Source organism: Mycena indigotica (assembly GCF_014461135.1).
Source record: "Mycena indigotica strain 171206Taipei chromosome Unknown Mind.scaff0008, whole genome shotgun sequence".
Classification (NCBI taxonomy): Eukaryota; Fungi; Basidiomycota; class Agaricomycetes; order Agaricales; family Mycenaceae; genus Mycena; species Mycena indigotica.
The window spans coordinates 2,207,986-2,277,924 of NW_023503007.1; the positions used below are offsets into that span (position 1 = coordinate 2,207,986).

The window sequence follows — 69,939 nt, forward strand, 5'->3', positions numbered from 1 at the left end:
TTAAGCTCCAAACGGAAGCTTCTCTGCACACACACCCGCTTCTCCCGCCGCCCAAGGTCTCGACCTCTTCACAGAAGAAGGCGCCATCGCGCGCCTCTGCGCCGTTGAAGCGCGCATTCAGCGGCTCGAGCGCCAGCGCGAGTGCATTGCCTGGCAGCTCGACACCTTTTACGGTGGCGCACGCGCACCCAGCCCAGCACTCACCACCTCCCAAGTATGCTCTTCCTCGGCAAGAAGCCGCGTAAGCTTGCTTCCTCCACCTAATTTGCTTCCGCTGACATCTGTAGGTCGCGTAAGGTTTGCCTTTGTTGCCACAGTGCTGGCCATTCAGTGCAGCCCTGTGCGCATCTGAACTAACCGTGAGCTTGAGTATCAATGTAGACCCTTGTTGTAGCGTTGAATGCCAATATGATCTTTGTGATGCGCCTGGTGCGCCATCCTTTGTTCGAGCCAGCTCACACCTTATTCGGGTGAGCTCGTTCTTCAATTTCCCCATTTGGAATGGGCCCACTTCCCTGGCTCAATAAATTCGCTGTCCCAGCAAATATTCGTCTTCATTCCCCCTTCCTCTGTATCATATTCACGACGTCTCTGCTCTCTCACTTCGTCCCATGGCGGCAACTCCAGCGACACCCCCTCCCCTCATACGCGAAGCAGCTCTCAATCAATTGGCGGCCAACTTGGCCCGCCTTACGGCTGGCTCGTTTCCCAATGCCTCCGCCTTCATCAATCACAAATATGAAACGGCTCAACATGCGGTGCGCTTTTCCATTCATTTGTCGGTCTAGATTTTCTGATTGTTCTCTTGGTGTTTTCCAGCTGGCGTTTGGCGAGTTGTCCGAAGCCGCTCTCATACAGCCCCTCAACTACCTTATCCCCGGCCAGCTCATCATCCAGATCGCCGATTCCTTACGCGAGCCAGTCTTCGGAGTCGGAGGATATTATTACCAGACTGCTTCAGAGCTTCGTTCCCTGGCGGACAAGCTTTCTCTTTCCCTTCACTGCGACAACGACAGCAACGCCATTATCCGCGCGGGCGAGTGCGCTCGCCAGCGTGAACAGGCCAAGGCAGGTCCTCCTTGCTCTCTCTTCCTGCATGCGCTAATGTTTTTCAGCAGTCTATCAAGAAACCCCAGCAATTTGCCACTGCCTTCGACGCTGCCAGTGCTCGTGCCGACTCCCCCATGTCCAGTACGTGGCCGTTATTTGTTTACTCTGATACTAACTTGTCGTTCGCAGCCTCCACCGGTTCTGAGATTGAAAACCCAGCCAGTATCGCGTCGCCTATTGCTGTTGTTCCCATTCCCATTGACACATTGGTTCGTGTATTTCTTTTATCCTTCATGCTTTGGCTAACACGCTTCTTCCAGCATTTTTCGGTTACTCACTCGCCTCGTCCGGCTTCTCGTGGAACTCCTGGTCGTGGTATGTTATGTCTAACGTGTCTGGTTTTTCGCGCTGACTTTGTCCACAGGCCTTTCTCCAGCAGCTGCTGTCTTCGTTCCCAAGATTTCCACCATGCGCTACTCCCCTCCTAACGGGCCACCAGTCGTCCAAGCCCCTTCCACGCCCATACTTTCTGCTGCTTCTCACTCTGCTCCCGCCTCGCTCGGTCGTTCTGACGCTCATCTTCATTATCACTACCCTGTCAACCCTCCTCTTCATCCTGTTTCTGGCGCGAACGTTAATGCACCGGCTCCGTTGGTCTTCCCGGACGGAACTCCAGCACCCAGTGGCATTGCCGGGCCCGTGCTCGTGTACGCGCCATTCCAGCACGGTTACTACAGTCCTCCGCCGGCTCCCATTCTCGTCCCCGCTTGGACTCCAAATGCGGGCCGAGTAGCGCCGGCACGCGCTCCCTCGCGCCGTGCTCCTTCACCTCGTGTTGCCTCTTCGCCCACTCAGCCCGCCGCCGGTCCATCTACCGCGCCCGGCCGGTCATGCTTCTCCCGGCTGGATCTCGGGCTCTGACGACCGTACTGACGCCGAGCGCAACAACTCCGGCAAGCGTTCTATTCGCCAGGTTTCGGGTGCCGCACCCAGCCCTCCTCGCCGTGCTCGTGCCGCGCCTATCCCGGGTGACCAAGGACCAAGCCTCTATGGTCAGGCTCACCTCCCAAGTACGTATATTCCTTCGCTTCTTGTCAACATCTTGCTCACAGTCCTTTAGTTCAGTATTCCTACGCGCCTGTCGTCAATCTTCACGGCTACATCTCTGTGCGCCTCACGCAGGCCCAGATCGTCGAAGGGAACCGTTTGATGGAGAAGTTGGCGGTCTGCGATTTGGCCATCGGGAAGCAGATGCACTACCGCGGGGAGCTTCAGACGGCGCTCGGGGTCCTGCTGAGTCGTCCGCTCGGTATTCCGCTCTACGCGACCGTGCCCCTCGACCAGGTCAACGTTCTTATTGACCGCCCTTTTCTCGTACTAACATCCTTTTCTTAGCGTCCTCCCGGCACTCACGGCTACCTCATGACGCTCAACGGCGGGGTCTGGATGCAGGCCCCAGTCAACGTTCACGAACAGTAAACGCGCAACATCTTCGACTGCTTTGTATTGACGAACCCCCACTCATTTTGCTGTCTGTCCGCATCAGTGTCCGCGGTGCCCCGGATGTGCCCGCTGTAGTTTTAGTCCGCATTTGCATGAATCTGTCGCACGTATTGTCGCTCTCTCGTATAGTTGCTCTCGTATAGTTTTAGTACCCGCATGTATCTGACCCTCGTATATGGCCGGGATGGCCCGAATCAAATGTATTTTGCTGTTTATCGTCTGATTTTGTAAGATTTTCGCCCAAATCTTCTGATTTTGTGAGGACTATGTCCAGTTCTTGATTTTATCACACCGGAAAGTTGTGATGTCTTCTTCTTTGTTTGCTTCAACTGCTGAATCCATTGCCTCTCTCTCGGCTTCGGTGGTCTTCGTGATCGTCGGACGCCGTCAGTCATCGGCTCATCATTTAAGTCCTGATCTTCGTGATCCTGCTCAGAATTCTCATCACCCGAGTCTGATAGTGGTGTTAGTGGTGATCCCAGATCGCCGGCACCTTCGGCATTCTCGGCATTGCTGATGTGAAGCTTTATTCCATCAAATTGAATGTCTGGCCCATGATATTCCAGCTCATCTTCATTTTCAGCTTCCAGCTCATCTAGTACTTGTTTTGACGCATCCACCAGTTCTTCAATTCTTGTTCCCACGGTTAGTTTTCTTCTTTGATGGAACGGAATAACCCTAAAACGGCCTATTTTCTTCTGCCAAACAGCTCCATTCAGATCACAGACAATGTAAGCTCCACCCTGAGTTCTTCTAATGACCACTACAGGGCCTGCCCATCTCCCTCTATTTCTGGCACTTGGGGAGTCCTCATCTTCGGAGTTTCTGACCAAGACTATATCTCCAGGTCCAAATTTGAAGTCCTTGATACTCTTCTTGTACTTTTCAGCATACTCTTTTGCAGATTGGGTCCTTTCTTTAAGCATTCTGTCCTTCATGTCCTCCACATGAGTAACATGTTTTGCTAGAGCCCTGGCTCTGAGTCCAATGAGATCATCAGTAGAAATGATGGCATCAGGGAATTCTGATAACCATGTCATTTCTGACAAGTCCAGAGGTAATGTTGGGTGTGCTCCACAAACAGCAAAATATGGTGAACAACCCATTCCTCTCCTGTTTGTGATCCTGTCTGCCCATAAGACTTGATGAAAGAACCAGTACCATTTGTTCAAATTGCCTCCTGTGGCCTTGTATAGTGACTGTCTTAGGTCCCAGTGACCTCTTTCTATAATTCCATTGGCTTGAGAGTTATATGGTGCAATTTTGATGCCTTTGATGCCATATTTGTGTTCCAACCATTTGATGGCTGCTACAAATGGAGTCCCATTGTCTGAAACAATTTCTTTAGGGCAACCCCATCTGCAGATGACTTCCTCCAGTAAGAACAATGCAATAGTTTTGGCATTTTGCTCTCTAATAGCCCTTCCCTCTACATATCTGGAAAGTGCACATCTGGCATTTACCACAAAATGGCAACCATGTGACTTTTCAGACATGTACATCACATCAGTGTGAATTCTTTGGAATATCCCAGGTATTGCAGCTACCACTGGCGGTGCTCTGATTAAATTGAGTCTTCTCTTCTGGCATAGAGTGCAGGTCTTGATATACCACCTCACATCTCCCTCCAGATCAGGCCACCAAAACCTCAACTCCAATAATGACTTGGTTGCAAATGCTCCTCTATGTCCTAGAGCATCATGGGCAGCTCTCATCATATACATCCTATGTGGTTTCTCCACAACCAACTGATGCATAGATTCCTGGCCTTTCTTGTATAATTTTCCTTCCTTGGACAGGAAGAATTTTGAAGCTAGCTTGATAAATCTCCTATATCTGAGATTATCATTCATGCCAGGTGGTCTTTTCAGAGTGTCCAGCAGCCATTCCTTTACTAGACCCATTTTGTCATCCAAGATCTTGACACTTTTGCTCCTATGTTCTTCATCATATGGCTCCCTCTCAGATTCATCTTCCTTGAGTGCTTCATCTGGTAAGAGCTTGTCTTCTGGCAAATCAGCTTGTAGGTATACTGGCATCTCCAAGCCTTCTGATTTGTAAGCCTGCTGAACCAGGATATTATATGCTATATTTTCTTCCTGAGCTTGCATAATTTCATTTTTGAAGTCTTTGACTGATTTGGCCAAGATTGTCTCTTCCTGGACATATCCTCCTCTAACATCAATGTCCATCTTGAAATCTTCAAAATCCAAAGGTTGTTCTGCAAAATAGTCCCAATCCTCATGTACTTCAGGCGGATCACTTGGTTCAAATCCATCAGCATCAGGAGGCCAGATTTCATCTCCTGGTTGAGGTTCTCTCCTAGACAACCCATCTGGTGGAAATGTTGCTCCCTTGACATGTTTGAGCTTGAATTTGAACATCAAGATTTGCTCAATCCATCTGTTGATAGTGGCATTTGGACCCATTCCTGGATTGTTCAGCATGCCTTGGATATATTTGGCATCTGTTTCAATGACCAGTCTCCTACAACCCAACAGCCAGTACTTCATGGCTTCCAATGCCCTCTTAAGTCCATATAGCTCTCTTTTCGGCTGAGAGAATTCTGCCTCCCTCTTGTTCAAAGGTATTGATGCGAATTTGGCATAATAACACTTCTTTGGGTCTTTTGGGTCACATTGATAGATCTGTATCCCAACAGCCATCCAAGATGTATCCACTGCCATGACAATGTCAGATTCCCACTCATAGTTCAATGGTTTGAGACTTGGTGCATTGATCAAGGCTTCCTTGAGGACTGCCATAGCCTTTTCCTGCTCTTCACCCCAAACAAACTCTATGTCTTGCCTGATCAGCTTCTGAATTGGTCTTGCAAGCAGAGCATAATCCTTGATGAACATCCTCAGGACTCCAACTGTTCCCAGAAACTTCCTGACATCAGAGACGTCCTTCAATGGTCCCCATCTAGCAATGACCCCAACTCTGTCTGCATCTGCAGTTCTCCCTTCAAATGAGCATAGATGCCCTACCACATGGAACTTTTCAGCACATAAGACTGATTTAGCTCCAGAAAATGTTCCTCCACAATATCTCATCCTCTGAACAACTCTGTTCAAGTTTTGAAAGTGCTCCCAGATAAATCGCCTAATACCTGGGTTTTCCGGAATTGTTTCTGGTGTTCCATCTGATAATTCATACCGTGAACCTGGACCTCGTAACGGAACATCATCAATATAGGGCTGTGTGACATGAGGTATCTCATCCTCCAAGATGTACATCACATCATCATGGAATATTGGAACACTGTTGGTCCAGCCTTGAGGAAGTTTGACTAGTCTCATGGCCCCAAAAGGTGTCTGGAAAGTGGTGAAGTCTCTTGAACTTTCAGCAATATCCCTAGCATCATAACCAGAGTAGAGATCAAGACAACCTCCACATGCTCTTCCTGCAAAGTGGTTGGCCAATTCTTCTGTTGCTGGTGGCAATCCTGAGTGAGCAATGGTTACAGCATTCAGAGGTTCCAGAGCATGTACCAGTCTAATGCTCTTTCCATCTTTCTTGATGACTCCAAAGAATTTACTTCTATATGATGCATTTGATGGCTCATACACACCTGCATCAATCTTCTTCTTGATGACCTTGCAGAACTCTTCAAGTTGGCCTCTTGGAATTGGAATGCTCTTTTCAACCCATGTTTCATGTTCAACCAGAGGAAATTCAACTGGAGGAAAGAAATCATGTCTGAAACTACCTCTTTCATCATCTGTCCAGGCAAAGGCATCTTCATGATTGCTGACAAGTTCATGCATCATTTTGATCTCTTCAGGCTGCAAGAAATCTTCATGTCTCTTTTCCATGTCTTCTGCCCTTTCCTTGGTATATCTCTTGCTCTCCTTATAGCCTTCAGGTCTTGGGTTCAAAGGTGGCATATCAGCTAGAGGATTGCCCTTGATCTCCCTCTTGATCCTATACCTGTCTGGTAACTCTGTGTAAACAGGTCTGACTTTGAGTCCAACTGGCTTGTACTTCTTCCCAGCAAATACTGAAGTCACTTCTGATGTCTCTGGTTCAACTGGTCTATCTGATTCATCACTGATGATTGGAGCAATGAAATCAATTGATTGACAACAGACACATCTCTCCACTCCATCTGTCATATGGGTGGTATGAACAGATTCTCCCTCTCTGTCTTGGTTATTCCTGGTATGAGACTTGTTGACTGTCTCCACTTGCACATTTGCAAAGACTTTGTATGGTATGCCCTCCACACTAGTTATTTCCTGTTGTTGATAGCTTTCAAACAACTGTTTTGCACTTGGGTCTTCTCTGAAACAAGGGGCTGTTGCCTTGGAAGCGGCCAGATAAGATTCCACTACCTTCATTGAAGTCATAATGCCGCCTACAGGTTTGTACAACTGATCTATAGTTGCATTCCCTTTTTCATCAAACCCAATTAGCACGGCAACTTCTTCTCCTTGACATAAGCCCGCCAATTCATCGAAGGTAGGTGAAAATCCTTTCCCAAGTTGGTTTCAATAGACTCCGGAGGAACAGGATCCTTGACTTTAGGAGCTCCAGAGCTGCCTTTAGACCTGTCGAAAGTGGGAACAGTCCAATTTCTGCCGTTGTTGGGGTCTGTCACAGTCAAGATCTGGTGTTCTCCCTCATGTGCCATCCTACTCTTGGTCAAGACATCAAAAGGTCTGCCCAGCAGAACCTTGTAGGCTGGTCCTTTGATCACATGTACCTGAAGAAATATCTTGAATTCTCCCCATCTGAACATAACATTTCTGGCCAGTCCCATAGATTTCTCTAGTTGTCCATTTGCTGACTGCATATAAATGTTGATGGAAGGATCCCACATAAGTCCACAATTTTGGGCTGTCTCAAGTGACATAGAGACAATCTGAGATCCAGAATCCAAAACACATTCAATAGGTCCAGATGAGTTGATATGAGGAAAGGTGACCTTGAGTGGCTCAGAATCTCTTGCCACATAAATTTGCCTAGGTGCTTCATCTTCCTCAAGACCTTCAAGGTATTGGAGATAGGGGTCCTGTGCAATCATAGATCCTGCAGGTATACCATCCATTTCAGTCTTGACAATGAACACCCCTGCTACTCCAGGTAATTCACTCATGTCCATGGCATCACTATCCAACTTGAGTTCTGTTTCTGGTATCAATTGTGCAGCATTGGAAGCCAAAGACAATCCTGGAATATCTTGGACTGCATCAACGGGTTGTCTAACCCTAGTGAGGCGGAGTCTCTCGCGGTCGCGTAAGTCCTTACTAAGCCCGAACAAGTCACCAAGTCTGATGGTAACTTCAGTATCATTGATCCTGGATAGTATTTCTTCAGTAAGTCCCTCCCTCTGAATAGGAGCTTTGAGCTTATACGAACGTCCTGCGTTATCGTGTTCCTCTTCCTGTACAGGTTGCCTAGTCTTGGGTGGCTGAGTTCGAGCCCCACTTCCAACTTGAACAAACTTGTATGGAAGGTTATTCAATTCCTTGCTGACTCTTACCTTCTTTCCTTGACGTCTTGCTGGTTCTTGATCTTCATCATCATCATCCTCTAGTTCATCAATCTCTTCCCTCTCAGGTGGCCTGTTCTGATGTTGGCCCTCCTTCATCGAGGTTTCTAAAAACCCGAACCTTGGGAGTTATTTCCTTTGGTCTGTTTGCGTTGTGAAAACTGATCAGAGGCCCCATCTTGAGCATTCATCATGTTGAACACAGCTCTCCCAAATGATTCCATGTCCATGCTGGATGTGGATGATGTCTGAGATCCAATTGGCATAGGTCCATTATGACTCATCATATATGCAGGCTGTGCATTGTACCTTCCATTGCTTGATGTGGGTCCACCACTGTCTGCAAGTTGACTTAACTTGACATGGATGGTTCTCACTTCATCTCTAAGCAGATCAAACTCATCATCGTTGATGGTTGATGGCACATCACCATAATAGTGTTGACCCACAGTTCCTTTTCTTTGCCAATATTCTTCAACTCTGATTGCAGCTGGAGTTGGTCCTGGTGGAATAATGTTGCCATCAGATAATTTCTGTCTGCCATCTTCCACAACAATCCAACCTTTCATCAGGTGTTGATGCTTTCTTGGACAATCTCTTGCAAAGTGGTCTGGATCTCCACAGTAGTAGCAACTGGAACTGCTGTTGCCACCACTACCACTTCTGCTCATACCTCCACCATATCCTCTGTTACCATTGTAACCTCTATCTTGCTGACCATAGGAGTTCTGAGCTCTGTCACGTTGATCCATATCGTCACGGTCACGTGGTGGACTATAGTTCCTTTGACTTTGGAAAGCCTTAACCAACTCATCAATGGAAGACTTGGTTTGTTTCTGTCCAATGTCAACCATGTCTCTTAGACCTGAGACCTGTCCTTCAAGATCATCAAGACGCACATCACGTTCTTCAAGTTTGACCCGCGGGAATTTCTCTGATCTCCTGACTTCAGGTGTGACAGGATCATATGTAGTGTCTCCTCCATTGGTCTTGGCATATCTCTCAGCCAACTTGATAAGATCATCAAGTTTAATAGGATCTTCCTTCCTATCAGTAGTTGCTGCTGCACCTGCTGCTGGAGGTGTATCTTCCTTCAGTATATTTCTGGTATGCATGGCAGTCTTCAATGCTCTAGCAAAACCTCTCTCCAGAGTTTCCAGGTATCTGGTACAAGCCTCCTTGTTCAGAATAATAGCAGGATCAACCTGAAGCTTCTTGATCAAGGCCTTATACTTCAACCCAAAACGGGTAAGTCTTCCTTCTTGAGTGTGACGTATGCCATAATACTCGTCACATAGTTCTTCAAGGTCATGCAAGGTACCCATCCTGTCTTCTTCAACCTCTGGGTATATCTTCTTGACAGCCTTCTTGAATGCTTCATAGGTCTTGGTCACATCAGTATATTCTGGCAATAGTCTCCATTCCTCCCTTCTCTTGTTGGAAAGATAACTGGTCAACAGTGTCTTCTTCTGCTGATTTGTACTGATGCCTGCCAATGATATGATGTCTTCTACCTGATCAAAGAAGTCGATTAAATCATTCTTGTCCTCAGATGTAAATTTTGGAACACCTGACTCCCATGGTCTAGGTACCCTGAATGGTGCAGTTGATGCTCCATTACTAGCCTGATGTGCTGCCATTGGTGCTGGATTATTAGAGGAACTAGATGAAGAAGAGCTTGAAGAAGAACTGGAACTTGAACTGGATGAAGATGGTGTAGATGGTTCAGGTGACTCTGGTAATGGAACACTATATTCAGGCTGGTCCTCCCAGTTATAGTAGTTGTCTGAGTTGTTATAGTCAAGACCTAAGGCCTGCTCAAAGTCCAAATATTCAAGCTCCTGGTCTTGTTCTGGTTCTGGGTCTCCTCCTGGTTCTGAGTCAGGTAAGGTTACTTCTGGATTTGGTCTAGAGGCAGAGACTAGTTGATCAATCCAACCTGCAATATCCTCTAGGTGCCCAACTACCTGAGATGTGTCTGATGAAGAAACTGGAGAAGGAGAAGCTGAAGGTGGATCAGGTGCTGTGTAACCAGTCAATGGTTCCCAGTAGTGGTATTCCTTGGTGCTATAGTCAATGTCTTGTTCAGCAGCCTCCTCTAGAGGTAATTCAAGGATAAGAGGTAGCTCAGACAGTATGCCCTCTTCAAGTTCAAAGGTTGTTTCTTCTTCAGCTACTTCTGATCCAGCAGTAGTATTATTTGTGACAAGTTGTTCAACAGGTGTCACACTAGATGTAGTTGTGTTCAATGATATATGACCTGTAGTTGATTGCAGTTGCGCCCAGCGCTCGGCGCGGTCACGTGTCCTTGTTTGTTCTTGTTGTCTTGCTAAGTCAGCCGCGGATGGTATTGAACCCGTGATTATACGTGCTCAGCACAATATAATATAAATTTGTCGAATATATTCTGGATGAACCCCCTCGCGGTGGGCTCCAGATGAAACGCGAGAGATCGGAAGGGGGAGGGAAAGGAAATGGGACAGATGAGGGATGGGAAGGAGGACCTAGACACTCTCACTCACTCTAACAACTCAACAAACAACCCAAAACCCAAATGTATTAGTCCCAGTCCAATACACGTTGATCCAATGACTGTGCGCGCGTGTTCGGGGGTTCCTACGAAAGTATATCGTAGTGGCAACCCAGGTATAGATGACAGTGAAGGGGTGAAGTGGGTAGAGTCGAGGAATAAACAGTCCCGCGCAGCAGCAAGGGGTGTGGGAACAGATGAAGGAGACAATACAATACCTCGGACCGACGGCGTTATCGGTGACACAGGGGATCAGACGTTTGACAGATTCGTAAGCGGCGCGTTCGTTCGGCAAGTCTCGTATTTCTCACGCAAGCCCCCGGCCCTTTGGACGCAGGCTTCGCAAGAGAGCAATACTAACGGTGAGGTATTCGCTCTCCTACTGGTACAAACGGGCTAAATATATAGGTTTTGGGCGGGCTTGGCGCCAAGCCCGTCGTTATACGACTATTTCTATCCCTAACACCCGTCGCTCTCACTCCCAAGCCGTCTCCTAGCGCCCGCGCCCGGCCTGATGACGTGTCGGCCTGCCGCCTTCTCTTGGCACGCTTGGCGTGCTTGGCACCTCTTGGCACCCCGACCTGCTCTCAACCACCACCTCTCTCGCGCCCCGTTCTTGCTGCTGCCCCCATACGCGACGCACGCGCTTCACCAGCCCGGCCCACGGCCCGACACTGCGGCGCCGATCCTCCGCGGCGGGCCGGACGGCGACGAGCCAGTCGTTTTTCTTTGTGTAGTTGCATAGCTTGTGAAACAAAGATTTGCCGCGGTTAGTGATGGCCAGGTCCGGTTCGGGATTTCGGTTCGAACCCGAACCGGACCGGACTGAACGCGCGTTCGGCGTTCAGGCCCGCGGTGCCGTGCCCGCGCACACTCTTATCTGTCGCCGTCGATCTGTTCTTCGACTGCCAAGTTGGGGTCAGAAGCAATAGGACAGTTTGGAGTGGGGCACAGCCGGCGTTCTGCAGAGATGGATGGCTACGGCTGTGGCTGTATCAGCAGGGTTGGAATCGATATCAATGCACTGGCATTGGCCAACGTTTGGCGAGTATCATCCAATCGTCTGCACCCCGCGTAGATATCATCGATACCGTCCCGGAGCCCAGGCATATTTATTGGGTTGCGGGGGACCTGGGCCGCCAGCTGCGCTCCTCCCCCGGCCTTCTCCAAGCCTTTTTATTCCCTTTCCTTTTTACCCCCCTCTTCTTCCGAGGTAACCACTCATGCCGCACGTCCATATCATTTCTATCCAACTCGTCCTGCTGGCGATTGTGCTGGCCATCTCCGGCCCGGCTGTCCGTGGAGCGCCGCTCCGAGTCCGCCTCCGCCGCCACGGTGAGGCTCAACGATGACCCGGCGTCGCCCTGGCGCTGAACTCTCTATAATAGTATAGATTCCCACGCCGGCCCCTGGCATCGACGCGCCGGTATCGTCAGCATCGCAGCCAGCACCAACCACCACTCGCACTTCAAGTTCAGATGTGTTCCACACCGCGGACTTACAAGCGCTAGTAGGCGGTTTTATAATTACTTGTTGCCGGCGCTGACCGAGATGTTCTCAGCGGGCCACCATAAATTGGCGATTCACCGCATCTGGCGCTTCTCTTGGCGCTGCATCACCGCATAATCTCCGCGTTTGGCGCCGCATTACGAAATTTTGGCGCATCCACTATTGAGCCTGGCGCTGCATACACAGATAGTAAATGAAAGTTGGCGCTGTGGTGGCGCTGCTGCTCGGGGGTTTTGGGGGCGAATGAATACGACATTAAGCGCTGCCAGTGCCTAGTGCAGATGCTCGGCATCATACACGTGTGCAGTCAGGTGGCAGTGCACCGATCGATGTCACTTGCCTTCCGACCTCATCTGCCTACACCTTGTCCCGTTTTCCGTCCTCTTGTTGGCTCAAATGGTTCATTTTCAACTAACTACATATGTCGTCTAACCCGCTTTCTCACTACAGGCTTCCCCTCATCCTCCGACTCCACAATATCAACTTGTGCTGCAAGCTCGCGCTTCCTCTTGGAAACCCGAGCCTTCCGAGTCGACTTCTCCGTGTCAAGTTCTTCTTCTACACCGTTATACAACTTAACCTTCTTGCGAGGAGCTGGCCGCAAGCGAGGAAGCAAAACCGGTGGGTGAGAATCTTCAGATACTGTTTCGAAGCTCCATCGGCGCCGCTTCAAGGTTCGTGCTGGCAAATCCTCTGGTGTCTTGATCTCCTTACCCTTGTACATTATCCAGATTGGATGAGGTGCCGGCCCAGGCTTCTGACTATCTCGGCAGAATGCAATAACCGTGCCCACATCACTGTGGACGACGATTTTCTGTCGGATGTCTTGTCGGATTGCCGTCCAGTTGTCCATCACGGCCGCCTTGTTGTCTCCGAGTTGACCAATCACGTCGACCGATGCTATTAGCGCTGCAATCGCGAGCTCCACAGCTGTGCCTGATTCATCGCGCGTTGGCCTCCCAGCGAGGTATTCTTCAAAGGTGTGTCCACTCAGATCCCATGGCATTCCGAGCTCAAGCTGGATAGCGAGGCATTGGAAAAGCGCTGACGCAATACTTTGTACTCTTTTGCGTCGAGCTCCTGAGCGAATTTTCCTCTGACGTTCGAGTGCTACAACCATTTCTAATGGGTCCCCAATAGCAGCCAGCATTCCCGGTGATAAATCGAAGGCAGCTCGTTTCAACCATAGGGCATCGGACTGCAACGGCGGCGATTTTGAAGGGATCGGCCGGCTTCTTTATGTGAGTTGTTGATTTTGTTGATTTATTGGGTGCTTGACGGCTCGCCTCCCGAAGCGCCATTTTCTCTTGAATCATCCAAAATCGGTCGTAGTTCTCAGGAACAGGATGAGCCGCGCCATCGCCGTTGATGATTGCCTGAATTTGGGGAATTGCTAGCTCACATATCTGGGTGAGTTCCGGTTTCACGCTCTCCATGTTTTCCTGCTTGCCGTCGTCAAACTGAGGCAATCGTACCTGTCCTAACTGCACGGTGTCACCACTTATGTGTCTAATTGTAGCACGACACAAACCTGGTGGGGTTCAAGGTACTCGGGAAACTTCGCAATCTCGGCGCTTGAACGGTAGAACATGGACACGGGAGGGGCAGACGAGCTGCGACTAGACCAAACAACGAAGGAAGGCCATTTGAAGCGATACTCACCGCCAACGCGCGATGGATTGAAGTCATCGAGGATGGCTGGTAGCCATTTCGTATCGCCGTTCCACGGCGATAGCTGAGGTATGATGAAAATACTCCCTTGTTCTCGCCTTCAACATTTGTCAGCTAGCCGTCTCCGCAATGCTCAACAGACTTACGCAATCCGCGCAACGAAGGTATCACTCTCCGCAGGCGCAGGAAGTGCCGCGAGACATTTGGAGCAAATGAAAGTAAAGTCGGGGTTGTTCCAGTTCGTGTCGGGTCCTATGCACTTTATATGTGACCAGGTTTTGCAGCCCTCACATTGGACCTCATCGTAGACTCCGTCGCCCTCACTATTCTGTGTCTTGCACGGGATACAGTCAACTGGGCTCGGTGATGATGCGTGTTGCAACTCAGAACTTGATGGCATAGTGGGCCGATCAGCTTGGATATCTGTATCGGTAGCGTCTTCTCCTTCGGACCCGTCGGAACGCTCATCCTCCTCAGCATCGTCTGAATCTGATTCATCGCTGACCATTTCCCGAGGCTGTATCGCTCCCCGTGGCCCAAGAACACGATATTCTTTGGCGCCGCTCAATGGCTCATTTTGACGCAGCCAAAGGCGCTCCACATGCGGAATAAGCTCGATGTTCTGTCGCAGTAATTTTCCGTCCGCCGAAACCCCCCACGCGCATGTCTTGAGACGGTGAGCATGAAATATCTCCTGGGCATCTGCAGTGGTGCTGCGCTGGCGCTACATATACGCTGCATTGGCGCATCATGCTATGTGATAGGCGCTGCATATCACGGAGTCTGGCGCTGCAGGTCACAGACTCTGGCGCTGCATGTCACATGTTGGCGCTGCAGCGTGACAATTCATGAAGTCAAAAAAATTGGGGTTGGACTAGATAAGCTGCCAAGATCCCTACTTCACCAATACATATAGCCTATATGAAATTCCACCCAAATTTCTAGCCCTTCGCATGCAAAGTAAAATCTAAGTCAACTTCAAATACCAGGTATTGGATGATTATGAAGAAAATTTGGACCTAATTCTCCATAAAAACAGCTAGCATCACTGGCATTCATATACATATTCACCTCCAGCATTCCCTAAGGCAAAACAACTCCAATCTCGCAAGCTGTCCACTAGTTCCTGTTCTATCAGCTCATATTGATGTGTGTGAAAAAATTGTGTCACAGCCTTGGCGCTTCACACGTCACGAAGTGGCGCTTCCAGCGTGACAAATTGGCGCTTCACCGCTGGAAGCGCCAATTTCTGGTGGCCCGTTCTCAGCCATCCGGCCCTACAAAACTTGAACATGTTAATGGACTCAATGCACAACCCGGCGCAGTGCCGTTCCTGCGCGGCGGGAGCGATGGGGACACGCCGGACGAGGCGCCGTGTGTAATTGCGTGAAGCTTGTACTTTCTATCAATCCCATCGATCCAGGGCGGACGGTAGTGTACTGTACACAGTGTGCGACGCGTATCTCCTTGGGAACATGTGACCGCGAGGAATGACATCATCGCGCCTGATTTCGCCGAACTGCTTCCGTCGCCGCCGGCCCTTCTTTTCTCCCACATCCGAGTCAACCAGTGCCACAGGACTCCCCGGAAACGCTGTTTGCCTGGAATAGGAATAGGCCATGGGAAGTGGGCATAAATGTACTGTCTGTCTCTTACCCTCCTTAAGCCCCTGCGACCAACACGACTTGGAGTGCGAACAGACTGCACTGAGACTGCGCACAAGATCCTGGGTCACACCCTCCTAGTACATTTGGACCCAAGCATTCTCGTTCGGCTCATTCCGCACTGGCCATACGACTGCCCGACACGACATGGGTACGAACTGGGGGCACGGATGCGCTGGCAGGGCTGGAAGAATCCTTTCAATTCTGTGGCTGGCGGAGAGGTGGCATGCAAAGGACTTGTGGCGAAAACGTGAGCAGGTATCATCTTGGTTAATTGGGTTTTTGAATCTGTTGCAGCTTCAATGGCTCACTCCCGCTCAGGATCAACTGAGGCATAAGCCACCTGTGAGGCGTAGCTCGGCTAGTGTTGTCCAGGGCCGGGCCTAAGGCCTAAGCCCTCAAGCCCTGCCCAGCCCGGCCCTCCCAGGCCCGGCCTAGGGCTGGGCTTGGGTAGGGCCTGTCAGGGCCCAGGGCCGGGGCTTGACTGTGGTGAAGCCCTCGGCCCTAGGGCTAAGCCCTGCCAGGCCCTGATGGCCGGCAGAGTGACCCGGTGTCACAAGATGCGACAAATGTGACGCTCAGAAGCTTCCAGTTCCATCACAATCTAGTGATGGCTGTGATGGCTGACCATTTTCCTTGATATGGTATACAAAACAAGCTGTAATAGTCAATATAGGACCAAGAATAAAGTTGATGTGACTGATTTAGTGTCCTGTTTTGGTGATAAGTACCACTCAAACCAGCCACTGCCCAGGACAGGGCCCAAGCCTCAAGCCCTAGGCAGGGCAGGGCAGGGCAGGGCCTGGGGCCAGGGCTTGACTTACAGTCAAGCCCCAGCCCTGGAAAGCCCGGCCCTAAGTGGGGCTTGGCAGGGCAGCCCGGCCCTAGACAACACTAAGCTCGGCGGCGGTCCTGTCACGGTTTCCCTATTACCAACGCCAGCCAACTCGCGAACGTGCCGCAACTCGTCGCGCTGCAAGCGGAGCTCTGCCTCCAGGCGTTGCACCTGTCGTCGTAGCGAGGAATCGGTGTCTGCACCTCCGCCATGCGCTCCCATTGCGTCTTCAGTACCGGCTGCATCATTGATTTCTGGTTCTCTGGCAGGGTCACCGGCTTCAAGTTGTTCGGAGACACTGACGCGCATTGCCTTCCTTTGTGTGCGCTTCAAGTTGGGGCCAGCGACGTCCAACCTGGTATGCCGTATAACGAACATATTGGAGGCTACCGGATATTGTAGTCGTGCCTGTGCTCTCTGCGGCGTCGCTGCCAGAAGAGCAGCAGTATGACCACGGAGAAGACGATAACACCAGCCAATGCGCCTCCGATAATAGGTCCAATGTGCGAGACGTGCAGCACTTGGGGATCTGTTGGTATCGGACTTTGGGTCCCATTTTCAGGTGACGAGGATTGGGCAGATGTCGTGGTTGAAGAGCCCAAGGTCTGGGAATCTTGTGGGGAATTTGGGTGAAATGATAGTCCGATGGGTGCTATCCCGGGCCCTCCTGTAGCTGCTAAATTCAAAGTAACCTGCTGGATGTCGAAGCTACTACTAGTAGTGGTTGGCTGAGGTGCATATGTTACTGCCTGATTACTGGTTTTCCCATGAGAAGAGTCTTCTTCTATGATATGGGCCTCCTGGTCCATGGATATATTGCTCTAGCAGAACCTCAGCTTTATGCTCACTGGCATAATGAAAACAAACCAAATGACTGCAGCTACAGGCAGGGAGTGAGATGAAGGGGGGAGCTTCAAGTTGGCACGAAGAGTCCTGGGGAACCTTGCACCGTGACCACTTAAAATACCATCGAAGGTAGGGAGACAGCTCCAATGAATGTTGATCTCCCGAGTGCTATAGCAGGCCGTGCACAGAAGCTCGCTCAGATGACCAAAGGCTCACACCTAAACCAAGAACATCACTTTGCTGCCCAACCAACAAAGTCCAAACAATGTATCAGAAATGATTCTGCCTTGCCAGAATAAGTATATCACAGCAGTCAAGACAAAGTAGTGTGAAAGATACTGTAGTGCTGGCCATTACTGTAAGATTTTATTTAATTCGTATGTCACATGTCACACGACCGATTTTATGCGAAATTTTTTCGTATGTCACAGCCAAAAGTGAATTTTGGCATCCCAAAATGACAATTTTCCACAATTCTCATGCCGAAGGTGCGCTAAATTACCAAATGGGGAGCATTATATGAATGTTTTCGGACATCAATGTGTCACAGCCTCTGGGGCCATTCAAATTGAATAACATCTCACAGTATTATATTATGATTTATTGTTATGTTATTCTATGGTATATTATATTATATTACAATATTATTATGGTATTATTATGGCTCCAGCATAATATATTATAATATATGATTCTAGCGACTACACAACCAGCTTGTATGCTAACTAGTACTATTTCTATTCTTGTCCTCATAGTATTTATGTATTGTCAATGGTCTTCTTGTTTATAGTGAGTTACCTAAAAAGGCAATTCACTACAGACATATAACTGAAAAACCTCCTTTAAATATGATTTAGCAAAGGGATTTGGATGAGCTACTTTTCTAGAGTATTGTATAATATTGGTACTGAACTACATAAGGTAGATGCCATCCATCATCAGTCAAGGTCACATGACACTCCAAATTGAGAAGATGTATTGCTTTGAGTGTATTTTTTTATGGATCTGCACAATTTTTGGAGGAGCAGTAGAGGCCTATATTATGATGCAGAGTACAAAATTCCAGAGTCATTGATATAGACTAAGGTACTAAACCGGTCAAAGTGTAGGAAGTTCAGTACAGGGACCAAATCATCAAATGTGTATCAATGATGATGATTTTTGGTATTCACTCAGTAATAGGCTTGTAAGGGCAACCCCGGAGGCCTGAGATCAAGGTCCTAGCAGGGGAGGATCCAAAGAGTGAATAGAAGTAAGCAAATACAAGTGAGGCTGACCTAGCAGGGGAGGATCCAAAGAGAAGAAACTCTAAGGGTCCGCCTGCTAGGTAGCGGAACTATATACTGCGCTCTTGACGCGCCAAGGTTGATCGTTGCTCCGTGCAGTATGCCTGCGCCATGTCGCAGGCCAGGTCCCAGGGGGATCGCCAGGCGGGGGCGGCGATGCGCCTGACGGAGGCGGTGATGCGATCACCGGAGTCGGAACCGGAGTCGGACCGGAATCGGGATCGTCTCCGAGGGGCCGAAAGGGAGGTTCCCCTGACATCACCCCCCTTTGAATGCGGCGTCCCCGACGCATAGACCGGAACGGAATCGAGTCGAAGGTTGCGGAGGCGATGTGCCGTGGTTTGCCAGGGTACTTACGGTAGAACTCCGCGATTTTGTCCGGGGCGAAGACGCGGTCGAAGCGGACCCACTGGTCGTGCGACGCGTCGTAGCCTTTCCATCTGACGGTAATTCAGCCGTTTATACCTCACCCTTGCGTCCAAGATCTCCTCTACTTCCCACTCCGGGACTCCGTCCTCGAGGTCCGGAGGGGCTGGTCGTAGCCGGGGCGTCCGTCGAAGGGGTCGTCTTGGGCGAGCTCAAGCTTGACGACGGGGAAGACCGGGTGGAGCTTCGAGTAGCGCGGGAGGGAGGTCGAGCTTGTAGGCACCTTTGCTGATCTCCGCGACTATCTTGAACGGACCGAGGCGGCGGTGGGAGAACTTCTCCGAGGGGCGAGTCGTCCTGATGTCAGAGGCATCCAGCCAAACACGGTCGCCAACCTTGAACTCCGGAGACGGAGTGCGTCTCCGGTCGTAGTAGCGCTTATACTCTTCCTTGGCCTTAGTGAGCGGCCTTGGCTTCGGCAACCCCAGTGGCAATTCGGTCGCGGAACTCGTTCACAGACTCCATAGCGGAACGGGCTCCGGGTTCAAAGCCCATGCGCGGAAGCCGTCCCGTGTCCGTCATGAAGGGGACTTGCTGCGTGGATGAGTGGACGTGGTTGTTGTAAGCGAACTCCGCGGCCGGAATCAGCTCATCCCAGTCGTCCTGCTGATAGTTGGTGAAGATCCGCAGGTACTGCTCCAACTCCTGGTTGACGCGCTCTGTCTGACCGTCCGTTTGCGGATGATACGCGGTGGACGTGGCTGGCTTGATGCCGATTAGACGCCAGAGTTCTCGGGTGAAGTCCGCGATGAACTGTGAGCCACGGTCGGAGACGTACTTCTCCGGAGTCCCGTGATGGCGCCAGACATTCCGGTAGTAGAGGCGGGCTGCTCCTACTGCGTCGACCGTGGTATGGCACTCGGAGAAGTGGGCTCGCTTCCCAAGGGTGTCCACGACGACCATGATCGTCGTACCCATGGGCCTCGGGGAGCTCGACAATGAAGTCGACGGAGACGGTATGCCAGCGCTCGGGGGTGTTTCCGTCGGGTGTAGCTCTCCGTGGGGCAGTCTCGGAGCGCCTTGGTGCGACAGCACAAGTCGCAGGTCGCGACGTACCGGCCGATATGGCGAGACATCTGAGGCCACCAGTAGTTCCGGGAGACCAACTCCAAGGTCTTGAAACGACCTGCGTGTCCGGCGACTCGGGTGTCATGGCAGAGCTCGATGATGCGTCTCCGGAGGTCCTTGTCCTTGGGCACGACAATCTTCCCACGAAAGTGGAGAAGACCACCGGAGACGGCCCACTCGTCGGAGCGTGAGGAGCGGGGGCCTCGAGCTTGACCTTGGACCTTTAGGAGTTGCCGGGCCGCTAGTGCGACGGGCTCCTCCAGGTCAGGCTCACCGGAGAGGGCATCGCGAATGTCGCGAAGAAGTTCGGAACCGGGACCGGAAACGGAAACACCCTCGAGTGCGCGGACGTGGAAGAGTTCGGGCCGCAGAAGGACGACGTCCGGAGTTGTCGGAATCGATTCCGTGGTCGGGTCTCCGAGAGAGGGCGTCAGGTCGGCCCATGTCGCGACCGGGCTTGTGGTGCAGCGTGAAGTCGAACCGGGAGAGGTAGAGGGACCAGCGGGCCTGTCTCCGGTTGAGGTGCTGCGTCTTCCTGAAGTACTCCAAATTCTTATGGTCAGTCCAGATCTCGACGGGATGCGCGGCACCCTCGAGGAAGTGTCTATACTCCTCGAGTGCGCGGATGATCGCGAGCATCTCCTTGTCGTGGATGTCGTAGTTGCGCTGGACATCATTTAAGCTTTTGGAATAGAATGCTACAGGGTGCCACTTCCCGTCCGGGGCGGATTGTGAAAGAACCGCCCCCGTCGCATAATCAGAGCTGTCCGCCTCGAGTCGGAAAGGCCGTGCGTCGTCCGGAATCGCCAGGACCGGTCCGAGGTGACCGCGTCCTTGATCGCTTGGAACGCGGAGGCCTCCGCGTCGCCCCAAGTCCATTGCTGGTCCTTCTTGGTGAGCGCAAAAGAGAGAGGACGCGAGGGCCGAGAAGTCGCGAATGAACCTGCGGTAGAAATTAGCGAACCCAAGGAACTGCTGAACATCCTTCTTGTTTCCCGGAGTCGGCCAGGCGGAGACGCCTGCGACCTTGACGGGGTCCATTTCGACGTGGTTGTGGGAGATGATGACTCCGAGGTATTCGATTGACGATTTTTCAAGTCGCACTTCTCCGCCCGGAGGTACAACTTATGCTCTCGGAGTCGGCGCAAGACCTCCTGGACGATCTGTCGGTGTTTCCGGAGGTCGGAATGGGCGATCAGGATGTCGTCCAGGTAGATCATGACGTCTCCGGAAAGGATGAGGTCCTGGAAAATGTCATTCATCATCGTTTGGAACGTCGCGGGAGAGTTTGTCAGGCCGAAGTACATCACCAAGGGCTCGAACAGGCCTCGGTTAGTCCGGAAAGCTGCCTTCCACTCATCACCTTCTTTGATCCGGACGTTGTTGAAGCCCCAACGAACGCCGAGTTTGGTGAAGTAACGAGCGCCTTTGAGCCGGTTGATGAGGTCGTTGATCAGCGGAAGGGGGTACCGGTTTTTGACGGTCATCGCGTTGAGGGCCCGATAGTCCTGGACAAAGCGGAGTCCGCCGTCCTTCTTCTTGACGAAGAAGACCGGAGACGCCATCGGAGACTTGGAGGGGGCGAATCCGGCCCGTCGACAGCCCTTCCTCGATGAACGCGCGTCGAGCTCGCGTTGCTCAAGGGGGAGATGGGGTACACCTTGCAGTTGGCCGGCTTAGCGTCGGGGACGAGTTCGATGGCGTGGTCCCAGGTTCTCCGTCCCGGGAGCGTGTCGAAAGACTCCTTGTTGAAGACGTCCTGGAACTCTTTAGCCCAGTCCGGGATCTCGGAGGGCGGGGGAGCGGAGTTCCTGGCGAAGGCTTCAGCCAGGCGCTGCGAGACAGTACTGCCAGCGCGTATCTCCTCCGAGGGACGGAACGAGGTGTAGAAGATGCGGTCACCATCTTCAAGCTGACCATCGTCATCGTCGTCGTCAGAGTCCGGCGTCAGATCAGGCAGGCCGGAGTCGTCGCCGGAGACGGAATCGTCTCCGTCATCAGACCCAGAAAGGTCCATGGCGCAGACCGAGGGGAACGGGCCGGAGCGGAGTCGCTTCTGGAGCAGCCGGAGTCGCCGTAGCTCAGTCCGTTCAACGCGTTCTTCCTCGCGGCAAGTGGAGCAGCCACGGGGGCACCGCGTCATCTTGACCTCCTTGGTTTCCCAATCGATCTCTGGGTTATGCTTCCGCAGCCAAGAGTACCCCAGGATGAGGTCTTGTTTACCGAGATGGGTGACGGCGAGTTGAACGCGCTCGGAATGGCCTTTGTAGCGTAGGACCAAGTCCGCGATCTGGTTGATGGAGCCAGCATCATTCGGAGTGCCATCGACGTTGAAGACCGGAATCGGCTGCGCCAGGGTGCGGACCGGAATGCCATTCCGAGCGACGTAGTTCGTGTCGATGAAGTCGGAGGTGGCACCACAGTCAACAAGCCCAGAAAGGGAGAGCTTCAACGCACTGGTGGTGGACTCTAGCTCCAACGGGAGGTGGAGGGAGTTTACTCCAGGGGAGGCAGCGACAGTGTACTGCTTGGGCAATTTCTTTTCCCAGGCAGTGAGGCGGCGAAGGACGACAACCGGAGTCGCGGGCGGAGTCGGAGACGGAGTCGAAATGGGGGCAGGGGAGGGTATGTCTTTCGTTTCAGGCTCGTTGTAGGGCAAAGGAATTGATTCGTCATACAAACAAGCGAAACGATTTATGGACGCGAACGAGGGCACACCAGTCACTCGTCGCGGGGGACAAAATCCTCTCCGGCCATCGACTCCGCAGCCGTCTCCGGCAGCGCAGCTGTGTCCGAGTAGCGGGCGATCAACTCCGCTAACATCTCGTCACCGAGTTGTTGGATTACCTCGTCGAGGATGTCCATTGAGCGGACGTCCGCGGGGGAGGGGCAATCCCGGGCGAGATGGTTTGGGTCGCCGCACCTGAAGCAGGCGCGACGAGGGGCACCCCGAGCCCTAGTGCGATCCAACTCCATGGGGACGGGAGCTGGAGGCGCCGGAGCGGGGGCGCGGGCCGCGGGTGGCACGACCGGAGCCACCGGGCGGAAAGGGGCCGGAGCCGGGATGCGGTTGACCGGAAACGGAGTCCGAATCAAACCGCCAGGCGTCTTGGGGGCGGCTGACTTGATCAGCTTGGCCCGGACCAGGGCCTCGTATTGACGGAAGGCCCGGGTGCGCCAGCTAAGGTAGTCCCGGAGGTCCGGGGGGTCGTTCGAGGACGTGATTCCGTTGTTGATCAAGGGGTCAAGTCCGTGGCGGAACTTGGTCACCTTGACCAACCGTCTTCGAATCCGGCGAGGTCCATCAGGTCCTCGAAGTCGTCGGTGTACTGGTAGACATCCTTTGTGCCCATGTGATAGGCGGAAGTCTCCAGTTTGGAGAGAGCATGATCTTGCTCGTTCTCCTCGACGAACCGGAGTCGAAACTCGGAAACGAACGAGCCCCAGGACGGAAACGGAAACGGGGCTTTGCTTCCGTGGCGCTCCGCCCATTGCTGAGCGGGTCCTTCTGCCATAAACGACATGGCATAGCGGACGGCCTTTTCCTCACTCGCCTCTCCGTTGACCACAAAGGCCTCAGGGGCAAGGCGGGCGTAGGTGCGGACCGCGTAAAGGAAAGGCGCGGCCGCGTTTCCGATCGCCGTTGAAGGTGAACGGAGGGTTTGGTCGCAAGACCAATTTTGAGGCGAGGTTGATGTCGCCAAAGAGGGCTTCGGAATCGCCCTGAACCGGAGTCGGAGTCGGAATCGACGTCTCCGGGGGTGGTGTTGTTTGGGGTCCGCCAGCAGTATTAGCGGCGGCAGCGGCAGCGGAAGCCTGGGTGGTGAGAAGAGTAAGGGCCTCAGTTAGGCGGTCGATTTTCGCCTCGAGTGCATCCAGCCGAGTGTCAGCGTCAGGAGTAGCTCCGGAAGGCATGACAGGTGCGGGGACGACAGGAGTGACAGAGGAGGAGGGGACAAGTGGTAGGGGCGGTGACGAGGGCGGAACGGACTCGTATTCCGAGCCTGAGTCAGCGCCGAACCTAGCAATCTTGTCCGGTTGATCCCGTAGAGAGTTTCTTCTGCTGTAAGGGCAACCCCGGAGGCCTGAGATCAAGGTCCTAGCAGGGGAGGATCCAAAGAGTGAATAGAAGTAAGCAAATACAAGTGAGGCTGACCTAGCAGGGGAGGATCCAAAGAGAAGAAACTCTAAGGGTCCGCCTGCTAGGTAGCGGAACTATATACTGCGCTCTTGACGCGCCAAGGTTGATCGTTGCTCCGTGCAGTATGCCTGCGCCATGTCGCAGGCCAGGTCCCAGGGGGATCGCCAGGCGGGGGCGGCGATGCGCCTGACGGAGGCGGTGATGCGATCACCGGAGTCGGAACCGGAGTCGGACCGGAATCGGGATCGTCTCCGAGGGGCCGAAAGGGAGGTTCCCCTGACAAGGCTAAGGTAGGCGACATTTGATTTCATCGAGTGATGTGATGTGTTACTGATGTGACTGATCTGCACAGCCACGCGCGAAATTTGAGGGCACTTTTTTGACCAAGTCGCGGAATGGCGAGATGAGCGCACAGAAATATTTTTGAGATTTTATATAGAAGGAATACAAAGTTTTGGCAGTTTACTTTTGTGTGGGACCCAGTTTCCAAGCCGGCCACTTAGTCTTAGCCTCCCGCAAGTCCTCCTCATATGATGGTGGTAGAGTGCGATGTCCACGATACTTCTTGTTAGCCCAAGCTGCTTCTGCACCATTCAGCCCTCGGAAATATGCATCTCCAAACCGCGAGGAACGTGTTGCAAAACGTCGCATAGACTCAATAGGCACTGACGCAACAGCATCAAGCAGATTGGCACGCAGGTCATCCTCAGATGTTGACTCGGGATACATGCGGTAGATCCGCTTGGCATAGCCCCAGCATTGCTCGATGAAATTGAGCTCAGGGTGGAATTTGGGAAAGAAGAGCACGCCATAGCCGCGTTTCTGGCAGTGTTCCTCCAAGATTGACATCTGGTTCTTAAAGTCTGGCTCCGAATACATCATTTTGCGCAAGCAGCATTTTGTATCCATGGTTGTGCGGCATTTGAACGCGCCGCTGCCGCCACACTGCACAAGATATTTCTTCTTTGTGATAGGATTGATAGAGTCGGGATCAGGGAGGTCGTGGCCCTTAGCACGTCGCTCTTGGATAAGGACTTTAAGCCCCTTGAACGTGGTTCCATTGGCCTGGTAGAGAACCTGGGCAGAGCCATCACGGAAAGTAGCATCCCGCATGTGAACATAAACACCATTGCTTTTGTTGAAGTTATTGGATGGCCCTAGAGTCATGCCAAGTGCGCTGAGTGCATCGGGGGCGCGCGCAGTATGGATGGTCGCATTATCGTAAGCAAAAACATGTCGGTCCTCAGTGTAATCACGGTCGAGGATGTTCATCGCGCGGGTGACCTGAGCAAGAATGGTCTCCGTGGTCTGATAGCCTTCGCGCTTCTTGCCGGGTTTGAGAAGGACACGAGCATCGTCAAATTCACTTTCAATTCTCTCAAAACAGACAACAGAAAGCAGCAGAATGCACTCACCCTCGCACATTCAGCCGCTTAGATCGCAGCCAGCCGTATTCAGGTGACACAAAATCACCAATCATGTCGCTTGCACCTTCTCCCTTTGCCCTAATCTTTGCTGTCTCTGACTCGTGGACCCAACGAGTGGTGCGTCGATCATTTGCGTAAAAGATCGACTCGTCTTGACGCCAGATGGTGTAGGGTCGGCAGTCGAGATTGTCGCTCATGAACAGTCGCATCCGACACTCGTGGTCGACCTCCTCAAATGACGCGTCAGCTTGCCAGTGCCGCGCGCTTGCCTCGTAATCTCTCCATTGTGGGAGAAAGACATTTTGGCGATAATTCACCACATCTGCTCGTTCATGCCCATCGGAATACATCCCCTTCGGCTCCTTCTTCCACCGATAACCCATCTTCTTCATCCAACGTTGGGCAGTACGCACAGAGATGTTGCGCTTGACGCGGAGGCGGGCCTGGAACTCGGGAGTGCGGACGTAGCGCGCGATTTGGTTGGCGGAGACCCATTTGCCCAGACCTTGGAGGTGGAGATGAATTGCGCCAGCCACATCCTCGTCAGAGAGCAGTGACGAGCTGAATTGTCCAAACTTGTGTTCTGGTAAGTTTGTCATGTTCTCGCAGAACGCGATTGACCACTCTCGCAGCTTTCGCGCGAACCACGTCTTCTTCCCTGTCTTCCCACTCGCCATCGCAACGACCTCGGACTGTGTTGTCCACCCTTGGAACCCAACCGCGCAATACAGCTGCAAGAATCGGAGCATCGCCTCAAGACGCGCTTGCAACACCAAGTCTAGCTTGGCTCGAATGCGTCCGTGTCCACCCTTGCGACGCGGGACGCAGTTTGTCGTGAATATTGGCGATGGCTTTGACCACAGACTCGTTGGAGGGCACCCGGGAAGGAATGCGACGAGCGTCAACCTGATTGTTGCGGATTTGGTGCTCGGGAGGAACGGAGGGACATGGCAGGTTTGGTGGTAGGGTTGGTTCGGATGAGATTGCTGGTGGTGGGTGAGCTTGGTCCCAAGGTTCGTCCTCGTCGAGTCCCTCCTCCGCGCGCTCCTCCGCTGACATCTCCAGCGGTTCCGTCGTGATTTCGGTGCCAGCCAGCGGGTCTTCATCATCATCTTCAGTTCCTTCCCCACTCTCTTCAACATCCTCCACCCATGCCCTCTTCCCAAGCGACTTCACAGCCATCTCTGACAGCAGTGGCGCCACCGGTGTCATTTCCCGCAACTCCTGGGCCGGCAACGGTGTCCCTCCCCAAACCCTGGGTCCCTCGAACTCGAGCCTCTCGTTCATCTGCGTTCCAAATGATGCTTCAAGGCCATTCTCGTCGGCGCTGGATTTGAGACCGAGGTCTTCCTCGGCAGGCACCATCTCGATGTCCCCGTCGCTTGACTCCGAGCCGGCATCGTCCACCACAATAATTTTTGCCCTGTTGTGTTCGTCAACTCGCGCCTGTGCTCTCCCGAATGCCTCGAAGAGAGTGCCGTTCCGGACACCCATTCTCTTATTCTCAGCTGCCTCCCGCTCAGTGCGCTCTTTCTCGGCCTTCCTCTTCTCCTGCTGACACCGCTTTGAAGGCTCCTTTCCGATCTTTGTGCTGTAATACTGAACCCTGCGACGTGGAGCAGCGCTGACATGGATGGCTGGACATGATGTTTGGCTGGGAATGGGCTGGCCGGTTGGTTCTAGTGCAGAAACCATACGGCCGCTGACTGGCAGCAGCTTGTCACAAAGCTGCAGCCAGGTGAGGAGGGTGTCCGAGTTGGTGGGGTGGGGAACATCGTCTTCCTCCTCGATTTCGAGTGGCAACTCGTCATCCGAGTCAAAATCTGAGTCAGATGTGGGGTGGTGATGGTCAACAGGACTGAGCAGGGTGTTCAGGTCGTTGGTTTCGTGCTCTTCGTCGCTTGGCACATCTAATTTACGCCTCTGTATTCACTTTTGAGTCAATTTCCAGTGAAAAACTCATAAAAGCACACACCTTGTCCTGTTTCTGGCCGTGAGCACCCAAATTCAGCACTCTTTTTGCTCCTGCTTTACGGGGCATGCTTTCTTAAGTGTCTGTATGAGCCGCAGATGATGCAAAAGTCGGCGGGGATGGGTGGAGACGCGATCACGTGTACGTGACAATGGTCACGTGTCGTGACATATCATGCATTTCAGAGGTGCGAAACTTTTCCAGGATTTTTTGGAATTTGCTCAAATAGCCAGGGAAAAAAATCAGACACACTTTCCAAAAAAGGAAATTATAACTTGACATTGGCAAGAGATACAAAAATTCTACAACCAAGAGTTTGTTCAGGGCCTGGCCCCCTTTTGATTCTAGGTTTTGCATTTCCCAAAAATGGCTTCGTTGCGGCGGAGTAGGCGGGCCATCAAACTCCATCATTGTGATCCCATCACTCGATGAAATCAAATGTCGCCTACCTTATATCTAGCTAGGTTTTGAGTAAAAACCTTATCTATAAAAAATTGGGCTCGTTCACCCGATATGGTGAATCAGGTGACCTTGACTGATGATGGATGGCATCTACCTTATTAAAAATTAACTCAAATAATAATTTTTTTTAAAAAAAAATAAAGCCTGAAAAACCAGAAAAAAAAAGTACTGTCAAATAGTCAAAATGTTATTTTGAAATTCGATTTGCTCTATGTTTGTTGATTTGATTGTCCACAACTGTGCTTTTCTTGTTGCAGTGCATGTGGCTTGGTATGAACTTGGCAATCCATATGTCCAGGAGTTGATGCACAAAAGCAGATATTTTCCTTAGGCATAGAGGAGAATGGCAACTTGATTGCAAATCAATTAGTAAATTACAAATAATAATTACCATATGAAGGAGCCTATGAGATGGTGTGGAGTATTGTGTATAACTAGCTCAGAGGGAGTGTCCAAAAAAAACATGCTTGAAACTGGTTTTTTATCTGCCCTTTCTTTGACATGCTGAATGTTTTTCTGTGGTTCATGCACTGTTCTTGTTTGAGGTGCACAAATGAATTGAGGCTAGTGCTCAAATGTGTCTTGGACGCAGACATCTCCCGTATCAGTAAGCGAATCGCGTCCGAGTCAGTCGCGGTCCCGGGCCGGCCGGTCGATCGGCGATCGACGATCACGGCACCACGTGGCCCATCACGTCAGCATCCTCGTTTTCGTCCGTCCGTTCGTTCGTTTCTTCCTCCCACCACGATGCCGAAAGCGTTCAAGGTGCGTCCCCCCGCTTTTGATTGTGCGCTGAGTAAGCGTTTCATAGCGCAAGGTGTACAAGCCCCCGCCGAATACGTTCTTCGCGTACGTGCACAACCCGTGGCCGTACCTCGACGCGCCGCGCCCCGCCGCCAGCGCCAGCAACGCTAATCGGGGGAGAGGAAGCGGGCGGGCGTGGGGCCCGGCGCAGCGCGCGAACGCGACGCTGGCGTGGGTGTGCATCATGGCGCGCGACCTGTGCGGGGTGCAGCTGGAGAAGGAGGACATGGTCCTGTTCCGCAAGGGCACGGTCAGCTCTTCCCCCTTAGTATACGATTGATGCGAGCGGGTGCTGATGGGGGGTAGTCGGACGACGTGATCGTGCAGATGGAGGCGCCGGCGGGGACGGATCTGGCCGCGTTCGAGGCGCTCCTCGGGGGGCACCACCGCGCGGACTTTGAGCGGGGCGACCCCAAGGAGGGAGACGATGTGTTCAGCGTCGTGTATCGGTACGATTATGCGCTGTATAACGCGCCGGGCCAGAGCGGTACCCTCCCCCTTCTTATCTTGTATGACTAACCAACGCCCGTGCGCAGGCTGGGAGGAGGTGCACGCGACGGCGGACGTCAGCTTCGCGCCGACGAAGCTCCCGAAGGACTTCTCGATCAGGCGCGACGGCGCGTACCCCGCGCCGCGGCCCGTGCCGAAGCTGCATGCGGTGCGCCCGAAGGACGTCGCGGCGCTGCCGGGGCGGCTCGTGCTGGGGCATAAGGACTGTGTTTATGTCCAGCCTGGGCCGGCGGCGGGGCAGCTTCAAGAACCGGCTCCGGTTTTGGAATCCGCTGTAGTGGAAAGAGCGCCAACGCCGAGTCCAACGCCGCCGCCGCCTCAGCTACCACCGCCCCGCTCCGAAGTACTGTTTGTTCGCTGTCTCTCCATGGTGCTGACCGTACTTAGCATGCATTTGTCCCCTACGAAAGCATCCTGCCGACCTCCGGACGCCCCGCCCCGCCAGCACCCAACACCGCCGACACCGTCGAGACCAGCGCGGCAGCACCACGCTCGAGCAAGCTGGGCAAGATCGACCCGGACGACGAAGGTAGCGCCGCCCGTTCCGCAGTAGAAAGCACGAGAATTCTGATGGTGTGCGTCTAGATGCTGCAGCGCAGGCGTACCTGCACGGAGAGCCACCGGATGTCCGTGTGAAGCAAGAACACCACGAATTTGACGATGAGGAGGCGCAAGGCGGGCTGGGCGGCATCGCGGAACTGGTGCAGCGGGAGCGGGAGCGCAGACAGCGCGGCTTGAACGGTGATGGCACGGGGCCGAGTGCCGTCCCGGGGACTGCCAGTGCGCCGGGCGTGCATGTCAAGCAGGAGCCGCAGGACGCGTGCCTCCCGATAAATGCTGAACCAGAGCCAGCAGACCCGGGACAGCTTGAGGCGATGGCACGCGTCAAGCCCGAGCCGTTCGAGCCGACTCTCAGGCTGCCCGTGCAACCACAGCCGCAGCAGCAAGACCGCGCCGTGGACCGAAACAATCGGGATGCATATACAAGAACGGAGATCGACAAGCCCGTCGGCGTGAAGCCGGAGCCGGTCGCGGTGCGCATCCCGCCTGCACCGGCGGCACGCCTGAGTCAGAGAATGGACGAAGATGTGGGAACCAAGCGTGAGGCGATTCCTGCGACCGTCCCCGCAGCACCGGCGGCCGGCGGAGTCTCCCCACGGACGGTGTCCGTCTCCGCGTCAGCGCGTGTTAAACGCGAAAATCTGGACCAGACAATGGAGGTGGACGACTTCCTCCGGGACGCCACGACTACCGTCGTCAAGCGCGAGCCGGTGTCCGTGCGTATCCCGCCTGCGTCGGCGTCCGCGCAAGTTAAACGAGAAAATGTGGTTCACCGAATGGAGGTGGACAGTCCCCGCCCCGGCGCCGGCGCCGGCCGGCGTTCCCCGCCCGGGGATGGAACCACAGTCAAGAGCGAGACGACGTCCGCGCCGATTCCACCGGCGGCAGAACGGTATACCCTCGTCGAACTCCCGCAGACACCCGAGCAGCGCCGCGCGGCGCGGCTGTACGGCGTGCACGCGGCGTCGTACCGGTCGGTGCCCGTTCCCCCGGTGTCGGGCTCGTCTTCCCACAACACCGCGGTGGGCCGCGTCAACCCCGAGGCGGTCGTCAAGCCCGAGCCGCAGGAGCCCGTCGTCCCGATCGAGACGGAGGCGCCCCGGCTGGAACGGCGGACGCGCTTCCGGAACCGCGGGTTCGATCCGTTCGCGGGGTTCGGCGACGCGCCGGGGCCGGGTGTCAAGAAGGAGGAGGGTACGTATGCGAAGCTGTCAGGTGTTCCCGGAGCTGACTGTGTTTGCAGAAGACATGGGGCAGGTGGCCCGACCCGATATCGGTCGCAGGCGTATCAAGACGGAAGACGACGGCACACAAGACCGGGACCGGTACAGGCCGCAGCCGCCGCTGGCCTATCCCGCCTTCGCGTACGCGTTCCCTGGCGCGCCGCAGGCGTATCCTGGGCCTCCGCGCGGGGTGAAGCGCGAGCGCGAGGAGGACGGTGAGTTTTGTTTTCGGGACCGGCGGGGCTGACGGGCGCCGCTAGAACACGGGCTCGGGCTCGGGCTCGGGCTCGGCCGCGGGGCGCAGGGCGGACGGTATGCGGCGCGATACGGTCGGCGATAATAATGTCTGTTCGCGTGGCTTGGTCGGCTGACCGGCTTTATAGGACGCGCGGCTGGGGACGCGTACCGCTAGGATGCATGTGTCTGCTTTATCGACTGGACTGGACGCAACCTGCAAACGAAACATTTGAAAAGGAGAGGAAGTGACGGGAGTTCAAATTCGAAATAGGATGGCTGCTGCGTTATCGAATGGACTGGACGGGACCGGCAACGACAAAACAAATCGAAGAAGTGCTAAAATCAAAATGAATCCTCATCTATGTTCCGAACTTTCAGAGGCACCCCCGGAATCGAAACGGGGAACGTCGATCAGCCTGGTGTTGGACAAGGTGCTCGCTGTGTGGTGCTTCTCAGTATGTACATAGATAGCTGTGTGTGTGTGCTGTTACGTATGTAGTGTCGACAATGTTAACTTGTTATTTCAATGACTTTAACTCAGCAGCAGGAAATGCTTCTAATCCTTGCACAAAAAATGCAGAAGAACGTCAAGTGAGGTCAAATTCAAAATGAATTGACATCTCAACCTTGCAGAGGCACCCCCGGAATCGAACCGGGGCATGTCGGTCTCAACTCCGAGTCGCAGCCTGGTGGTGTACGAGGTGCTTCTCCCTGGAGTCTGGACTGTAGTATGTACATGGGTAGCTAGCTCTGTGTGTGCGTTCATGTAGTGTCGACAATGTTTGTTATTTCAGTCAGGAAAAATGCATCTAATCGTCGTCGTTTTCGTCATGGCGGGGCCGCGTCCAAGTTCGCGTCAGCAATGGGAAAGCACAGGCCATACGCATCCTGCGCGCCACAAACCTCCACGTCCGCCGTCCCGAGCTCGAGGACTGGGATCGGCGCGTCCTCCTCCTCCCCATCTTCGTCTTCTCCGCGCATCTTCAGAACGCCGGCCCGGGGCTCGGGGTTCGGCACGGGCATCGCGATGACGCACGCGACGCGCGTCGTCGGGGACATGGGAGACGGCGGCTCTGAGTCTGGCGTCATGCTGTTATCGGCGGCGGCGGGCCGCAATATCGTCGTCCGTCGCTGGGCCGGCGGCTGGGGGAAGTCCGACTTCTCCGTCAATGGGCCGGCGTCCGCCGGGGCGGGCAGGAGGAGCGCTGCGGAGAGCGGCTGTCGATGCGATAAGCAAATCAATACCAATGATTCCAACGACACGCACCACGATGCCGCCCCAGCTGCAGACCCCGCGTACCTTCCCGTCCTCCGGCTCTATATAGACATCGTGCATCATCGGCCGTGGCCTCGCTGCGTCGGCGTTGGCGGGCGGGCGGACGCCGACGCGGACGGGCCAGGGCGGGCGGGGGAGGAGGCCCAGCGCGCGGAGGCGGCGCCGGCGGTAGACGCCGCGGGCGATCATGACGGCGGCGATGAGCAGCAGGATGACGAGCGTGCCGACGAAGATGAGGACTGCGGCGGGGGATAGGTGGATTGAGTGAGCAGTGAGGAGCGGGGGACGCACGATAAAGTGTGCCCGGGGAGGGCATCCCGCACCCGAGGCTCGTCTGCGCAGTGCACTCCGTCGTATCCGTGTTTGTGTTTGTGCTCGCAGCCGCACTCGCACTCGCACTCGCCATCGGAGGAGGAGGGAAAAGAGAGGGGAAAAGGGTGGGGAAGCGAAGAAGAACCGCCCCGACAGCACGCTCGTTTCTCCGTGTGTAGCCGCTTCAGGCTTCTCGCGTCCTACGGCCCGCGCTAGTCTTCCCCGCACCCGTGTCCACTGTCTGTCTTCGACTCGGCCCATCGAAGTCCCCGTCGGGCCCGTCCTCGACTCCGTGAGTTGCCGCCGCCAGCGCACAGCACGGCGTCTAACCCATCCTCCCGGCGTCCGTCGAGGCGAACAACGCAGCGTCTTCGGTCGGGGAGGGTCTTGTGGCTGAGGGTGGGAGAAAAAGAAGGTGCGCTCGGCCCGGCGAAATAAGCGGTCTCCCGAGATGATGTCATGCTTCGCGGTCACGTCCTCCCACAAGCTCGTAGCATGATTGAAGGTAAGCCGACAAGCGGCGTAGCACAAACTGATTGTAGACTGAAATCAAACTGAGAGGTTTTGGAGAACAAGCTTAAGGCTTCAAGCCCACTTGTTTACTAATTTTCCAAAAGAAATAATTGAATTTCTGGAATTTATAACCAGGCTTGGACTACCTAAAGACTATGTAGATAGCACAGGATTTAACCCTGACTTCAAGACAGACTATGTATGTTTTATCTACCTAGCATACTGCTATGTACTACTACTGTTGGCTTCAAGTAACAAGTTTATCATAACTTGTTTATCGCCAAAAAAGAGGCTGGCCCGGCACATCCGGTTTGACGTGAGAGCCATCAGTGTTACCTAGTCGTGACAATCATTCTCATTCTCGACGGTCCATTAGCACAAACTTAAATCAGTTTGTGAATGACTGCCCACAACGGTGCAGGAGTATAACTATAACCGGTGTTCTAGCAGACATCTTTTGTATCCAAGACATATACTGTAGATTAAAAGTAGTATAGAAAAATTCAACCTTTGTAATATATATTATATACACCAAATGTTCTGTGATCACATCAGCCACCAGTGGGCACAGGATGTAAATCCTGGGAACCTATTACCTGATATGGCAGAGGGTCAGAAAAAAAACTTTCTGACCAGCAAACCTATATCTGTGATTTTGAACTTGAACTCCCCTTGATTATTAGTATGAGCTGGCTACGCAAGGCAAATTCAAAAAATTAAACATGTATTGGATGTACACATTTAGATATATATGTATCCATAGACAAGAAATATGATATATTATTTTTTTTCATAATATAAGAACAAAAGAATGTCTTGGGCCATCAGGAAAAAAGTGGATCAATTGTAAGCGCTGTTAGATCAGATAATCCTGATATGGCCCGTCAAGCACTTATAGAGTACCACAAGTGCTTATAGTGCACTCCCCAGACTTTTTAGGGACTTATATACTATCTAAAAGCACTTGAGCTAGGTCGTAATATAGTCCTAATGATATAATAACTGTAATATCATTCTTTCAACATGTTTACAATTGCAATATCATCCTTTTGCTATACTTGTAATGGTCTAAATTGAATATCTATTATTTACAAGGACGCAAAAGGACTTGCAAGCCTACTGAAAACTTTTGATTTGCAGGGATTGTCTATTTAACCTGGGCATCTCCAATGTCCTCCCCTCTAAATCTGGCTTACCAGAGTTACCAGTCAGAGTCAGACTCACTGTCCTACTCTGAGTCTCTGTCAGAATGATAGACATCACTTCGTCGTCATCATAGGAGATTTAATTATGCTCATCTGTTCTGGGATCTGTGTACTCTATGTATAACAGTGAACAGTATAGGGTCATCTGTTAAAGACAATAGGAATACCTATAATGAGCAAGCAAGAACCAGGATATATGCCTATAACCTTTATCTTCTGGTACTCTTGCTTAGTCTAATGGTTTCACTGTAAATTATAGTGTTAATTTTGTGAGGTTGACAGTTCAACTCTCATAAGAGTAACACTTTACACTCAATTGTTATTATTAGCTGTTCTGTTCATTCCCTGACTGTCCTTCATGAGTATTGTTGAAAGGTAGTCTGTTTGAAAATATTCCCATTCACTCACCAGTAATCACCTTCATTTCATTGGTACTACTTAGATAAATTGTTACTTACTTAGCTATGAGTGCTATAGAACCTGAGTTGATACAGGTGTAGCATTGTCTAGTTGTTTTAATATACTTTCCCTCTAACATACATATGCTGATAAATACCTATAAACCTCAATAAGCAGTTTCTTTTTGTACAAGGCTTTTAGATCTTATAAGCATTGCAGTATACTTATAGACATGGAGATGGTGTATAAGCACATATTATTATCTATAATGCAGTTGGCAGTTTACATGCATTTTGAGGCTTTATATTCACATATTGTAGATTACATACACTGGTAATCAGTTCCCTTTTTTCCCTGCGGCAGGGAAAAAAAGTTATTGGAAAGCTGACCCTTCTATATGGCTTTCAATATCCCTTTCTTTGTAATACAAAGGATATATATTTCTGTTCATTCTATAAATAAGCTGTTTATATACATGTTTATCTGTCATACAAAAGAACATATTTCTGCCATGATAGCAGATAGAAAGAACATCTAAAGTGAAAGGTCTGCTCACATGAAAGGGGTAAGGAAACATCATCTTTCTGACTGTTTCAAAAAAAAAAAAAAAGCTCTTTGTTCTTGTATGAAAGGGGAAACAAATGATGTCCTTTCTGCAAAAAATATAAAGATGCTGTTTTCATGTCAAGGAAAACATGAATATAAATATCTTCTTTGTTTTCAACAAATGGTTCTTTCTGCTGCAAAGAAACAGTTATACAAATCTAAATAGATGAACTTTTAAAAATCTAAATGGATGAACTTTTAATTGTGTTAAGTGCTGTGTAAGAACCAAAGGGAAGTAGCAGAAAGTCTGAAGGGAACCAAGTGGCTATCACAAGACTATATCAGAGTGAGCGACTACACATCTTGCAGGCCAAAAGCAAGTCTGAACAAAATATGTAAACTCCAACAGATACCTTCGGAGAAGCTGAAGATGATAAAGGCTTAGAACGCACAGGGAGTCGGATAAGAGCGGGGAGCGAGGCAAGAAACACTAATAACAAAACTGAAGTACAGGAGTGTAGAGTATAAGTATTTATACTAAGTGGTAGGCATAAGGCATATGACCTCGCAGGGAGATCCAATGTGGTCTGCAGGATCTCCCTGCGGGTTAAGTATAAAGGCATAGTAAGTAAGGGGAACGAGAAGACATACATGAGGCAAGGAAAACAAGGCGAATGCCGAAAGGACAAACCAAAGTCCAAATGGGTAAAGATCCGAGTTGATGGTCGGAGGGTCCGTACAGGTCCGAGTGAGTCTGTGTGCAGATTAACTGTTTGAAGGGAAACACTCAGATACCTTCATCACGTAAAAACCCTGTTGCGCTCCAAGGATAAGCTCGGAGCGTCTGAAGATGCATGGGATATAACAGCGGCTGTGAACCATGCAGATAAAGGCACCCAGAACGATACCTATGAATAGTTTGACTAGGAGGTCAGAGGTCAGGTGGGGTATGTAGGGACGTTTCGGAGGAACCGAGAGGATCTAGAGCATTCGTTGGATGTGACGATCGAGGCACGGAGAACCCGCATGCACCGCAATCATTTCTAAAACCAACTCACCCTTCACAAATGCATGGAGGTTGACGACAAGACCTTCGAGGCCACCATGCGGGACGATTATACCATGGCTAACAAGGCCATGTACGCACAATGTTGGAGGGATTGAATTCATACTGAACAGTTAGTGGACTATAGAGCAGAACAACGACAGATTGCATTAAGGCTTCTCACGAGTGTCATGGATAAATACCTGTACTCTACCTGCAGGTAATTTGGGCTTCAAAACCAATACCTGCATTTGCAGCATCCGTGGGAAACGGGTACCTGTACTCACGGATACAGGTACCTGCACAGGTTATCCACGGGTATTTCATATAAAAAATCAGGATACTAAGGTATATGGACAATATAAGCATCTTATATAGGATGTAGTATCAAGTAATACACTGCTATGGACACCATAGGACATAGGAAGACTGTAGTGACTGAAACATATACAAGATAATAAATACTATGATCTTCCAAAGTCATACCTGTACTCTTGGCATCCGTGGGAAACGGATACCTGTATCCGCGGATGTCAAACCCACGGATGTTTTCCTGCAGGTAGCTGTGCAAACATCCGCGGATATTGACACTCGTGCGGAGCTTTAGATTGCATGGGATCAGAGAGAAGGAGAGCCAAGTCACAAGTTGGGCAGCAGTTCGGACAAGCCGCCCAAGAAGAAGAAGAAATCAAAGTCCAAGTTGAAGAAGACTTCGGACAAGGGTGGAGGGGCCGATAAGGGTGAAGGATCATCCAAAAGACGCATAGACTAGACGATAGAAGCCCAAATGTAAAATAGAATACTGCAAGAAACCAAGTGACGAAAAAGACCAGAGTGACCAAGAGTAAGAAGTCAGATGGAGAGTCCAAATGGCATTAGTAAGTAGTCAGGCCCAGGTTTCTGAGAATATTTCTTGTGGAAACTCTCAATAAGGCCAGGTGCATCAGCAATGTCATCAGTACCAACCCAGGAGTATTGCACTGAATGCTATCTGCCCACCAGTGTGGGGCTGACTAGACCGTGATGGGCCGCTGTCACTTCTTTGATGACCTACTACCAGTGGGAGTCTTCTTCTTTGCCTTTGCCAATGGCGCTTGCTTTTGACGATGGGCTGGCTGGCCGGGCATGGGAGACAAGAGGCAAGAGGGCAGGCTTCGGCAATCGCACGGCCATGTTGATAGGGGCTACATAGGACAGAAGGTGTTCGGATGGTACAAAGAGGGTGCATACCGACTCATAGAGTCGGTATGCAAACAAGGCGTTTGGACGTGACAAACGGCTTCCCATCAAATCTCATTCGGACTTCACGTTCGGAGCCCCGTTTGGTCATATTTGACCATACCTAATTGATTTCGTAGGGGCTAAGGAATTATTTAGAGAACTTTAGAGTTGGTTGGTATATATTTCGTTAGGACATACTGTACTATTTAGATCAAGTGTCCACAACTTTTTGATTTTTTGGACCCCAAAAAATTTGTTTTGATTTAAGGCAATTTTTAACGATGAGTTTTTTGGTCATTGTAACGCGTAACGCAGACACTTAATCTAAATAGTACAGTAGACTGAGTCGCCAACTGTGCGGGATACGCTTTCGCTGACAGTCGCCGGTCAGCAGTCTCCAAGTAATTTGTTTGCATAGGAACTCGTGAAGCAATCGAAGTGAGTCAAAAATACCGCCCAACAAGCTCATGAAGAGCAAAAAACCCCATTGCACTATTAAACAATGAAAAAAAGATGTTATACACTAGGCGTGGCCAGTGGCCCAGTGCGTGCCAATACCTCGAATTTCCTGTTCGTATTTGTGATATGTGTTGGCAGTGGACCTCACGACTGTGCTGGTGCTCGAGCCTCGTCCAGAGGGGCATAGGGGACACGTTCTCCGCGCCATATGTCATGTTCCCATTGCACAACATGGGGACTTACTGAGATGCTGGCACAGAATGCAGTCCGCTTTTTTGATGGTTATTCAGTTCACTGTCGCCACAGGATGACAGTCAATCCAACACCTGTTCCGGGCTCCGTTCTACTCCGCAGGGTGAGCAAGCTAGTGGAGGCCCTGGGACCTTGGGGACACATCCAGCACACATCCAGCCAGGGAGCTTGAACCACCAGCATAGCCGCGTCGAAACGTCCAGAACACCGCCAACGCTGGTGGACTGAGCAGCCCAAACTCGTAAGCAGAATTGAGTAAGCAAGAGGGCGAGACAAGTTAGAGGTCGCGCTGTATGCACTGTGCACACTGGCCAGATAGTGGCGTGTGCACGCTGGAAGGCAGTGGGGATGCAGTGCACTTAGAGGTATAAATTAGCAGCTTTTGTAGACTCTAGGACAGTGAATACGAGTGCATGGCTCTGTGCGGGTTTATTTGGATTATCGCTATTCTTATTGTTGTTGCCGTTATCGCTGTTTCGTTATCGCCGTTTGTGTTGAAGAAGCTCTGTCATTGCATCCTGTTGTTCCGAGTATCCGCCCGCTGTCCCATCTCCCCGCCCACTGTTGATTTGGTCCCGCCGTTATTTTGCTTACTTAAACACCCCAACCCTATTGTTCCGAGCCGTTAAACATGTTTTTCTGGATTGCAACAGCTATATACTTTAGCTGGAACCCCCGTACTTGTGCGCATCAGCTAAACTACCCACTCACCTCAAACTCTGACGTGATCTGCTTCTGAACCGGTCTGATCCAAGGGATCGAGACTTGGCCCTAGTGTTCGTCACGGGTGGCGTGACCCGTGACGGGCCGCGAGGACGGGCCGGTGCGGGTACGGGTACGGGCCTGGTGCCTTGAACCCGCTGGCCCGCACCTTGGCCCGCCGGGCCCGGCTGACCGGCATACCGGTGGTCGGCGGGCAAGGCCGGGAGCTGTCGCGTCCCTTGAACGGAGGTCTGGCCAAGGTCCGGGCAGCCCAGCCTCGTTGTCAGGCGATAACTCGACATCGACACACATTTGGCAGTGCATCCGGCGAGATCCGCCGCTGATCAGATCGTGCGGGCCTTGGGCAACCGGGCTACCCGCGGCCCGCCCGCCAAAGCGCGGGTACCCGCACCCGCCGCCACGGGCCCGGGCCATCGGCGGGGACGGGTACGGGCCACCCCGGATTTACCCGCGGGTGGCCCGTGACGAACACTACTTGGCCCGCGTGTTTTGGTGTTAAGCTCCCTGGTTTTGTGTTCTGTTGTGTTTGTGTGCTGATTATAGTATGTTGTGTTGGAGTTTTCTTGCGTTTCACTGCGCCATCCCGACGCCGAGCGGGGTCCTGTTGCTCCCCGTCACCACGCCAAAAACACCTGGGTACTGACAAGCTTTCTCACTGGTGTGAGAAAGAACAAGAAAAGCAAGAGCCCTTCAAACTGCTCTAACTGCAACCAAAGGCTACAGCACAACCAGAGAGGGAGAAGAAGAGGAAAGACTTTGAACTCTGAGAGAAACTCTGCTGGGGAACCATATGATATGGAAACTGAACTAGAGACAGGCTTATATACCCTACTAACTAGGAGCTAGGAGAAGGAACAGGAACAGGAACTGTGAGGAAACATATAGGAACTATGGAACACACAAAGGGAGAGATCAGGAACAACTACCAAATATGAACAAACAAGCAAAAACAAGCAACAACAAGCCAAAGGCTTGTCAGTACTCATACTGGAAGAGCTGGCGGCAGAATTCCACCGCGCTGAGCACGATTGTGTTCACCCCGGAGCCGTTCGATCCCGCCGGGCCCATCATCCCGGGGAGGGCGTTGGCTCGGCTCCGGGTGATAAGTGGATGATATGCAGACAGTTGCTATTTTTTTGGTGTATTCGTAGTTTGTAAGGTGGGACGTGAAGTCTGGATAAAAACCGCTGGACATTACTACGATAGAGGCAGGTACATGTTGTAGTTGCATGCAGTGTACTGGAACTTGAACATTTGAGTGCTCCTGTACATGTATCAAGGAAAATGCAGAACTCGCAAGTTATTGAACAAACGTCCGAACTGGAACATATGTGTTGCAGTACAAATGGCGGCCTTGAGTCACGGCACGTATGGCGGCGAGGAGGCGAACGCATGCTCGTCGACATAGCGTATGACCCGTGGGGGCGGCTGCGCATGGCGCGCCAGCATCCCGCGCCCCCACACGAACTCAACCGTGTCGCTCTCCCGCGAGTACCACCCGCCGAACTTGTACGTAATTGTTTCCAAATACGGCAGCGCGGCGAGCAGCCGGTAAGCAGAGTGCGCGGGCGGGCCGGGGTGCATCCCCGCGTAGTAGTAGTCCGTGAAGAGGCACAGGTGCCGGAGGGGGAGCGCGCGCAGCGCGGCGAACAGCGTCTCGCCCTGGAGCGGCATATCAGCGCAGTTGGGCTTACTCGGCAAACGCTGACCTGCGTGAGGTCGACCATCATCAGGCGGTCGACACCGCTATCCGGCGCGGGGAAGCGGATCTCCAGCGTGTGCAGCGCCGGCGCAAGCGCCGCGATCGCGTCGACGAAGCCGGCCATCGGCGCGAATTCGCCGATCGTGACGTACAGCGTGCCGAGCGCCGGCAGCGTGCCGAGCTGGGCGAACAGCACCGCCCACCGTTCCTGCGGCGGACAGAACTCGCGCATCGCCCCCAGACCCGCCGGCGGGCCGGCGACAATGCGCAGCGGGGGGGCATCGGGGTCGCGGACGTCCCAGAGCGCGAGGAGCTTGAGCGATGTCAGGCGCCGCGGGAGGCTGTGCAGCAGCGGGTCGTCGAGCGCGGTGTTGGAGAGGGCCAGGGAGCGGAGGCTGTCCAATACGCCGGCGGGCAGGGAATCTGGCGGGGGACAAGGTCGTACGGCGGGAGGCGCCGCGGCTGACGGTATGCGTCGGGTGTGAAGAGGAGCGAGAGGTCGCTGAGGGCGGGCATCCGCGGCAAAAGAGCGCTGAGCGGAAGATGCTGGAGGGGCGGGTGCTCCGTCACACTGAGCGTGGCCAGGCGGGGCCATTGAATTTTGAGCACTTGTCGCGGGAGCAGGTCGCCAGAGACGGTGAGACGGCGAACATTGGGGCTTACGCTGAGCAGAAGCTGGCTGACATTGTGCGCCTCTGTATTCGTGTCGACATCCGGGGCACGGGTGACCGTTGTGAGTCCGGCGACTCGGATCCGCAGTGTCAATGAGTGAAGAGCCTCGAACCTCATGAGAGACGGGTCCAGCCGCCCATCGTCGATCTGCGCCTGGTAGATGTGCAGTGCGGACAGGGCGGGGAGAGCGCCGAGGGCATAAAAGAAGTCGGGCGGCACAGCGCGCCGCAGATAGAGCGTGACCGTGGTCAAAACCGGCATGTTCTCCAGCGCCACAAGCAGCGTGTTGTCGACCGCGATCGGGCGCGCCTGGGCATGAGAGTAGTCGCGGACGTAGAACGTCCTACGAGCCTGAGAGTCAACACGTGGTTCCACTACCGCACTTTTACCGCACCTGACGAAGCGCCACAACGATGTGGGCGGCACAGACGACCCACCGTGGCTGCTCCCCGCATTATGCAGCGTGGCAAACGTCCAGGGGGCCGCCGCGCGCCTCAGCCCGCGCGAAGCCGTGGCGACCGCGAGCGCACAGCGTCGCGAGAAGTCCGCGTACTCCGTGCTGGCCACCGTCTCGGCGTCCGCCTCGGCTGCGAGGCGGAGCGCGTCCAGGATGGCGTGCAGGATCTCGGTGGGCAGGGTCTGCAGAGCGGGGGCCTCCGAGTCCATCGATGGCACAGTCTCGGTGAAAAGAGTAAGTACGGCACCGTGACAGGCACCGTGCAGTTTTCAGACTTGTTTTAGACCGAATTTGTTATAATCTCCCGCCTGGAGGCCGAGAGTAGTACTATTAGTATTACTTATGCCTCCTCCTCAATCCACCGGTGTCGGCAGGCTAGTGTCAGCCCGCGTGAGTCTGGGAGTGGGACCCGGTCAAATACAGTCAGTCGTGCGCCGGGCCCTGGCACGGCGATCGACGATCAGATCACCGCACCACGTGGCGCATCACTGTGACGGCAGCATCAACCTCGTTTTTCTTCCTCCCACCACCATGCCGAAAGCGTTCAAGGTGCGCGCCCCGCCCCGCCCGCCCGCCCCTCCGTTCCTGACCGCAGACTGCTCGCAGCGCACAGTGTACAAGCCCCCGCTCTCGCGCAAGCTAGGCAAAAGCGACCCGGACGACGAAGGTAGCGCAGCCCCTCCCGCAGGAGAAGGCACTCGAATTCTGATGGTGTGCTTCTAGAAGCTGCGGCGCAGGCGCACCTGCATGGAAACAAGGAGGAAGACACTGGCTTTGGCTCGTCGGGCGTAGGGCTGGACAGCGGGCTGGGCGGCATCGCGGGCTTGGTGCAGCGGGAGCGGGAGCTACAACGCGCATGGAATACCGACAACGCCTCGCGTGCCGCGGCGGCGACTGCGACTGCGACTGCGACTGCGACTGCGCCAGGCGTACAAGGCAAGCCGGCGGTCAAGGCCGAGCCTGCGCTTCCCGTGCGGCAGCATGCATATACGAAAATGGACGTTGACAAGCCCGTCGACGGCAAGGCGGAGCCGGGGTCGCTCTGCGTCCCGACCTTCGGATCCGGAGGGGCGCCGGTCGGTGCAGCTGTCAAGCGAGAGAGTCTGGAGGTGGACGAGTCCCTCCGGGACGCGACTAGTAGTAGCACGGCCCTTAAGCGCGAGCCGATCCCCGCGCGCCTCCCACCTGCCGCGACGCCTGCGTCTTTGGATCAGAGAACGGAGGTGGACAATTCCCGCCCCGGCCCCCGCCGGCGTTCCCGGCCCGAGGATACCACCACAGCGACCGTCAGGCCCGCGGCGAGTGCTGCGCGGGTCCCGTGGGCGGGGCGGTTCACGCTCGTCGAGCTGCCGCAGACGCCCGAGCAGCGCGGCGCCGCGCGGCGCTACGGCGTGCACGCGACGTCGTATCGCGCGGTGCCCGTGGCCGCGGTGGAGCCGGTGCCGGTGCGGGCGCCCATCGCGCCGGCGCCAAAGCGGTTCACGGTGGTCGAGCTCCCGCAGACACCCGCGCAGCGCCGCGCGGCGCGGCTGTGCGGCGTGCACGCGACGTCGTACCGGGCAGTCCCCGTCGCCCAGGCCGAGCCGGCGCCTGCGCCTGCGCCGATCCCGCGTCCACCGGCCCCGGCGCCCCAGCGTTTCACGCTTGTTGAGCTGCCACAGACGCGCGAGCAGCGGCGCGCGGCGGAGCGGTACGGCGTGCACGCGCGCACGCACCGCGTCGTGCCGATCGGCCCGCCCGACTCGGAGCCGCACCGTGATGCTCCTCCTGGCCAAAGACGAGGGGCTAGATGTTAGGGTCTTGATCGAGAATTTTTTTACGTGCTCGCTGCCTATATAGTCCAAAATGATAAGCGTTGTCCGAACAGCAACCGACTTGCGATAAAAGTGGGGAAATGTAAATTACATGGAAGATTTTACTTCCGCTTTGGCCGCCATGCTTCGTTGCTTTCCAAAACGGTCACGGGTCGGGACAAAACCACCTACATTGGCAAGGTATACTTTTAGTTATCGTACAAAAATTACATTATCTACGAGAAGTGCTTGAGGACACCCTCCTTGATGAACTGGTCGAGCGTCGTTCGCGTCGGAATGCGTGCCTTGACTCAAGGCAGTTATTTATCTGCAACGCATATGTATGCTTTAGAGACTTGTGTCCGGACTCCGAACGTTTAACATCAGGCTTGAATAACTTGCGGAGTACGAGTGTTTTCCTTGATACAATACAGAGCAATCAAATGTTCAAGTTCCAGTAGAGTGGATGCAACTACAACATGTACCTGCCTCGATCGTAGTAATGTCCAGCGGCTTTTATCCCGACTTCACGTCCCACCTTACAAGACGGATACACCAAAAAATATCAACCATCTGCATCCTCAACCTATCGCCCCGGAGCCGCGGCAACGTCATCGCCCATGCTGTCCCCGGGATCGAACGGCTCCGGGGTGAACACAATCGTGCTCAGCGCGGTGCCGGTGGTGTCCTGCCGCCGGCTCGTCCGGTACGAGTCCACCGGCGTTTTCGGGGCGGTGACGGGGAGCGACAGGACCGCGCTCGGCGTCGGGATGGCGCAGTTGATCGTCTGGTTGAGCTTGCTGCGGATGCTCTGGCGCGAGTTCAGGCTGCGTTTGCGTGAGACGGTCGCTGAAAGAGAGAGGAGATGGAGGGAACGGACGTGGCGAGGAGGGCGTTGGTGTACAAGCGGCCGAGGGAGAAGTGCAGTGCCTGTGGATGTGGATCAGCGCGACTGCAGGGGAATTTGGACAAGACAGACGATGTATATAAAAGAGTGGCGGGATACAAGGTACTGGTAGACATTAGCGCTGTGGAAACAAACAGGATTTCGGCACATACGGTAACCAGGCAAGCAATGGCCAGGAAGCTCGTCGCCAGTCCCGTGGCGACGGTGAACTGGATAACTGTCGAGAAGACGGACTGCATTCTGCGCCAGCATGCCAGTAAGTCCTGTGTTATGCAGTGCGAATATGACATACGGCGCGGAGAACGTGTCCCTCATGCCCTTCTGGAGGTAATACACGAGCACGAGCGCGATCGTGATGTCCACTGCCGACGCATATCACAACCACGAACGGAAAATTCGAGGTGTTGGCACGCACCGGCCGCGCCGAGCGCGAACAAGACGACAATCTCCGTGGTCAGCGTGCCCAGGAACGACGTCCGCGGATGGATCGTGTTCTGGACGCCCATCGTCACGTCCACCGCGAACGTCGTGAGACACGCGGCTGCCAGCAGCGCCGCGAGCCACACGTTTTTCTTGCTGAAGATCCATATCCTGCGCTCATTCAGCCAAGAATCGAGGCAAGATGGCGAAATGAGGATCTAGAGCATTCGTCCTGTCGTCACCTGTACACGGGGTTTTTTTAAAAAAAGCCTTCTCATTACCAGTGTGAATGTTTTTAAAAAATGCCTCTAATTTATGCCCCTGCCAAAAGGTGGGTTTTATATAGGGAAATGAGAGATCAAAAAAAGGTTTAAAAAGTTGAAAGGCCATGTCAGGGTGGGCAGTGTGGTAGCTATAAGGCCCCAGACCTGACGTGTGGAAAATTCCTTAAGTATGGGGAAAATACTGAGTAGGGGAAAGGCCAAAAAAGATGAAAAAAAATGTTGATGGGAGTTTGACAGCGTGGATTTTATTCAAATGAGGGGACAACTTGTAAATCACTGATGTTTTTTAAAAATGTTAATCTTCTAATTACAAGGGATCTTTTTAAAAAAAACCCCGTATACGCCTGCATTCGTTGGATGTGACGATCGAGGCACGGAGAACCCGCATGCACCGTAATCATTTCTAAAACCAACTCGCCCTTCACAAATGCATGGAGGTTGACGACAAGACCTTCGAGGCCACCGTGCGGGACGATTATACCATGGCTAACAAGGCCATGTACGCACAATGTTGGAGGGATTGAATTCATACTGAACAGTTAGTGGACTATAGAGCAGAACAACGACAGATTGCATGGGATCAGAGAGAAGGAGAGCCAAGTCACAAGTTGGGCAGCAGTTCGGACAAGCCGCCCAAGAAGAAGAAGAAATCAAAGTCCAAGTTGAAGAAGACTTCGGACAAGGGTGGAGGGGCCGATAAGGGTGAAGGATCATCCAAAAGACGCATAGACTAGACGATAGAAGCCCAAATGTAAAATAGAATACTGTAAGAAATCAAGTGACGAAAAAGACCAGAGTGACCAAGAGTAAGAAGTCAGATGGAGAGTCCAAAGAGCATTAGTAGTCAGGCCCAGGTTTCTGAGAATATTTCCTGTGGAAACTCTCAATAAGGCCAGGTACATCAGCAATGTCATCAGCACCAACCCAGGAGTATTGCACTGAATGCTATCCGCCCACCAGTGTGGGGCTGACTAGACCGTGATGGGCCGCTGTCACACCCTTGATGACCTACTACCAGTGGGAGTCTTCTTCTTTGCCTTTGCCAATGGCGCTTGCTTTTGACGATGGGCTGGCTGGCCGGGCATGGGAGACAAGAGGCAAGAGGGCAGGCTTAGGCGATCGCACGGCCACGTTGATAGGGGCTACATAGGACAGAAGATGTTCGGACAGTACGAAGAGGGCGCATACCGACTCATGGAGTCGGTATGCAAACGAGGCGTTCGGACGTGACGAACGGCTTCCCATCAAATCTCATTCGGACTTTACGTTCGGAGCCCCGTTTGCCACATATTTGACCGTACCTAATTGATTTCGTAGGGGCTAAGGAATTGTTTAGAGAACTTTAGAGTTGGTTGGTATATATTTTGCCAGGACATAGACTGAGTCGCCAACTGTGCGGGATACACTTTCGCTGACAGTCGCCGGTCAGCAGTCTCCAAGTAATTTGTTTGCATAGGAACTCGTGAAGCAATCGAAGTCAGTCAAAAATACCGCCCAACAAGCTCATGAAGAGCAAAAAACCCCATTGCACTATTAAACAATGAAAAAAGATGTTATACACTCGGCGCGGCCAGTGGCCCAGTGCATGCCAATACCTCGAATTTCCTGTTTGTGTTTGTGATATGTGTTGGCAGTGGACCTTACGACCGTGCTTGTGCTCGTCCAGAGGGGCATAGGGGACATGTTCTCGGCACTGTATGTCATGTTCCCATTGCATAACATGGGGAGTTACTGAGATGCTGGCGCAGAATGCAGTCCGTTTTTTGGACGGTTATTCAGTTCACCATTGCCACAGGATGACAGTCGATCCGACACCTGTTCTGGGCTCCATTCCACTCCGAAGGGTGAGCAAGATAGTGGAGGCCCTGGGGACCTTGGGGACACATCCAGCATGCATCCAGCCAGTTGGGATGACGCCAGAGGGCGTCTGGAGCTTGAACCATCAGCATAGCCGCGTCGAAACGTCCAGAACACCGCCAATGCTGGTGGACCGAGCAGCCCAAACTCGTAAGTGGAATTGAGTAAGCAAGAGGGCGAGACAAGTTAGAGGTCGTGCTGTACGCACTGTGCACACTGGCCAGATAGCGGCGTGTGCACGCTGGAAGGCAGTGGGGATGCAGTGCACTTAGAGGCAGCTTTTGTAGACTCTAGGACAGTGAATACAAGTGCCCGGCTCTGCACGGGTTTATTTGGATTATCACCGTTCTTATCATTGTCGCCGTTATCGCTGTTCTGTTATCGCCGTTTGTGTTGAAGAAGCTCTGTCATTGCGTCCCGTTGTTCCGATTATCCGCCCGCTGTCCCGCCTCCCCACCCACTGTTGATTTGGTCCCGCCTGTTATTTTGCTTACTTAATCACCCCAACCCTATCGTTCTGAGCTGTTAAATGTGTTTTTCTGGATTGCAACAGCTTAGCTGGAACCCCCCCGTACTTGCGCCGCATCAGCTAAACTACCCACTCACTTCAAACTCCGACGTGATCCGCTTCTGAACCGGTCTGATCCAAGGGATCTGAGACTCGGCCCGCGTGTTTTGGTGTTAAGCTCCCTGGTTTTGTGTTCTGTTGTGTTTGTGTGCTGATTATAGTGTGTTGTGTTGGAGTTTTGTTGTTTGTGTGTGTGTGTTCAGTTTTCTTGCGTTTCACTGCGCCATCCCGACGCTGAGCGAGGTCCTGTTGCTCCCCGTCACCACGCCAAGAACACCCGGGTACTCATACCGGAAGAGCCGGCGGCAGAATTCCACCGCGCTGAGCACGATTGTGTTCACCCCGGAGCCGTTCGATCCCGGGGAGGGCGTCGGCTCGGCTCCGGGGTGATAAGTGGATGATATGTAGACAGTTGCTATTTTTTTGGTGTATTCGTAGTTTGTAAGGTGGGACGTGAAGTCTGAATAAAAACCGCTGGACATTACTACGATAGAGGCAGGTACATGTTGTAGTTGCATCCACTCTACTGGAACTGTGGAACATTCGATTGCTTGGTATTGTGTCAAGGAAATACAAAACTCGTTGGTACTCCGAGTCAGCAAGTTATTCAGGCTTAAACTTGAACGTTCGGACACATGTCTCTGGAGCATACTAGTAGTACTTATGTGCTGCGGTATAAATGGCTGCCTTTGAGTCAACTTTCAAGGCACGTATTCCGGGGCGAACGCATGCTGGTCGACATGGCGTATGGCCCGCGGGGGCGGCGGGCGCCCCAGCATCCCGCGCCCCCACACGAACTCGACCGTGTCGCTCTCCCGCGAGTACCACCCGCCAAACCTGTACGTAATCGTCTCCAGGCCCGGCAGCTCCGCCAGCAGCTGGTACGCGGAGTGCGCTGGCGGGCCGGGGTGCATGCCCGCGTAGATGTAGTCCGTGAAGAGGCACAGGTGGCGCAGGGGGAGCGTGCGCAGCGCAGCGAACAGCGGCTCGCCCTGTGTGAGGTCGACCATCATCAACCGCTCGGGTTCATCCGGCGCGGGAAAGCGGATCTCGAGCGTGTGTAGCGCCGGTGCGAACGCCGCGATCGCGTCGACAAAGCTGGCCAGCGGCGCGAACTCGCCGATCGTGACATATAGCGTGGTAAGCGCGGGAAGTGTGCCGACCTGGTCAAACAGCAGCGCCCACCGGGCTTGCGGCGGACGGAACTCGCGCATAAATCCCAGGCCATCAATTGGCCAAGGAGGAAAATCGGGATCAAGGACATCCCATAGTGCCAATAGCTTGAGTGATGTCAGGCTGCGCGGGAGTTTTCGCAGCAGTGGGTCCTCAAAAGCACAGTTTGAAATAGCCAAAGAGCGGAGGTTGTCCAATATGGGGAGGGAATCGGTCGGGGAAACAAGGTAAAATGGTGGGAAGCGCTGCGCTTGGTGATGTGCATCGGGTGTGAAGAGGAGCGAGAGATCGCTGAGAGCGGGCATCCGTAGCAGAAGAACACTGAGCGGAAGATGCTGGAGGGGCGGGTGCTCCGTCATAGTGAGCGTAGCTAGGCGGGGCCATTTAATCTGGAGCACAAGTTGTCGCGAGAGCAGGTCGCCCGAGACGGTGAGACGGCGAAGATTGGGGCTTACGCTGAGCAGAATTTGATGGATATTTTGCTGTTCCGTATTCGTGTCGACATCCGGGGCACGGGCGACCGTTGTGGGTCCGGCAATCCGCAGTGTCAATGATTGAAGCGACTCAAATCTCATGAGAGAACGGTCCAGCCGCCCGTCGTCGATCTGCGCCTGGTAAATGTGCAGTGCGGACAGGGTGGTAAGAGCGCCGAGGGCATAAAAGAAGTCGGGCGGCACGGCGCGCCGCAGATAGAGGGTGACCGTAGTCAGCACCGGCATGTTCTCGAGCGTCCCCAACAGCGTGTTGTCGACCGGGATCGGGCGCTCCTGGACGTAGGAGTAGTCGCGGACGTAGAGCGCCCTACGAGCCTGAGAGTCAACACGTGGTTCCCTGGCCGGCACTTTTACCCACCTGACGAAGCGCCACAGCGATGTGGGCGGCACAGAACTTGAAGACTCTCTGTTCCCCGCGTTCAAGTTATGCACCGTGGAGAACGTCCAAGGGGCCGTAGCGAGCCTCAACCGGCGCGAAACTGTGGCAATCGACAGTGCACAGCGTCTCGAGAAGTCCGAGTACTCTGTGCTGGTCACTGTCTCTGAGTCCGCATTGGCTGACAGGCGGAGCTCTTCTAAGATGGTGTGCAGAATCTCGGTAGGCAGGGTCTGTAAAGTGGGGACCTCCATCGATGTGCTCTGGTGTGGGTCGGTGTGAAAGAGTCGGCAACGGCGTTATGTCACGCCGAGCCTCAGTTTTCGATCACTTTTTATCCCCTTCCTTCTGACCTTTTCAGACCGAAGTTGTTATAATGTCCCCCAAAGACATTGAAGCACTACTATGACTTGTCCTCACCAGCGTCGGCGGGCCAGAGTCGTACTATGATCATGCACAGACTGCCCCGGGCCGGCGCCGCACCCACAAATGAGTCATGACACTGCGTCCACAGCAGGCTGTGAGGGCCTGTAGGCTGTGATCAGCTTCTTGCATCGCCGCAATTACTATTTCGAGCACAATTGTCTCATGAACGTGCGCGAAATACACGCCCCCACAAGATCTAGTTTCCAGATGATTCGATATTCCATTTTCATCCCACGTACAAACAATAGGGCGTGGACTATAAAAGCCAAGCCGTCTTTCACATCGTCAGGCTCTCACAAGTCACTTCCTCTCTCAAGCTTCCTCTAGTTTCGAAACAACATGGCATCTCAGCCTTCCGACTCAGAACTCGTTTCCTCTGACGTATCTCTGGACGGACTTATCCTTCCTGTATACTATTGCGACTCAAATGAGGGTCCTCACACTCAAGGAACTGGAGGCTCCGCAACGTACTGGCAGCATAGTCTATCCGATGAGGTATGTGTATCCATGACCACTTGAAGTTTTGGTGATCGTTGACTGGCGCGCACTCGTAGATTGCATTTATGGCTAAGCGCTATCTGCCGACTTTTCCCGAGTACGAGGCGAGCACCATGCTTCAAACAGGTCTACTAGAAGCCACCAATGCGGAGCCTGCCAGTGCAGCAGCGGTCACAACTCAGACTACTACTACTACTACTAGTACTGGTGCTAGTGAAAGAACGACAAGTTCAATCTCTGAGGCGGGCGGCGCTCACTGGCATCCGAGTCGTCAGCCTCAAGTTGCAACCCGAGGTGTGAATACCACCAGTCGTGGCGTTGAAGATCATAGTGGTGGCATATATCCTCCAAGTCGGCTTGAACATGCCAGTGCGGTTACTAGTACTGTGCCTAATATAGCCGTCTACGCGGATCAAGAAGAACAACGCAATCGACCAGAAGATATGGTGGACCCGGCGGAACGTTCCATACACCAACAACTGGTGACAACAAAGCAGATCAAGGCTGCGGCGGGGGGATACTCTGGCGAGACCACATGTGCGTCACGCGAGTTCCCGTTTTACTAGTGTACTACGGAGACTTATTTTATTTCTCTGCAGTTGGAATGTGCTATACTGAATTGGTTGGTCTCCATATTCATATTTCAACTTGTAATTTTCTTGTCAGAATTTTGGGGCAAGAAACACACCAAATGGCCAGCGACAACGTCTTCATTTTTCTGTTGACACTGGTACGAGTCAAAAGTTTTACTTCAAATCCATGTGCCTGAGCTAATATGTCTATCTAGGGTCGTCTGGCACGTAAGGTGTTGTCCTCAGACTCGTTGTAGAGTTCTGACCACAGTTTACCCACAGCTGGGTTCTATCCCATGAGAAGATTGTTGAAAATCCTGATTATCGCATCATGGGAGTGGGCAGTCTTGGACTAGGTGCATTGGGCTATGTACCACTGACTGCAGAGACTCCTGCAGAATATGAAGCTCGTCGACCCTTCGAGATCAAGTATATCAGTGAGAACTACGATCTTTGTAAGTGTGAAGTCCACTGCTCTGAACTTCTGATTGATCAATATTATAGCAGGGAAAATCTTTTCAGACTGGATTCGGATTGCAGCAATGCAATTTAAAGGATACAAATACATTCCAATAGAATTTGGTGTTGCAGATCAACTGCAAGGAAACTATATGGAGCATTCACCATACTCAGGTGTTTGGGGTCTTGGAAGAAAGTAGGTCAAATATTGTAAGCCAAAGAGGGAGGCTTACATTTTACCCACAGCATGGACCCTCGTGCAGCTCATGGCCCAGTAAGTAATCTTATAACAAAAAAGTCTGCTCTAAAACTGGTATACAGAACTTTCTTCTGCAACTTAGGAGGTTTTTGGTATGTTTTACCATGGTAAACAAGTCATAATGATCTGATTGATGAAACACTTGCCAGCGAGAGCCACAGATAACTATTCACCTTACACCTGATGGAGGGTATGTGTATTCTCAAAACAGTCATAGCTAGCAAATTATTCTCAACAATATACCACAGTGATATTACCCTTGGGTTACTCCCAACTTTTTCACCTGCTTATGATGCCCACTTTGGGAGATATAGCAAGGCAGTTAATGCTGTTGGGACAACACACTGGCTAGTTCCCTGCAGCTCCTATGAGGTTGCAGGGCAGGAAATACAAACAGAAGGGCCAAGAACTGCAATTTTTGACACAGGAAAGATTTCATAGTTATACCGCAAGTGGCACACTGACCATTATACAGGAGCACCATTAACATTTGTTAGCAAAGCAGTTGCAACAGCCATTCACAATCAACTTCCAGGTCCTGTCTTTTATAACAAGGAAGGCTACAGATTGGTTCCCAGGAATGTTGAGAAGACTGCATGGCCAAAGGTTTTCATCAACATTCCAGGTGCTGGCCAAAAGTTGCAATTTCAATCCTTTAGTGTTCCAGGAGCATTGTATGGGGTTCAAGGCCCTTTTGATATTTGTGGCATCCAGGACAAAAAGCTTGCTTTCACCCGGAAAGAAGACTCCAAGGATCTTGAGAACCATATGGATATTTTAGGTCGTGTAAGGATTCTAATATTAGTTTATAAAAAAACATAATACTGACCAATTTATTGACAGACTGCCTTGCATGGTATTCAATTGAATTTGAGATTCCCAGAAGATGGGAAGAGTCCACATCATGTTATATGGCGGAGCAAACCAATACATTTCGCTGGGTACAAGCCCACTGCTGATCCTGTGGAGCCAACAGCACATGAACAAGGCAATGCCTAAGCTAGTGGGGAATTCCATAGCACATTTGTGTTCTATCTAGCAATCAATACAAGAACATCTTCTGATGATATTCAATATCTTGTATAGAGTGAAGAGAATTAGTTATTGGCATTTGATTTATTGTAGGTACTGTAAGGGCAACCCTAGAGGCCTGAAGTCAAGGTCCTAGCAGGGGAGGATTCAAAGAGTGAATAATGGTAAGCAAATACAAGTGGGGCTGACCTAGCAGGGGAGGATCCAAAGAGAAGAAACTCTAAGGGTCTGCCTGCTCGGCCACTGACTATATACTGCGCTGCGCATCTGACACGCCAAGGATGATCGTTGCTCCAAGCAGAAGGCCTGTACAGCGTCGCAGGCCTTGTCCCAAGGTGACTGTTGGGGGAGGGCGGCAGAGTGGAGCGCCCGGAGCGGCGGTCCAAAGGGTCTGAAGGGGGAGTTCCCCTGACAGCGATTGAAAAAAAATAGACATAGTTAAGCATTAGCTTTGGGTATCTGAAGTTTCAAGTCAGCAGCCTTATGACTTTGATCACCCAAATAACCTCTTTTATGTTCATGAAGGGTCACACCGGGCACAATGGTAACAGCGGCTGGGAAATGGGAGTCTGATTGACAGACCATGTGGCGGACCACATGGCGGACCCAACGGGGGTTCCAACGGCAGCCAGGATCTCTTTGTCTACACTCTTTGTTCAAAATATATCAAAGACTAGCATTTACATAATAGCTATGACCAATTTAAAAAGCCACGTGAGGAACACATCTGGCGACCCAGATCGGTCATCCTTGCCGGGGCTCTCACGCCAACTCTCTTGCTTCCACACACCACCAGCATCAAACCACAACAGGAACAACAGCGGGACTACAGCATAAGCTGCAGCGTGGAGCGCGGCAGCAATGAGTTCGCTTGTCGTGGTAAAGAGAGAAAAAGATTGGGTGGTGGTGGTCCCTGCCGCCCGATCCAAATTTCTAGTTGCGTGCGCGCACTGCTGGTATCCACGCTGGTAGCCGGTGCCCAAGCATGGGCCCGGGTATGGGTACCCACCCTTTTGAACATGCGCTTCGGGTGGGAGGGATAACGAAATCAGTGGGAGGGGGACTGGCCCAGTCCCACTGATGAGCTCAAGTCCCACTGATTTGTCCCCAGTCCCACTGATCAACCACAAGTCCCACTGATTTGTCCATGTTCGGTGGGATTGATGGCATTCGGCACCTGAAGGCATCAATCAAGCGGCGATCACAGTGTCATCGCATGACAGCATGTGACATGTGTCCTTCTTGACTCCGATAACGGTCCCCACAGTACCCTCACGCATCTGGGCGGGGCCATCCGAACATCATCTGTGTGTTCAGTCACCCTCCGCGGCCTTCAGCGCTCCAAGCTCACAAGAATGGATGAGTCACCGGGCGCCAAGTCATCCTCGCACTGCCGCCATCTGCGCATTGTCTACGCGCGCACTGCGTTTTGTGCACATTCTGATAAATTTATGCATGCGGTAGTGTCTAACTCACAGTGGTAGCACCCGGCACGCTGCAATCCCTGTCCTGATGACCGGTCTGTCACGGATAAGACCCGGCCCGTCCGCTCCGGCGCTGGTGTCGAGCCATCGCGGGCCTGTAGCACGCAGCACGTGACGACGGGGAACATGCGCCCCAGTAGGAGGAACGCACACGTGGGAAGTACGTGACCGAGAACGACGCGTCGAGCCGTCGCCGAGCCCAACTCGACACAAGGGGACTGGGGAGGAGTGCTAGGAGGTTAGGAGTAGCGCCTGGCCCGCAAGGGGATACGATCGTCCCCTCTGCGGCCAGGAACGGGAGCGAGGAGGAGGAGGAGAGGCCAGGGTGTCCGATCACCCCTTTGCGGGCCCGTGTATATAAGGCGCGATAGTGTACCCTGTACTCTATCGCTTAGATCGTCTGAAGAACTACCTTACTCCGTGCGAGGAGACGTTATCGACTCATCGGGCCCGACACGACCCGATTCGAATCTTCAACCACTGTTAAGTGCCGTGTCAACCAAAGGGACGGAGACGGAGACGGAGACGGAGTCGAAGTCGGAAACGGAATCGAAGTCGTAGAGCACTTGGGGCGGAACACCACAGAAGGATGATTGGGTGACCGGGGCTTCCAGTTGACCAAGACAAGACAAGAGGAGAAGGGCGGAGTCGAGACGACGCTGGGAGATAGAGACCAGCAACGTTAATTTACAAACTGAAGTACGTGATAATACATCAAAGTATTTATAGTACGAGAAGTAACGGAAACGGAATAAGGTATAACAAAGTAAGTAACAAGATTAGAACAAAGTCAAGTAAAGTAGAAGAGGAGTTGCATATGAGGAACAAGGCATAGATGATTGCATAGATCATAAGTCGGGGTAATTGGAAACGCTCAGTAAATCTTCATTGCGTAAAAACCAAATACCGGAGACGGATACCGGAGACGGATGCCGGAGTCGGCACGGATATAACAACCACCAACAGCGACAAGGGACCGAGTTCACGGGCCCTTTCGGTTTCGATTTACCCCGCCCGCCGTACTTGCGGGCCCGACTATTCGTCTGTTCTGTTCCGGGCGCGCGTTCTTAGGAGAGGTCCTTGCACGGCCCGACCCGCAGTCTGACAGAATCTAAGTGATCCCCTTACGCCCGCAACAGAATGGACACTACCACCGTCATTGCACTCCCGGCGTGGGCCACGATAGTGGCTATCATCATCGCCTCCCTTGCCTACCTATACGGACGTACCCTCGAAGCCCAACCCGTGGTCTTCGACCGCGTCCTCTATGGAAGAAAGGAGCCCGCCCTGAAGTGGGGCACCCCTAGGCGGGTCTCCATGGACGAACACCATCGGCATATGGAACACGCCTGCCCGGCCCATGGTGCTGGGGTGCTGGGCCCGCTGCGAAGCGCTAACACCTCAACAACTCACCACCCCTCCCCGCGTACGGCCGGACCCGACTCGAATAGTTTCGGACTGCCCCACGCCACCGGCACACTCTGCTTGAAGAAATAGGGTACACCCCGTTCAGCACGAAGGCCCTGGGGGCTATCCTTATTCCTCTCATAATCTGCTCTATTTAACCTTTGGCGGGGCCTCTGTTCCCCTAATAATAAATCTCTTTTCCACCGATCACACGCCGAACGAACGCAGGACTGTCGATTGATTGCAAAAAATAATACAAAAAAGAGAAAAGAAAACAAGCGGGAAAAGACACGAGGGGGGGAGTCCGAATCGTAGCGAGGGAGTCCTATGGGACCGAGGAAGAGGGGCCGACACGACGAGACGCACGAACGACGAAGGCAAGGAAGACATCGACACCTGAGTACACGGGGCAACTCCGGCTGGCTTCATTGTCCGGAGGCAGTCGACGACCCGCCGAGCTTAGTCCAAGTCCATCATCTCGAAGCTCAGGCCGTCCCGACGGCACACATCCGCATACAGCTCTCGCTTGGCGGCCCAACGTTCCAAACCCTCTGGCGTCTCCCAGAATCCCGATTTCTCGCCTTCAGACCGGTGAATGGCCAAGAGGATGGCACCCAAGTAGCGGCACACGTCGGCAACCTCCCGCGATGTGATCAGAGACTCCAGCGAGTTCACCAGCCGGAGGTCTGCGTCCAGGGAGCGCATCGACGACAACTCTGCGAGCGCGCGGGTCCGAGCATCCGGGAAACCCCCGTCGGCCGAACGAACGGCCGACTGCTGCAACAGCAGCACGCCCAACGGTGACAGGCGTTGATCGGCGGGCACGGACAGATCTCCATGCAACCGGTGAGACTCGGCAATAGCCCGATCCAAATCCCACTCAAGAGGTGTCAAATTCGGGCGTCCAGCCTACCCGAAATCAAACGTAAATTTGATGGCGGCCGGGGCCGGCAGGCTCGATTTGGGGCCACCGGTCCACCGGAGCTCAACAAGAAATGACATTGTTTGGATTACCCATTGGAGGAGACAAAAACAAGGCACTAATGGTTGAACAGTCAACAAGTCCATAATTTAGACCAACTCACATATTTTTGGTTGCTTCAATAGGTTAACTGGTGTGGTGAGCCGGCGATGGATGGCAGTGCGCCGGAGCTGCCAATCAAATTTACGTTTGATCTCGGGTAGGCTGGACGCCCGAATTTGACACCTCTTGATCCCACTCCCTCTCGAACCACAGGGAGACTCGGGGGAACGACGGCACCTGGAAACCCATGGTGGGATAGGAAGGGGGACGGGTCTTACCTGCCGAAACGTATGGCCAGGACGTCGACTCTCCTAACGAGTGATCGGTTACAGGAGAGATCGGTCGGCGGAAGTCGGGGCGAGGTCTCGGCAGGGGCCGACTTGACGATGGTAGGGGAGACGGCGAGCGAGTGCGAGCTCGCTTTCGCACGGGAGACGGGGAAGAGTCCCAAGAAGAACCTGGACGACGGAACGATGGGGCGGTGACGATGGCCCGAAGAAGGGCCGACCACCGGGGTAGTGCTTCGCCTGAACAAATCCTCGTTGGAACGAGGCCAGTAGGAGAACAGGAATGATTGGTAAGGGACCGATGAAGATAACCCGACCAAGTCAGCAAAGCGTGGGTCCGGGCGCAACAACGCAAACTCGCCATCCTCGACTTGACGCTCCCAAAACTCAAAGGAGAAATCGCACAAGTCCGTGGAGTGGGCTTTATACGCATCCGCAAACGACCGCCAGCGCAAGCAGGCACGATGGAGGGGGCTACAGACGTCGCAGGCCCGACGTACAGGGCCAGGGAGCTTCTGAGGGGAACCCTCCGGAACGTCCCACATGGTACATAGACGATCGTGAGCGATGCAATAGTCGCAACGAGGGGAGAGAGACCGGATTACCATCCCCGGTCGACAGGGAGGCTCCCCACGGAACAGCGCCAATTGACCGGTGGACTCAAGACGGGGGCCAGGGGAGTGCCAAAATCGAAACACCCGCTTCCGCCTCATCCAACGAAGGGCCACCCGAGAACGCGAACTCCTCCCGGGGATCAGGCAAGGAAACTACCCGGACGAATGACGACCACCGGTCGGCATGAAGGAACAGCGGGACAAGGGACGGAGGGAGAGGGCCCAGTAGTCGGGCCAGCGTATCGGGACGAGCTACATTCTCTCGGGGGAACACGCGAAAGGCGGCCACGTGGGCTAAGATGAGGAACCGGTCCGAGACGAAGGAGGGGAGGCCGACAGAGGCGGCGCAGGACAAGGCGTGAAGGATAAGGCGCTGAACGGAGACCGTAAGCACACGGCCGGAAGCAAGCAGAGAGGAAAACATCCCACCCAACGCCACAGGCGGGGGAAAAAACGAATCACTGGGAGAAGAAGCGTCGGCAGTAAGGAGGTGCGCGAGAAGGCCACGGCCCAGTTGCCCAAACAAGGGGCGAACATCCTGGAGGGAGCCGTCCTCGCGACGCCAGACGAAGGAGGAGGGGAACGCATCAAATAAAACGCCGAAGTAGAGGTGGTGGGGCCCGAAGACAAGCGGCTGCCACAGACCGGCTTTCATCAGGCGGTCGAACTCGCCTTGCCACAGCATCCGGCGGGAGGACGACGGCAGCAGAGGCGCTGCAGGGGGGGACTGGGGGAGCGGGAGCTCGATGCGAGCGGACTATGGGGGCCAAACGAGGGCAGCTGGAACCCCTAGTGCAATGTGCAACATCTGGGTTATAGCCCAAAGGGGCAATGCACAACATATGGGATATAACCCAGTTTTCTCTGTCGCAAGTATTTCTTTATTTGACTTTTATCTCTTTTGACTATTTTAGTGTCTTATGTCAGGTGAATGGTGATGGGATCAGTGTTCCTAATGTAATATATTGATTGTGGAACCATTTTCCTAAGAGATCACTGATTTTGATGCCTGTGTGATCTTACATCACTCCCACTTGATTTAATATTGATTCTCTTTTTGTGCTACACTAAGCCCATAATATTACATACCGAGTCTTCGGCCTGAAGAAAAGGTGATTTACCCTCCTATATATGATCCTATATTAGTCATATCATGTTCCCTTAATATAATATATCAAAATATATGCATAGCCCATATGTTGTGCATTGCCCCTCTGGGCTATAACCCAAATGTTGCTCATTGCCCCAGCTGCAAGGGGTGACGAGGGAGCAGTCTAGTAGAGTGCTCGGCGGCTTGGGACAGAGGCAAGTCATCCAATGGGCAGAGGGGCTCGAACGACTCCCGGTACGACGGGTCTCACCCTTTGCGCGATAGGCCAGAAGGCAGGAAACTCGACGAGAGACATAGAGGCGAAACGCACGAACAGACGGCCAGGCTCCGACGACGGAGGAATCATCTGAGAGCCAAGGGGGGGCAACAACCCGCAGCGGTACAAGTTGGGGGATGCCATGAAGAAGGTTAGAAAGGGAAGCCCCAGCCTTATATTAGAGAACGAGCTCGTTCTATATCGAACTCGACCGAGGCGCGCAGCACAGCCTACTCGCAACCAATACGAACAAAGGACGCGAAACTGAATTGAAAAACACCTACGCTGTACCGCACGTGACCGCGGTGAAACACTTGATGGACAGGAAGAATCGATCTGCGGATGCCACGAGGCAACAGAAGCTGCGGGAGATTAAAACGCGCAGCCAAAGCTTAGCTTAAGCTTGTGGGCTGGATGGAAATTGCGATTGGAAGGACGAGCTAAAGTCAAATAACCTGAGAAACCGGGGCGACCGAGCCACGCCGACTCGAGACAAGTCGTTCCTAGGGAGGGGGTGATGTCACGGATAAGACCCGGCCCGTCCGCTCCGGCGCTGGTGTTGGGCCATCGCGGGCCCATAGCACGCAGCACGTGACGACGGGGAACATGCGCCCCAGTAGGAGGAACGCACACGTGGGAAGCACGTGACCGAGAACGACGCGTCGAGCCGTCGCCGAGCCCAACTCGACACAAGGGGACTGGGGAGGAGTGCTAGGAGGTTAGGAGTAGCGCCTGGCCCGCAAGGGATGTACGATCGTCCCCTCTGCGGCCAGGAACGGGAGCGAGGAGGAGGAGGAGAGGCCAGGGTGTCCGATCACCCCTTTGCGGGCCCGTGTATATAAGGCGCGATAGTGTACCCTGTACTCTATCGCTTAGATCGTCTGAAGAACTACCTTACTCCGTGCGAGGAGACGTTATCGACTCATCGGGCCCGACACGACCCGATTCGAATCTTCGACCACCGACAGCGACAAGGGACCGAGTTCACGGGCCCTTTCGGTTTCGATTTACCCCGCCCGCCATACTTGCGGGCCCGACTATTCGTCTGTTCTGTTCCGGGCGCGCGTTCTTAGGAGAGGTCCTTGCACGGCCCGACCCGCAGTCTGACACGGTCCATGAGCAACACGTTGAGATGTAGGCCAATAACTGTTTTTCCTGGCGCATTTACCCCCGTATAGGATAGTGCATAGCACACATATAAATTTGAGGTGTGCTTTGTCCTTCCAAGTCCTCAGTGCCTGTTTTCCCCCCTCACGGCTTTACAGATGGACACGTCTCTGGAGAACATTGTTTCAACAGTTTCTCTGCGTGTTAACAAGAACCGAAAGGAAGTAACGGAAAGTCCGAAGGGGAACCGAGTGGCTATCACAACACTATATCGGAGTGAGCGACTACACGTCTTGCAGGCCGAAAGCAAGTCTGAACAAATACGTGAACTCCCGCGGATACGTTCGGAGAAGCCGAAGGCGATAAGGCTTAGAACGCGCGGGGATGAGTCGGACGAGAGCGGAGAGCGAGGCAAGAAACGTTAATAACGAAACTGAAGTACAGGGTCGTAGAGTACGAGTATTTATACTAAGTGGTAAACATAAGGCATATGACCTCGCAGGGAGATCCGATGTGGTCCGCAGGATCTCCCTGCGGGTTAAGTACAAAGGCATAGTAAGTAAGGGGAACAAGAAGACATACACGAGGCAAAGGAAACAAGGCAAATGCCTAACGGATATAAGTAAACAAACCAAAGTCCAAATGGGTAAAGATCCGAGTTGATGGGCGGAGGGTCCGAACAGGTCCGAGAGAGTCTGCGTGCAGATTAACTGTTTGAAGGGAAACGCTCAGATACCTTCATCGCATAAAAACCCTGTTGCGCTCCAAGGATAACCCTCGGAGCGTCCGAAGATGCACGGGATATAACAGTACTCCCCCGTTAAGACTCTCGCCCCGAGAGTCATAGAACCATCTAGAACAAAACGTGACCTGCCGGTGATTGCCGAAATTTTCCCCATATAAGGCGGCGGAGAAACCGACCATTGCCATCAATTTCCCCCATGTCGTCCGCAGCACCCAACCATCAGCTGCCCAACAAAAACAACCAAGGGCCAAGCAAAAAGGCCGCCCCTGTCAGGGGAACCTCCCTTTCGGCCCCTCGGCGACGCCTCCGATTCCGGTCCGACTCCGGTTCCGTCTCCGGTCCGGCCCTCCATCTCGCCCGCACAATCACCGATCCGTCAACGCCCTCCCGACGGTCGCCCTGGGACCTCGCCTGCGACGCCGCCCAAGCCTTCTGTGCCCGACAGCGGCAGCTACGGACAAGCAGTATATAGTCAGCTACCTAGCAGGCGGACCCTTAGAGTTTCTTCTCTTTGGATCCTCCCCTGCTAGGTCAGCTTCATTTGTATTCGCTTACCAATGTTCACGCCTTTGGATCCTCCCCTGCTAGGACCTTGATCTCAGGCCTCCGGGGTTGCCCTTACAGCAGAAGAAACTCTCTACGGGATCAACCGGACAAGATTGCCAGGTTCGGCGCTGACTCAGGCTCGGAGTACGAGTCCGTTCCGCCCTCGTCACCGCCCCTGCCACTTGTCCCCTCCTCCTCTACTCCTGTGGTCCCCGCACCCGTCATGCCGTCCGGAGTCACTCCTACCGCAGACGCCCGGCTGGACTCACTCGAGGCGAAAATCGATAGCCTAACTGAGGCCCTTGCTTTACTCACCAACCAGGCTTCCGCTGCCGCTGCCGCCGCTAATAATGCTGGCGGACCCCAAACACCATCGCCGGAGACGTCGATTCCGACTCCGACTCCGGTCCAGGGCGACTCGAAGCCCTTTTTGGCGACATCAACCTCGCCTCAAAATTGGTCTTGCGACCAAACCCCCCGTTCACCTTCAACGGCGACCGGAAACGGCGGCCGCGTTCCTTTACGCGGTCCGCACCTACGCCCGCCTTGCCCCTGAGGCCTTCGTGGTCAACGGAGAGGCGAGCGAGGAAAAGGCTGTCCGCTATGCCATGTCGTTTATGGCAGAAGGACCCGCTCAGCAATGGGCGGAGCGCCACGGAAGCAAAGCCCCGTTTCCGTTTCCGTCCTGGGGCTCGTTCGTTTCCGAGTTTCGACTCCGGTTCGTCGAGGAGAATGAGCAAGATCACGCTCTCTCCAAGCTGGAGACTTCCGCCTATCACATGGGTACAAAGGATGTCTACCAGTACACCGACGACTTCGAGGACCTGATGGACCTCGCCGGATTGAAGACGCGCTGGTCAAGGTGACCAAGTTCCGCCACGGACTTGACCCCCTGATCAATAACGGAATCACGTCCTCGAACGACCCCCCGGACCTCCGGGATTACCTTAGCTGGCGCACCCGGGCCTTCCGTCAATACGAGGCCCTGGTCCGGGCCAAGCTGATCAAGTCAGCCGCCCCCAAGACGCCTGGCGGTTTGATTCGGACTCCGTTTCCGGTCAACCGCATCCCGGCTCCGACCCCTTTCCGCCCGGTGGCTCCGGTCGTGCCACCCGCGGCCCGCGCCCCGCTCCGGCGCCTCCAGCTCCCGTCCCTATGGAGTTGGATCGCACCAGGGCTCGGGGTGCCCCTCGTCGCGCCTGCTTCAGGTGCGGCGACCCAAACCATCTCGCCCGGGATTGCCCCCTCCCCGCCGATGTCCGCTCAATGGACATCCTCGACGAGGTGATCCAACAACTCGGTGACGAGATGTTAGCGGAGTTGATCGCCCGCTACACGGACACAGCTGCCCTGCCGGAGACGGCAGTGGAGTCGATGGCCGGAGAGGATTTTATCCCCCGCGACGAGTGACTGGTGTGCCCTCGTTCGCGTCTATAAATCGTTTTGCCTCTTTGTATGATGAATGCAGTTCCTTGCCCTACAATGAGCCCGAAACGAAAGACACACCCTCTCCTGCCCCCGCTTCGACTCCGTCTCCGACTCCGCCCGCGACTCCGGTCATCGTCCTCCGCCGCCTCACTGCCTGGGAAAAGAAACTGCCCAAGCAGTACACCGTTGCCGCTGCCCCTGGGGCGAACTCCCTCCACCTCCCGTTAGAGCTCGAGTCCACCACCAGGCGCTGAAGCTCTCACTCTCTGGGCTTGTCGACTGTGGTGCCACCTCCGACTTCATTGACACGAACTATGTTGCTCGGAATGGCATTCCGGTCCGCACCCTCGATCAGCCGATTCCGGTTTTCAATGTCGATGGCACCCCCAATGACGCTGGCTCCATCAAACAGATCGCGGACTTGGTCCTGCGCTACAAGGGCCATGCCGAACGAGTTCAGCTGGCCGTCACCCATCTTGGCAAGCAAGACCTCATCCTGGGGTATTCCTGGTTGCGGAAACATAACCCAGAGATCAATTGGGAAACCAAGGAGGTCAAGATGACACGGTGCCCCCCGCAATTGCTCGACCTGCCGTGAGGAAGAAGCGCGTCGAACGGACCGAGTTGCGGCGACTCCGGTCGCTTCAGAAGCGTCTCCGCTCCGGCCCGTTCCCCTCGGTCTGCGCCATGGACCTTTCTGGGTCTGATGACGGAGACGATTCCGTCTCCGATGACGACTCCGGCCTGCCTGATCTGACGCCGGACTCCGACGACGACGATGACGATGGTCAGCTTGAAGATGGTGACCGCATCTTCTACACCTCGTTCCGCCCCTCGGAGGAGATACGCGCTGGCAGTACTGTCTCGCAACGCCTGGCCGAAGCCTTCGCCAGGAACTCCGCCCCTCCGCCCTCCGAGATCCCGGACTGGGCTAAGGAGTTCCAGGACGTCTTCAACAAGGAGTCCTTCGACACGCTACCGGAGCGGAGAGCCTGGGACCACGCCATTGAACTCGTCCCCGACGCTAAGCCCACCAACTGCAAGGTGTACCCCATCTCGCCCCTCGAGCAACGCGAGCTCGACGCGTTCATCGAGGAAGGGCTTTCGACGGGCCGGATTCGCCCCTCCAAGTCTCCGATGGCGTCTCCGGTCTTCTTCGTCAAGAAGAAGGACGGCGGACTCCGCTCGTCCAGGACTACCGTGCTCTCAACGCGATGACTGTCAAAAACCGGTACCCCCTTCCGCTGATCAACGACCTCATCAACCGGCTCAAAGGCGCTCGTTACTTCACCAAACTCGACGTCCGCTGGGGCTTCAACAACGTCCGGATCAAGGAAGGTGACGAGTGGAAAGCGGCTTTCCGGACTAACCGAGGCCTGTTCGAGCCCTTGGTGATGTATTTCGGCCTGACAAACTCTCCCGCGACGTTCCAAACGATGATGAATGACATTTTCCAGGACCTCATCCTCTCCGGAGACGTCATGATCTACCTTGATGACATCTTGATCGCCCATTCCGACCTCCGGAAACACCGGCAGACTGTCCAGGAGGTCTTACGGCGACTCCGGGAGCACAAGTTGTACCTTCGAGCGGAGAAGTGCGACTTTGAAAAATCGTCAATCGAGTACCTCGGAGTCATCATCTCCCACAACCACGTCGAAATGGACCCCGTCAAGGTTGCAGGCGTCTCCGCCTGGCCGACTCCGGAAAACAAGAAGGACATTCAGCAGTTCCTTGGGTTCGCTAACTTCTACCGCAGGTTCATTCGGGACTTCTCGACCCTTGCGCGCCCTCTTTCGTGCTCACCAAGAAGGACCAGCAATGGACTTGGGGCGACGCGGAGGCCTCCGCGTTCCAAGCGATCAAGGACGCGGTCACCTCGGAACCGGTCTTGGCGATTCCGGGACGACACGGCCTTTCCGACTCGAGGCGGACAGCTCTGATTATGCGACGGGGCGGTTCTTTCACAATCCGCCCCGGACGGGAAGTGGCACCCTGTAGCATTCTATTCCAAAAGCTTAAATGATGTCCAGCGCAACTACGAAATCCACGACAAGGAGATGCTCGCGATCATCCGCGCACTCGAGGAGTATAGACACTTCCTCGAGGGCGCCGCGCACCCTGTCGAGATTTGGACTGACCATAAGAATTTGGAGTACTTCAGGAAGACGCAGCACCTCAACCGGAGACAGGCCCGGTGGTCTCTGTACCTCTCCCGGTTCGACTTCACGCTGCACCACAAGCCTGGCCGCGATATGGGTCGGCCTGACGCCCTCTCCCGGAGACCCGACCACGGAGTCGATTCCGACAACTCCGATGTCGTCCTTCTGCGGCCTGAACTCTTCCACGTCCGCGCACTCGAAGGCGTTTCCGTTCCGGTCCCGGCTCTGAACTGCTCCGTGACATCCGTGATGCCCTCTCCGGTGAGCCTGACCTGGAGGAGCCCGTCGCACTAGCGGCCCGGCAACTTCTTAAGGTTCAAGGTCAAGCTCGAGGTCCCCGCTCCTCACGTTCTGACGAATGGGCCGTCTCCGGCGGTCTTCTCCATTTCCGAGGAAAGATCGTCGTACCAAAAGACAAGGACCTCCGGAGACGCATCATCGAGCTCTGCCATGACACCCGAGTCGCCGGACACGCAGGTCGTTTCAAGACCCTGGAGTTGGTCTCCCGGAACTACTGGTGGCCTCAGATGTCTCGCCATATCGGCCGGTATGTTGCGACCTGTGACTTGTGCTGTCGCACCAAGGCACTCCGGAGACTGCCCCACGGAGAACTGCACCCCACGGAAACGCCCCGAACGCTGGCATACCGTCTCCGTCGACTTCATCGTAGAGCTTCCCGAAGCCCATGGGTACGACGCGATCATGGTCGTCGTTGACACCCTCGGAACGCGCCCACTTCTCAGAGTGTCATACGACGGTCGATGCAGTAGGGGCAGCCCGCCTCTACTACCGGAATGTCTGGCGGCACCATGGGACTCCGGAGAAGTACGTCTCCGACCGCGGCTCGCAGTTCATCGCGGACTTCACCCGAGAACTTTGGCGTCTAATCGGCATCAAGCCCGCCACGTCTACCGCGTACCACCCGCAGACAGACGGTCAGACAGAGCGCGTCAACCAGGAGCTGGAGCAGTACTTGCGGATCTTCACCAACTACCAGCAGGACGACTGGGATGAGCTGATTCCGGCCGCGGAGTTCGCCTACAACAACCACGTTCACTCCTCCACGCAGCAGGTCCCCTTCATGACGGACACGGGACGGCTCCCGCGCATGGGCTTCGAACCCGGAGTCCGTTCCGCTATGGAGTCCGTGAACGAGTTCCGCGACCGGATTGCCACTGGTGTTGCCGAAGCCAAGGCCGCGCTCACTAAGGCCAAAGAGGAGTACAAGCGCTACTACGACCGGAGACGGACTCCGTCTCCGGAGTTTAAGGTTGGCGACCGTGTTTGGCTGGATGCCTCTGACATCAGGACGACTCGCCCCTCGGAAAAGTTCTCCCATCGCCGCCTTGGACCGTTCAAGATAGTCGCGGAGATCAGCAAAGGTGCCTACAAGCTCGACCTCCCTCCGCGCTACTCGAAGCTCCACCCGGTCTTCCCCGTCGTCAAGCTCGAGCTCGCTCAGGACGACCCCTTCGACGGACGCCCGGCTACGACCAGCCCCCTCCGGACCTCGAGGACGGAGTCCCGGAGTGGGAAGTAGAGGAAATCCTGGACGCAAGGGTGAGGTATAAACGGCTGAACTACTTCGTCAGATGGAAAGGCTACGACGCATCGCACGACCAATGGGTCCGCTTCGACCGCGTCTTCGCCCGGAGAAAATTGCGGAGTTCTATCGTAAGTACCCTGGCAAGCCACGACACATCGCCTCCGCGACCTTCGACTCGATTCCGTTCCGGTCTATGCGCCGGGACGCCGCATTCAAAGGGGGGGGTGATGTCAGGGGAACCTCCCTTTCGGCCCCTCGGCGACGCCTCCGATTCCGGTCCGACTCCGGTTCCGTCTCCGGTCCGGCCCTCCATCTCGCCCGCACAATCACCGATCCGTCAACGCCCTCCCGACGGTCGCCCTGGGACCTCGCCTGCGACGCCGCCCAAGCCTTCTGTGCCCGACAGCGGCAGCTACGGACAAGCAGTATATAGTCAGCTACCTAGCAGGCGGACCCTTAGAGTTTCTTCTCTTTGGATCCTCCCCTGCTAGGTCAGCTTCATTTGTATTCGCTTACCAATGTTCACGCCTTTGGATCCTCCCCTGCTAGGACCTTGATCTCAGGCCTCCGGGGTTGCCCTTACAGCCCCAAAGAAGAAGTCCCGCAAGGGCAAGGAGCCGGCGAGGGAAGAGTCGCCTAGCGATTCGGACGGGCCGAACGAGGCCGAGTTGCCACCAGTCGGTGCGTGGCGGATCGTCCGAAGGGACCGTACTAACCCAACTTGACAGAATGCAAGCGATGCAGTCGCCGCCCAACTGCGGACAGGGAGGCGGAACGCTGCGCCCCTGGACCAGGGCCTTCGTGCACGCGGTGCCGTCGCCAAAAGCAGAAATGCGACCTGCGCGACGCTCAGGAGGCTCGTCGGAGACTCCTCGAGCAGAGGTTTGCATCTGGCGGCGGGTCGAGTTCGGAGTTAGCGCGCGGCTGCGCCGAAGGGTGCAAGATTTGGAGGACGGATTGGGGGTTTATGGAGAGGGGGTGAAGAGCATGACGATGGAGTTGAACGCGACGCAGAAGTCGCTCGTAGGGTTCAACCAAGCGATGGTGCGTTATCGGATGTCAACGGAATATCCGAGGTACTAACCAATTTCTAGCGCGACAACGAAGAAGACATCGACAATCTCTTGTCGTATACCCATGGCAATCAAAACGCCATCTTGATGCTGGCGCGCAACCACCACGACAACAACGTCGAGAACTCCGCCTACGAGTTCCTCGACTACGACGTGGCTTATAGGACCGAGGTCGCGGGGCAGCTTCGGCAACGCTCGGAGGAACCCGAGCATCAATCGCAGGAGGCGTACGAGGTGCGGAGGTCCCGAGCGCGGGCTCGGCTTTACCGCAACCAAGCCGACATGCGCGAATGGTTGAATATAACCGACCACGAGTACGATGCGAATTGGCGCGATCGGTTGGATAAGGCCAGAAGGGAAATGGAGCACAAGCGTCACAGGCAGCGGAGGCTTGAGGACGAGAAGGAGGCAAAGCGCAAGGAGAAGCCGGCGACCCCCCGAACCGGAGGCTGAGCAGCCTCCAAAGAAGAAGAAGAAGAAGTCGAAGAAGAATTCGGAGAAGGGCGGAGAGGCCGATAAGGGTGAGGGGTCGTCCAAGGGACCAAGACAAGGGCAGTAAATAGAATAGCCCAATGTAAATAGAAGACCGCAAGAAACCAAGTGCCGAAAAGACCAGAGTGACCAAGAGTAAGAAGTCGGAGTAAGACGGAGAGTCCGAAGGGCATTAGTAGTCAGGCCCAGGTTTCTGAGGATACTTCTTGTGAAAACTCTCGATAAGGTCAGGAGCATCCGCGATGTCGTCAGCGCCAACCCAGGAGTATTGCTCGTCAGTGTTTTCGAAACCAAGCCATTCGACATAGTAGCGGAGTCTAACTTGGCATCTCCGATCGATCTTAGAATCGACAATCTCTTTAACTTCCCATTGTTCTTCACCATCTACCTCGACCGCGGCCGGGGGCTCCGGTTCGCGATCAGGGAAGGGGTTAGGAATGGAAGTTTCGAGCTGAGATACGTAAAAGACTGGGTGAATGGCTCGCATATTTTTTGGAAGACGTAGCGTATATGAAGCAGAACTGGGTTTCGCAATGATTTCGTAGGGGCCAAGGAATTGTTCAGAGAATTTCGGAGTTGGTCGGGTCGTCCGAATATACTTCGCCAGGACATAGACTGAGTCGCCAACTGCCAGGTCAGGTTGGGGAATCCGCTTTCGATCAGCAGTCTCCTTATACCTTTCCTGAGCAGAAGTAATTTGTTCGCGTAGGAACTCGTGAAGCGATTGAAGTTCGACAGTGTAGTCTCTAGCGGCGAATGTTCGGAACGTCCAAGTCAGCATTGACCGTAATAACCCTTGTTAGCGAAGAAAGGTGAGATGCCCGTAGACGCGTTAGGAGCGTTGTTATAAGCAAACTCAGCTAAGGGTAAGAGTTGGTCCCAATCGTCTTGCTGATACGAAGTGTACATGCGAATGTACTGCTCGAGGGTTTGGTTAGCACGTTCGGTTTGTCCGTCAGCCTCCGGGTGGTAGCCAGACGTATAGTGCATCTCCATGTTCAAGAGCATAGCAAGAGATCGAAAGAATGCTGAGACGAATTCTCTACCTCGGTCCAAGTGACGTGTTCGGGGATACCGTGTTTCGAAAAGACATGGATAAGGAAAAGCCGTGCCAGCTCCGGGGAGTCGATGTGTTTATCGCAGGGAATGAAGATCGCTTGCTTAGATGCGCGGTCAACAATAACCAGGATAGTATCGTACTCGCCAGATTTGGGTAAGCCTTCAATGAAGTCCATGGAAATAGAATGCCAAGGGCGAAGAGGGACAGGTAACGGCTTGAGTAAACCGTATGGCTTGTGTCGAGGCTTCTTGTTGCGCTTGCAAAGAACGCAAGACTGAACATAGACTCGGACAAAGGTTCGGAGCTCCGGCCAAGTATAGTCGCGCCGAACTAGTTCCAAAGTACGATTCTGACCGAAGTGACCAGCCAGAATATGATCATGACGATACTGAAGTACACGTACTCGGAGTTCTTCGGACGTCCCGTTGGTTAAGGGGACGTAAATGCGACCATCAAGGCGTAAAAGCCCAGATTC

General features: G+C 53.8%; 8 protein-coding genes across 8 annotated transcripts; 2 read left to right on the forward strand and 6 right to left on the reverse strand.

The window, feature by feature from the left end:
- Positions 1-24,488: 24,488 nt before the first annotated feature.
- MIND_00932800 (uncharacterized protein) lies at positions 24,489-26,130 on the reverse strand (the record flags this gene model as incomplete). The annotated part of the gene is made up of 2 exons (XM_037365952.1): positions 24,489-25,392; positions 25,442-26,130. The coding sequence occupies 2 exons, from the start codon at positions 26,128-26,130 to the stop codon at positions 24,489-24,491; spliced, it is 1,593 nt and encodes a 530-aa protein (XP_037217364.1).
- Positions 26,131-26,206: 76 nt separating this feature from the next.
- Positions 26,207-27,494, reverse strand: MIND_00932900 (uncharacterized protein; the record flags this gene model as incomplete). Its single annotated transcript, XM_037365953.1, has 2 exons — positions 26,207-27,376; positions 27,429-27,494. The coding sequence occupies 2 exons, from the start codon at positions 27,492-27,494 to the stop codon at positions 26,207-26,209; spliced, it is 1,236 nt and encodes a 411-aa protein (XP_037217365.1).
- Positions 27,495-28,634: 1,140 nt separating this feature from the next.
- MIND_00933000 (uncharacterized protein) lies at positions 28,635-31,397 on the forward strand (the record flags this gene model as incomplete). Its single annotated transcript, XM_037365954.1, has 9 exons — positions 28,635-28,652; positions 28,699-28,941; positions 28,998-29,178; positions 29,228-29,544; positions 29,589-29,730; positions 29,787-30,956; positions 31,006-31,200; positions 31,246-31,314; positions 31,369-31,397. The coding sequence occupies 9 exons, from the start codon at positions 28,635-28,637 to the stop codon at positions 31,395-31,397; spliced, it is 2,364 nt and encodes a 787-aa protein (XP_037217366.1).
- A 653-nt stretch (positions 31,398-32,050) lies between these two features.
- MIND_00933100 (uncharacterized protein) lies at positions 32,051-32,904 on the reverse strand (the record flags this gene model as incomplete). The annotated part of the gene is made up of 3 exons (XM_037365955.1): positions 32,051-32,440; positions 32,490-32,737; positions 32,790-32,904. The coding sequence occupies 3 exons, from the start codon at positions 32,902-32,904 to the stop codon at positions 32,051-32,053; spliced, it is 753 nt and encodes a 250-aa protein (XP_037217367.1).
- A 7,628-nt stretch (positions 32,905-40,532) lies between these two features.
- MIND_00933200 (uncharacterized protein) lies at positions 40,533-42,213 on the reverse strand (the record flags this gene model as incomplete). Its single annotated transcript, XM_037365956.1, has 4 exons — positions 40,533-40,835; positions 40,883-41,298; positions 41,343-41,890; positions 41,942-42,213. The coding sequence occupies 4 exons, from the start codon at positions 42,211-42,213 to the stop codon at positions 40,533-40,535; spliced, it is 1,539 nt and encodes a 512-aa protein (XP_037217368.1).
- Positions 42,214-42,520: 307 nt separating this feature from the next.
- Positions 42,521-43,800, forward strand: MIND_00933300 (uncharacterized protein; the record flags this gene model as incomplete). The annotated part of the gene is made up of 3 exons (XM_037365957.1): positions 42,521-42,553; positions 42,611-42,671; positions 42,728-43,800. The coding sequence occupies exons 1-3, from the start codon at positions 42,536-42,538 to the stop codon at positions 43,798-43,800; spliced, it is 1,152 nt and encodes a 383-aa protein (XP_037217369.1). The 5' UTR covers positions 42,521-42,535.
- Positions 43,801-44,383: 583 nt separating this feature from the next.
- MIND_00933400 (ANK-REP-REGION domain-containing protein) lies at positions 44,384-45,210 on the reverse strand (the record flags this gene model as incomplete). Its single annotated transcript, XM_037365958.1, has 6 exons — positions 44,384-44,624; positions 44,678-44,727; positions 44,777-44,809; positions 44,857-44,944; positions 44,997-45,066; positions 45,120-45,210. The coding sequence occupies 6 exons, from the start codon at positions 45,208-45,210 to the stop codon at positions 44,384-44,386; spliced, it is 573 nt and encodes a 190-aa protein (XP_037217370.1).
- A 3,324-nt stretch (positions 45,211-48,534) lies between these two features.
- MIND_00933500 (uncharacterized protein) lies at positions 48,535-50,130 on the reverse strand (the record flags this gene model as incomplete). Its single annotated transcript, XM_037365959.1, has 3 exons — positions 48,535-49,395; positions 49,462-49,807; positions 49,859-50,130. 3 exons carry the CDS (start codon positions 50,128-50,130, stop codon positions 48,535-48,537), a joined length of 1,479 nt encoding a protein of 492 aa, XP_037217371.1.
- Positions 50,131-69,939: the final 19,809 nt, after the last annotated feature.